The following is a 72,089-nucleotide window of genomic DNA, read 5'->3' as shown; positions in this document are numbered from 1 at the left end:
GACTACTGCCCAATCACTCTTGTCTCTTTATGCAAGGATTCACCAATCTGGTCTTCAGGAATCAATGCTTTCGTTATAGCAAGTGGGAAGGGTGTCAAGAACTGTGAAAGGCCTGAGATTTTTCCACTGCTTACAAAATAAGTAACTATCCTAGTTTCATAGATGCTGGTGAGGGACATTAGAGACAAAAGAACTTTATCACTCATGTTGCAGTGGATACCATGAGCTTCATGTTCCTATCAGTTCCTTGTGGCTGACATGCCAACAAAGCAATAGGAGGTGGGCTAGATGAATGTTCTGAGTGCTGTAGTTTTGCATTGCAGCTGAAAAACCTCGGGGTGCTTGCTTACCTGTTGCCATAGAAGATACACCATCTAATAAAGGTGGTAGTGGTGGTTTAGACACTAAGTTATGTCCGACTCTTGCGACCCCATGGACTGTAGCCTGCCAAATTCCTCTGTCCATGGGATTCTCCAGACAAGAATACTGGAGTGGGTTGCCATTTCCTTCTCCAGGGGATCTTCCCAATGCAGGGATCGAACCCAGGTCTGCTGCATTGCAGGCAGATTCTTTACCAATTGAGCTAGGTACTGCTCAGTAAATTCCCGTTCCCTCTGCCCGGAGAAAGACACTATATCTTCCAATGCTGCCTGTTGTAAAACATCCTTGAAAAGTCAGTCCAAACAACACTACTATTCATACATCAATCAGAAATGAATGAGACTCAAGGAGAATTATCTCCCAACAATACATAATTTTTAAGACAACTTCACTACTGGTGAATTTTCTCATATGGGTATATGCCATCTATCAGCCACTCTCATTCTGATTTGACTGATGGGCTGGAACTAAATTGGTTTGAAACATTTTATACAGCATCTAACTAAATGCTACTATCAATAAGACCCTAACAGCAAAACGACAACTTGTACTATTGACTTCAGCCTGGTATGTTGCATCCTCAGGGAAATAAACCCTACAAGCTATCATTGTCTGGCTTAGAAAGCCAGGTGGTATTTTCTCTAAGTGTCTGTACTGAATTTTCTACTTGGTCAACAGGACCAAGTTATAAATTTAGGTACAACAGGGTGTATTCAAGATTGCCCAGATCCCACCTTGGACAATAGGTACAACAATTCAGCCTATTGTTCAGGCAGTTGGCTGTCAATTCAGCTTACCCTGGATGCCTACCATGAGGATGAACATTTGTTACACTCATGACAAACTCTAAGATACAAGGCATTATTTTTACAGGGAGATGAAAGTTAACACCTGGTTTTCCATTGAAACACAATCCCAATGACATACAAGATCTCCCGAAAAGAAGAGGTTATTCACCATTGTTGGGAACTCTCAGATGAGACTACCTCCAACCTCAGTAATTTCATAGGGTGGCAATGTCACCTCGCTGTTAGCATGGACAGAGGACAGACTGGAATGACTTCTCTCAGCCAGTTCCTCCAAAATCAGACAAGACTCAACAATCCCAACTGAACTAGAAACCATATGTCTACCAGCTAGTTAGATGAGGGATGCAAATTAGACAATGTCAACCTGTGTCCCACAGGTCAAACTTGAGGAATCCTAATAAAAGCCTTTGGGCTTTGTTGTGGTTATCTTAATGTTCTCATTCCCATAGGAGAGTATAATATTTTTTATTTCTAGGATGAGAAAATGTTAATCTTTAGAAATTTGTATTTCTTAAATATAACTGAAGTGCTAAACATACATTTTATGTCTCTGTCACATGTAGCAGAAATTGCAGACCACCAAAAATTCATATATGCATTGGTCTGTTTATAAAGCAGTATTTTAAAATTGGCATAAATACCTATTTTTCAACATGTACTATGCAGTAATTAAAATGACAACTTGGGCAATATTAGAGCTCTGATTTAATTGAGGGGTGTTTAGCTGATTACAAACAGTGTATTCATTTTTTTAAAAAAAATGAAATTCTAATTAGTGTTGGCTTCCTGTCAAAATCAGTAATTAAGAAAGTTGTCAAAGTCAATGCTATTATTCATCTTGATAATGAAATTATTTAAACATCAAACATGAATGTTCTATTAGCTTGAGGAGTATAAATGTTAACAGTGCTCACAGGGCGCAATAAACACATCACATCAGCTACATTATCTACCTAAATACCTGTACACAGATGCTGGTGATTAAGACGTTGAAGCTTTGTAAGTTTAAGTATGGATTGAGATTACTTTACAAATAACATTTAACTTTGTTGAGGTCGTACATGTGACGTATGTGAGAAAACATGATTCCACATTCTTTTGAAGGTCAATTATTAACAAAATGCTTTTATAACCTGAAAAAATATACTGCACTGAAAGTGTGCAACTTTATGACTTTTGGCATGTATTCCACAAAACAATGATGTTTCACTGTACATATCCATCACCCTTGAAAGTCTCCTCCTCTCTGAATGAACTTCAGCCCTTCCTCACCAATCCCCTGGGCCCAGGAAACCACTAATCTGTGGAGTTGTTTTTTGCTACATATTTGCTTGAATTTTCTAGAATTCATATGAATATAATCATAGAGTAGGATTTTGTATAGATTTTTCAGTCATGATAATTAAGATTCATTCATGTTGTGTTACATATTAATAATTAATTTTTATTGCTAAGCAGCATTCCATTGTATTGCTATACCACAATTTCTTGACTTATTCATACTTTTATGACATTCCAGTTGTTTTCAGCTTTTAGCTATTACAAATAAAGATGCTATGAACATTCATATACATTCTTTGAGTTGGGATATATGCTTTAACTTGCTTGGATAAATACCTAGAAATACAAGGATAATGTTATTTCTATATCTAACATTTAAAAATGTATTTTTAAAAACTTCCAAAAGTTTCTCCCAAGTGGAAAAACTTCTAAGAGTGAAAGAGGAGAGTGAAAAGATTGGCTTGAAGCTCAACATTCAGAAAACAAAGATCATGGCATCTGGTCCCATCACTTCATGGGAAATAGATGGGGAAACAGTGGAAACAGTGTCAGACTTTATTTTGGGGGGCTCCAAAATCACTGCAGATGCTGATTGCAGCCATGAAATTAAAAGACGCTTACTCCTTGGAAGGAAAGTTATGACCAACCTAGAAAGCATATTAAAAAGCAGAGACATTACTTTGCCAACCAAGGTCTGTTTAGTCAAGGCTATGGTTTTTCCAGTGGTCGTGTATGTATGTGAGAGTTGGACTGTGAAGAAAGCTGATCACCGAAGAATTGATGCTTTTGAACTGTGGTGCTGGAGAAGACTCTTGAGAGTCCCTTGGACTGCAAGGAGATCCAACCAGTCCATTCTGAAGGAGATCAATCCTGGGTGTTCATTGGAAGGACTGATGCTAAAGCTGAAACTCCAATACTTTGGCCACCTCATGTGACGAGTTGACTCACTGGAAAAGACTCTGATGCTGGGAGGGATTGGGGGCGGGAGGAGAAGGGGACGACAGAGAATGAGATGGCTGGATGGCATCACCGACTGGATGGACATGAGTTTGAGTGAACTCCGGGAGTTGGTGATGGACAGGGAGGCCTGGCGTGCTGTGATTCATGGGGTCGCAAAGAATCGGTCACGACTGAGCGACTGAACTGAACTGAACTGACCCATCGTATATGAGAGTTTCAATTCCTCCAAATCATTGCTAAAACTTGGTATGATAAGGTTTTTTAGTTTTGTTTTTTTCAGTTGTTTGCTTGTTTTCACAATTTTAATGTATATGTAGTAATATAATACTGTAGTTTTAGTTTATATTTTCCTAATGACTCATGGTTTTGAACGCATTTCATGTACTTGTTTGCCTGCCATCTGTGTAGTTTTCTTTTGAGTGAAGAATCTGTTGAAATAGTTTTGCTTATTTTTATTGATATATGTGCTTTTTTATTATCAGGTTTGAGAATTCTGTATATATTTTGATAGAAATCTTTTATTAGACATGTGATTTTTCAAATATTTTCCTTGCCTGTTTAAGTTTAATGATATTTTATGAAGAACAGATATTCAGTTCAATTTATTGTTTTTAAGAAATCATACTTTGACGTGCAAAGAACATTTTCTCAAATGTTTTTAGAAGTTTAAAAATGTTAAGCTTATGTTCCAGTTGATAATACATTATGACTTTTTAAAAATATACCATTCACGATATATATTTAAGTTTCTTCCATTCTTCCTATTTTTTGCATATTGATATACAAATGCAGCACCTTTTAAAAGATTCTTATACCAGGTCTTCTTTCTCTACACACTTTCCCTCCACATTGTTGTTATTATCATATCCCTAAGTTATGTCTGACTTTTTGTGACCCGTGGACTGTAACCCACCAGGCTCCCCTGTTCTTCACAGTCTCCTGGAGTTTGCTCATATTTATGTCCACCGAGTTGGTGATGCTATTTAATCATCTCATCTTCTGCCTCCCCCTTCTCCTTTTCCTTCAATCGTTCCAGCCTTAGGGCCTTTTCCAATGAGTCAATGCTTCACATTAGTTGGTCAAATTATTGGAGTTTCAGCATCAGCTCTCTGAAAGAATATTCAATGAATATTCAGGGTTGATTGCCTCATTTCCATATATGCACACACATACATATATATAGCCACATAAATATCTCTGAGTTGCTTAGTATTTTCATTAATATATTAATATATTTATCTATCTTTATCTAATATCACATTGACATGGCATATAGAACTTTATATTTACTGTGGGCAAGAATCCCTTAGAAATGGAGTAGCCTTCATATTCAACAAGAGAGACTGGAATCTAGTACTTGGGTGCAATCTCAAAAATGATAAAATGATCTTGATTCACTTCCAAGGCAAACCATTCAACATGACAGTAATCTAAGTCTATGTCCCAACGACCAATGCTGAAGGAGCTAAAGCTGAATGGTTTTATGAAGACCTACAAGAACTTTTAGAACTAACACCAAAAATATGTGCTTTTCATCATAAGGGACTGTAACACAAAAGGAGGAAGTAAAGAGATGCCTGGAGTAACAGGCAAGTTTGGCCTTGGAGTACAAAATGAAGTAGGACAAAGGCTAACAGAGTTTTGAAAAGAGAATGCACTGGTCATAGCAAATATCCTTATCCAACAACACAAGAGATGACTCTACACATGGACATCACCAGATGGTCAATATCAAAATCAGGTTACTTATATTCTTTGCAGTCAAAGATGGAGAAGCTCTATACAGTCAGCAGAAGAAGACCTGGAGCTGACAATGACTCAAATCATTGACTCCTTATTTCAAAATTCAGACTTAAAGAAAGTAGGGAATACCACTAGGCAGTTCTATACACAGTAGAGGTGTCTTATCCCTTATATACAGTAGAGGTAATAAATATATTCAAGGAATTAGATCTGATAGACACAGTGCTTGAAGCACTATGGACAGAGGTTCATAACACTGTACAGGAGGCAGTGACCAAAACCATCTCCCAAGAAAAAAAAATGCAAGAAGGCAAAGTGGTTGTCTGAGGAGGCCTTACAAATAGCTGAGAAAAGAAGCAAAAAGCAAGGGATGAATGGAAAAATATACTCAACTGAATGCAGTGTCCCAGAGAATAACAAGGACAAAGGAAAGTCTTCCTAAGTGAACAATGTAAAGAAAGGAAAACAATAGAGTGGGAAAGACAAGAAATCTCTTCAAGAAAATTGGAGACACGAAAGGAACACTTCATGCAAAGATTGGCACAATAAAGGACAGAAATGGCAAGGATCTAACAGAAGCAGAAGATATGAAGAAGAGGTGGCAAGAACACAGAAGAACTATACAAAAAAAAGTTTTAATGACCCAGTTAACCATGTGGTCACTCACCTAGAGCCAAACATCATAGAGTGTGAAGTCAAGTGGGCCTTAGGAAGCATTACTACAAACAATGCTAGTGGAGGTGACGAATTCCCTGAGCTATTTAAAATCCTAAAAGAAGATGCTGTGAAAGTGCTGCACTCAATATATCACCACATTTGGAAAACTCAGCATTGGCCACAGGACTGGAAAAAGTTTCCATTCCAATCCCAAAGAAAGGCAATGCCAAAAAATATTCAAACTACTGTACAATTCTGCTCATTTTACATGCTAGCAGATAATGCTCAAAATCCTTCAAGCAAGGCTTCAGCAGTATAAGAACCAAGAAATTCCAGATGTTTAAGCTGGATTTAGAAAGGCAGAGGAACCAGAGATCAAATTACCAACAGCTGTTGGATCATAGGAGAAGTAAAAGAATTCCCGAAAAACATCTGCTTTTGCTTCAGGGACTATGCTAAAACCTTTGACTGTGTGGATCACAACAAACTGTGGAAAATGCTTTATGAGCTGGGAATACCAGACCAATTTACCTGCCTCCTGGGGAATCTTTATGTAGGGCTAGAAGCAATATTTAGAACCAGACATAGAACAACAGACTGGTTCAAAACTGGGAAAGGAGTATTTCAAGCCTGAATATTGTCATCCTGCTTATTTAACATATGCAGAGTACTTCATGTGAAATGCCAAGCTGGATGAATCACAAGTTAGAATCAAGACTACCAGGAGAAATATCAACAACCTCAGATACGCGGATGATACCACTCTAATGGCAGAAAGCAAAGAAAAACTAAAGAGCCCCTTGATGATGGTGAAAGAAGAGAGTGAAAAAGCTGGCTTAAAACTCAGCATTCAAAAAACTAAAATCATGGTTTCTGGCCCCATTACTTAATGGCAAATAGATGGGGAAATAGTGGAAATGGTGACAGGTTTTATTTTCTTGGTCTCCAAAGTCACTGCGGATGGTGACCTCAGCCATGAGTTTAAAAGACATTTGTTACTTAGAAGGAAAGCTAACAAATCTGAACAGCATACTGAAAACCATAGGCATCACTTTGCCAACCAAGGCCCATATAGTGAAATCTATGATTTTTCCAGTAGTCATGTATGGACGTGAGAGTTGGATCTTAAACGCTGAGTGCCAAAGAATTGACACTTTTGAACTGTGTTGCTGGAGAAGACCCTTGAGAGTCCCTTGGACAGGAAGGAGATAAAACCAGTCAATCCTAAATGAAGTTAACTCTGACTATTCATTGGAAAGACTGATGCTGAAGCTCCAATACTTTGACCACCTGATACGAACAACTAACTCATTGGGAAAGACCCTGATGTTGGGAAAGACTGAGGGCAGAAGGAACAGGGAATGACAGAGGATGAGATGAGAGGATGACATCACTGACTAAATGGACTAGAGTTTGAGCAAACTCCAGGAGATAGTGAAGGACAGGGAAGAATGGCGTGCTGCAGTCCATGGGGTCGCAGAGTCAGATACAACTTAGCAACTGTACAACAATAGAGTTTTATAAGTCTTAAAGTCAGATATGTATATCTCTCAAGTTATTTTCAAAGTTTTATTTTGCCTGTATTATAATCTCTGACTTTTCAAGTAAAGTTTAAAATCAGCTGATTTTTTTGAATTAAGCTTTTTAAAATTAATTTATTTTAATTGGAGGCTAATTATTTTACAATATTGTGATTCATGCCATACACTGACATGAATCAGCCATGTTTGTTCTATTGCATATTGCATCTTTTACATTTTAAGAGTGATTACCATTGTATTTAGGAATTGATTCTTTTAAATTTTTCCTATATCTAGAAACCTTACTTTTCTATTCGTTCTAGTAGCTTTTGCTGTAGACTTCTTAGGATTTTCTACTTGATAATGTATTCCATTAATAATGACTTTTACGTCTTTCTAGTCAGAGTGCTTTTGATTTTCATCTTTTCTCACTGCATTGGCTTGACTGATTCAGTTTCGAATAGAAGTGATGAGAGTGCACGTCCTTCCTTTATTCTAATCTTCAAGGTACTTAGTTTCTGTCATTACATATGACACTAGCAGTAAGTTTTTCTCAGACCTTCTTTTCAAGTTGAGGAAGTTTCCTGGTATTTCTATGTGCTGAGAGTTTTTCTTAGGAATGGCCTTTAGATTTGTCCATTCTCTATATAGTCGTCCTTACTGTCATAAAATTTTTAACGATATATCAGCCCATATTAATACTGTCATCTCTGTAGAATCTTCAGTGATGCAACCTTCTCAATTCCTGGTGTTTGTCATATGTGTCTTCTTTCTTTTCCTTCTGATCAGTTTGGCTAGAAATTTATCAATATTATTGATCTTTTAAAAGAACTAACTTTTTCTTATTATGCTTCTCCCTTTTATTTTTACCCTTATTTTTATTGTTGGTTTTTCTCCTTTACTAGGCTTTCCTTTTCTCTTCATTTTCTGTTTTTTTAAACAAAAGTTGTGCTTTAGTTTGAGACCTTCCCTTTTTTCCTCATATAGGTGTTAGTGTGATAAGCCATCTCCTAAGTATTATTTTAGTATCATACCACAAATTTGGATATGTTGTGTTTTACTTTTACACAGTTAATCTATTTTTGATGTCTTCTTCAATGTACATACAGGTAATTTAAAACTGCATTATTTGATATTCAAATATTTGGAAATTTTCAAAGTTAATTTCCAATTTGATATCATTATATTGAGTGCATATATTTTGTGTGATATAATGCTCTTAAAAATGTGCTAAATATGCTTTATTGTCCAGAATACGGACAGAATATTCTGTCAAATGTTTGATGTGTCCTTAAACGGATGTGTATTCATTACTTGTTGGGTGGGATATGTCTGGATTTTAACCTATTATATTACTGTCAAGCCTTCTGTATCAGTCCCTCAAATACTGAGAGATCTGCTATTAAAATATCTAACTATAATTGTAGTTTTGTCTATTCCTCCCTAGAGATCTATCATCGTTTGCTCCCTATTTTTGAAGCTCTGTTATTAAGAGTATAATAATATTAGTGTTAGGATTGTTATGACTGCTTTACAAATTGTTGTTTGTCATTACAAAATAAACTTTAAAAAATCTGGTTTATTTATTGATCTAAAGTCTAATTTATCTGATATTAAAATAGCCACATAAGCTTTCTTTTGATTAACATTAACTATATCTGATTCTATCTTTTTACTTTTAAATTTTGTGTGTGTTTGTATATAAAATAATATCCTAAAGGAAACATATCCTTGATTCTTAGCTTTTTATGCAATCTGCAGATGCGAGAGACACCGGCCCCAGCGGCACAGACGCCAGAGATGCCAGCCCGGCGCAACCGACCAGGCAAAGAGGCGAGGCGGAGAGGAGCTACCCCACGCCTGAGGCCAGGGCCAGTGGCCGAGAGGAGCTGCCCCACGTCCAATAGGTAGTGGCTCCGCGGGCGCAGGAGGGCCGAGAGGAGCTACTCCACGTTCAAGGTCAGGAGGGGCGGCCTTGAGGAGATACCCCTCTTCCAAGGTAAGGTACAGTGGCTACACTTTGCTGGAGCAGCTGTGAAGAGATTTTCAAGACCAAGGTAAGAGAAACCCAAATAAGATGGTAGGTATTACGAGGGGTCATCAGAGGGCAGACACACTGAAATCATAATCACAGGAAACTAGTCGATCTGATCACATGGACCACAGCCGAATGTGGTCCACTGGAGAAGGGAGTGGCAAACCACTTCAGTATACTTGCCTTGAGAACCCCATGAACAGTATCAAAGGGCAAAATGATAGGATACTGAATGAGGAATTCCCCAGTCGGTAGGTGCCCAGTATGCTACTGGAGCTCAGTGGAGAAATAACTCTAGAAGGAATAAAGGGATGGAGCAAAAGCAAAACCAAACCCAGTTGTGGATGTGACCAGTGACAGAAGCAAGGTCCGGTGCTGTAAAGAGCACTATTGCATAGGAACCTGGAATGTTAGGTCCATGAATCAAGGCAAATTGGAAGTGGTCAAACAGGAGATGGCAAGAGTGAACATAGACATTCTAGGAATCAGTGAATTAAAATGGACTGGAATGGGTGAATTTAACTCAGATGACCATTATATCTACTACTGTGGGCAGGAATCCCTTAGAAGAAATGGAGTAGCCATCATGGTCAAGAAAAGAGTCTGAAATGCAGTACTTGGATGCAATCTTAAAAACAACAGAATGATTTCTGTTCTTTTCCAAGGCAAACCATTCAATATTACAGTAATCCAGGCCTATGCCCCGACCAGCAACGCTGAAGCTGAAGTTGAACGGTTCTATGAAGACCTACAAGAACTTTTAGAACTAACACCCAAAAAAAGATGTCCTTTTCATTCTAGGGGACTGGAATGCAAAAGTAGGAAGTCAAGAAACACCTGGAGTAACAGGCAAATTTGGCCTTGGAGCACGGAATGAAGCAGGGCAAAGGCTAATAGAGTTTTGTCAAGAGAACACACTGGTCATAGCAAACACCCTCTTCCAACAACACAAGAGAAGACTCTATACATGGACATCACCAGATGGTCAACACCGAAATCAGATTGATTAAATTCTTTGCAGACAAAGATGGAGAAGCTGTATACAGTTAGCAAAAACAAGACCAGGAGCTGACTGTGGCTCAGATCATGAACTCCTTATTGCCAAATTCAGACTTACATTGAAGAAAGTAGGGAAAACCACTAGACCATTCAGATATGACCTCAATCAAATCCCTTATGATTAGACAGTGGAAGTGAGGAATAGATTTAAGGGACTAGATCTGATAGATAGAGTGCCTGATGAACTCTGGACAGAGGTTCGTGACATTGTACAGGAGACAGGGACCAAGACCATCACCATGGAAAAGAAATGCAAAAAAGCAAAATGGCTGTCTGAGGAGGCCTTACAAATAGCTGTGAAAAGAAGAGAAGCGAAAAGCAAAGGAGAAAAGGAAAGATATAAGCAGCTGAATGCAGAGTTCCAAAGAATAGCAAGGAGAGATAAGAAAGCCTTCCTCAGTGATCAATGCAAAGAAATAGAGGAAAACAACAGAATAGGAAAAACAAGAGATCTCTTCAAGAAAATTAGAGATTCCAAGGGCACATTTCATGCAAAGATGGGCTTGATAAAGGACAGAAATGGTATGGACCTAACAGAAGCAGAAGATATTAAGAAGCGGTGGCAAGAATACACAGAAGAACTGTACAAAAAAGATCTTCACGACCAAGATAGTCACGATAACGTGATCACTGACCTAGAACCAGACATCTTGGAATGTGAAGTCGAGTGGGCCTTAGAGAGCATCACGACGAACAAAGCTAGTGGAGGTGATGGAATTCCAACTGAGCTATTTCAAATCTTGAAAGATGATGCTGTGAAAGTGCTGCACTCAATATGCCAGCAAATTTGGAAAACTCAGCAGTGGCCACAGGACTGGAAAAGGTCAGTCTTCATTCCAGTCCCAAAGAAAGGCAATGCCAAAGAATGGTCAAACTACCACATGATTGCACTCTTCTCACACGCTAATAAAGTCATGCTCAAAATTCTCCAAGCCAGGCTTCAGCAATGTGTGAACCATGAACTCCCAGATGTTCAAGCAGGTTTTAGAAAAGGCAGAGGCACCAGAGATCAAATTGCCAACATCTGCTGGATCATGGAGAAAGCAAGAGAGTTCCAGAAGAGCATCTATTTCTGCTTCATTGACTATGCCAAAGCCTTTGACTATGTGGATCACAAGAAACTGTGGAAAATTCTGAAAGAGATGGGAATACCAGACCACCTGACCTGCCTCTTGAGAAACCTGTATGCAGGTCAGAAAGCAACAGTCAGAACTGTACATGGAACAACAGACTGGTTCCAAATAGGAAAAGGAGTACGTCAAGGCTGTATATTGTCACCTTGCTTATTTAACTTATATGCAGAGTACATCATGAGGAATGCTGGGCTGGAAGAAGCACAAGCTGGAATCAAGATTGCTGGGAGAAATATCAATAATCTCAGATATGCAGATGACACTACCCTTATGGCAGAAAGTGAAGAGGAACTCAAAAGCCTCTTGGTGAAAGTGAAAGAGGAGAATGAAAAGGTTGGCTTGAAGCTCAACATTCAGAAAACAAAGATCATGGCATCTGGTCCCATCACTTCATGGGAAATAGATGGGGGAACAGTGGAAACAGTGTCAGACTTTATTTTTTTGGGCTCCAAAATCACTGCAGATGCTGATTGCAGCCTTTAAATTAAAAAATGCTTACTGCTTGAAAGGAAAGTTATGACCAACCTTGATAATATATTAATTGCAGAGACATTACTTTGCCAACAAAGGTCTGTCTAGTCAAGGCTATGGTTTTTCCCGTGGTCATGTATGGATATGAGAGTTGGACTGTGAAGAAAACTGAGTGCTGAAGAATTGATGCTTTTGAACTGTGGTGTTGGAGAAGACTCTTGAGAGTCCCTTGGACTGCAAGGAGATCCAACCAGTCCATTCTGGAGGAGATCGATCCTGGGTGTTCATTGGAAGGACTGATGCTAAAGCTGAAACTCCAATACTTTGGCCACCTCGTGCCACGAGTTGACTCACTGGAAAAGACTCTGATGCTGAGAAAGTTTGGGGGTGGGAGGAGAAGGGGACGACAGAGAATGAGATGGCTGGATGGCATCACCGACTCTGTGTACATGAGTTTGAGTGATCTCCAGGATTTTGTGATGGACAGGAAGCCCTGGCGTGCTGTGATTCATGGGGTCACAGAGAGTCGGACACGACTGAGCGACTGAACTGAACTGACCATCTTTACCTTTTAATTACTATGCATGAGTATTTACATTTGTGCATAAATCTTTCATTTGCAATTTGTTTACCTTTGTTTCATCTGGTCTTTGTTGTATTTCTCTTTCTTTTTTGCCTTGTTTGGATTAATCCAGTACCATTATTCCATTTTATATCTTTTGTTGATTTATAAGCTATAACAATACACTCTAATACTTTGGCCACCTGATGCAAAGTACTGACCCACTGGAAAAGACCCTGATGCGGAGAAAGATTGAAGGCAGGAGGAGAAGGGGATGACAGAAGATTATATGTTTGGATGGTATCACCAACTCAATGGACATAAGTTTCAACAAGCTCTGGGAGTTGGTGATGGACAGGGAAACCTGGCATGCTATGGTCCATGGGGTCACGAAGAGCCAGACATGACTGAGCAACTGAACAGAAGCTGTAACACTAACTTTTAGAGGCTGTGTGAGAGTTTCTAGTATACTTGTTTAACTACTTTCCATCTATCTCTAAGTGATATTAAAATAAATAGATAAATAAATGATATTATGCCACTTTACATATAGTAAAAGAACCTTACCAGAGTTTCAGGGTATCTTTGGTTTGTTGTGGTGGTTTGTTTGTGTTTTTTCGTAGTGTGAACACTTACCGTGAGATTCACTCTCTTAACAAATTGTGAAGTGCAAAATACCATATTAGTAACTCTAGGCCCTGTGCTGTAGGACAGATCTCTACAACAAATTCATCTGGAATAACTAAACAGTTATGTCCATTGAACAATGAGGAACTGTTCAATAGTTATCATGTCTTGTTTCAAAGATTTCTTAAGCAGGTCTCGGGCAGCATCTAGTCTAAATATCCTCCACTGCTGGACAAGCGCTATTTGTGTGCTTTTCCCACTGCTCAATAATGTGGGCCAAAAATAGGCCCAGTTTTTTACTTTGGGGGAGTATAGAACACTGTTTCTTTTGGTCCTTTCAAGTAGATCCTTCCCAGCTCTCAGCTAGTATGAGCTGTATGAGCTCATCATTGTTCTACTCAATACCCAGGGGTCCGTCTGCACTTTTCTGAAGCTCTCTCTCTGAATCCCTTTTCTTTCCACTTCTCTGCCCTGGGTATTTTATCTACTGGGGCTTTTCTAAACTCAGTGACATCACTTCAACCCAGAGAGTCAGCCAAGCCCTGCCTGGGCACTTGCTCCTCATATCACAGTCTGAAAATCTCTCAAGGCAGTGAGCTAGGGAGTTGTTCACCCATGTTTGTTTATCCTTTATTTAAGGATCACACCTCTATTGGGTTGGCCAAAAATTTGTTTGGGAACTGAAACAAACTTTACGACCAACCCAGTAAAATCATTATGTCACATACTTACTTTTTAATTTTTTAAAAATGGTAAGTCAATTTAAATTTAAAGATTTATCAGAAGGAGAAAGCTAGTGCCTATTTTTCTATCTTGGCTAAGAGTAGAATTCTTCATTTATTAATGGTATTAAATGATTGGTTTTCAGCTCATAACAAGTCTTGCATATTTTCCAGTTGCAGGGAAGGAAAAACAGACCATGTTTTTATGCTGCTTTCTTCAAATGCTAAGAATCTTTCAGGAATTCAGTTCCTTCCAATAGATACTATCTACAGTGTATAATGATGAACTGGTAGTCTGAAATAATTAGTGTATACAAGGTGATTTCTATGCTGTTTTTACTGAACACCAGATGGCAGGAGTTCCTGGGTGTATATAGGTATATTTTATAACTGGTTTAAACTTGAACAGCAGTTAACAAGAAAGACTCTTTAAAAGGAAGAAGCACAAAAATACAGTCAGGAAAAATCATTCTCTGAGATAAGCAAATAGCTTCCCCCTTTTATAACACAAGCTCACTAAGATACACAGATGTCCAGTGGTAGTTTGTATTGTTAAACACACGCCAGGAAGTCCCTCTGGTAATTAAGTTAGCCTTGCTACAGTCAGAAATGGGCATACTGCTGTCATAAGCAAAAACACTAGTACTATTAAAATTTACTGTCCTCACAAAGCGCACGCTGGGCTTTATCTGCAGAATATGAATGAGTGTCATCCAAAGTTTTATTTAAAAAAAAAACACACAAGGAGACCTAATTACTTTATATATATTAAAGGAAAAAACACATAATTATGTGAGCTTCACTCATGAAAGAGGCTGTTTAAAGCCAAGAGAACAGAGTGGTGTCAGGACTCAGTCCAATTAGAATTTCCATTCTTGCTTTTCTTAAGCATAATTAAGTCACATACAAATTTTCTTCATCGTAAAATGAAGATATATTACATTGTGAGTGATAAGTGAGATGAGATAAACTAGACACCAAACACAGAATTCACATAAAGATATTGAGCAAATATTATATACTTTTAAATGATGGGCAGAGATAACTGAAATTTCAAAAGAATGAACTAGGAGTAATCATCAAGTTTTTAATGATAATAGTTAAAGGGGTCTGGTCTAGAAAGAATGATGTAGAATGCCTTTTTTTTTCCCCCCTTCTACTGTTTCCTGCTAATCACAATTATAAACTCAGGAAATTACACAAGATCAAACCAAGGGAGAATTTTTAAAGGTTAAAGGAGAATTCTAAATCAGAAGGAAGCCAACTTCTTTAGAACCTCAGGACTGAAGAGCCACCAATGACAGGGTAATGTGTTATCTCCTCAACAAACAGATAAAGACCACTCAGACCTCCAATCCCAACTCACCATCTAGTGACAAAATGAAGCTGGAAAACCTTATTTCTCTGTCAGCTTGAACAGAAATTTTTCTGAGGACCTCTGAAAAAGCCAGACCTACTGGGCAGAGAAAATCTGCTGGGAACCCAACAATAAGTGGCCGTTGGAACCATTCTCTTTAGCTGCTGGGCCTGGGACTTTCCGTTTAGAACAAGAGCTCCTAAGGTGTGTAGGCAGCAGGTACGAGAGAGACCCAGATCCAGAAAACAGCCCAATCAATAACAGCGTCCTTACCGGCCAGGACTCTCCTTCCCACTCAGAGATACTGAAGAGGGTTCATGGGACAAGAAACAGGGATCCAGGCACACATGTGGCCTTACCCTAGAAGCCCATTTGTCCTACATGCTTAAGGCATCCTGGCCTATCCAGACATACCCAACAAGTGAATCAAACAAGCAGAAAGGACCAAGTCACAACAAATAGCATGATCCAGGCAGCCTCTTTCTTCTCAGAGACTTGAGGATCCCTTCATCTGCTCAGGGACATGGGGAAGTAGGCGGGCACCAATAGGGTAACCCCTCCTCTACCTAAAGAGACCAAGCAACCTGGACAGGAGACATGCCTTCTGCTCTGCAGGGAAGTACTGCCAAAGTCCCAAGGAAGTAATAGCAGCACCGGAAAAATCAAGCACAACAAAAGGCTGTAAAAATTAAACTATCACTGGAAACACATCACACCAAAGTAGGCCAGTGTGCTCAGTAGCTTCGTGGTGTCCAGCTCTTTGTGACTCAGTGGACTGTAGCCTGACAGGCTCCTCTGTCCATGGAATTTTCCAAGCAAGAATAGTAGACTGGTTGCCATTTCCTACTCCAAAGGATCTTCCCAACCCAGGGATCAAACCTGTGTCTCCTGCATTGGCAGATGGATTCTTTACCACTGTGCTATCTCAAAAGTAGGCCAATACCCACATGTTAACTCTAAACAGTGTGATCAACAGCTAAAATAATAGATTTTAATAGGACCCAGAGTCTCCTAATGTAACAAAAAAAAAAAAAGTCCAGGAAACAGTAATGACCCAATCACACCAGTAATCAATAATATCACAACTGGAATGAGAAAAGAAAATCAACTAACACCAATCTCAAGTTGAATCACATGTTAAAATGATTTGACCACAATTTGAAAGCAGCCCTCATAAAATCCCTTCAACATTCAATAGCACACTCTCCTATTCAAATGAAAAATTACAAATATTCAGCAAAGAAATAAACCTTTAGAAAAGAACAAATGGAAATTATAGATATAAAAAATATAAAGCAAAAATCTCATGAAAGTTTTATTAGAGTGGAGATAATAGAGGATAAAAATCAGTGAATTGGGGACAGAGAAATAGAGTTCACCTACTCTGAAAACAGAAAATAGGCTGAAAGAGAGAAAACTGAACACAGCTTCAGGGTCTAATGGAACAACAAAAGATCCATTTGTATAACAGAATTTCAAGAGAAGAGGAAAAGAGACTGAAAGAATAAGAAAGGAATAGCAGAAAACTTCCTAAATTTGGCAAAAAACAGAAACAAACAGGCGCAGTAAGAAAAAAAACTGAAAATTTGATCAGCCCAAGAAATTCATACCAATATATGCTATAATTATACTTTTAAAAAGAAAAAAAAAACTTAACAATCAGAAACATCACACTGCTGTTTAGTCGCTAAGTATCCTACTCTTTTGCGATCCCGAGGACTGAAACCCACCAGGCTTCTCTGTCCAAGGGATTTCCCAGGCAAGAATACTGGAATGGGTTGCCCATTTCCTTCTCTGAGGGATCTTTCTGACCCAGGGATTGAACCCACATCTCCTCCTTTGGTAGGCAGATTCTTTACTACTGAGCCACCAGAGAAGGCCAAAGATCACATTACCCATAGAGAAATGCCAATTGAAATGACAGCAAATTTCTCATCAGTAAGCCAGGAGAAAGTGGCACAGTATTTTTTAAGTGCTACACATCAGTAATGAATGGGGAATAAAAACATTCTCAAGTGAAGAAAAGCTAAAACAATTTATCACTAGCAGACCTACTCCCGACAACTGGTTAAAGGAAGTTCTTCAAATTGAAAAGATATGATTTTAGAAAAAGAATTAACTTAAATCATCAAGAAAGAAAAAGAATGAAAAAAATAGAATGATGCATATATGAAATAAACTATTCTTTTCTCATGAATGTTGTAATCATATTTGATAATTGAAATAAATATATTTAACACTGATACTTTGGAGAAGGAAAGGGCAACCCACTCCAGTGTTCTTGCCTGGAGAATCCCAGGGACGGGGGAGCCTGGTGGGCTTCTGTCTGTGGGGTCACACAGAGTCGGACACAACTGAAGTGACTCAGCAGCAGCAGCAACACTGATACTTAAGACAATAATATTTAAAAGTAGAAAAGTAAAAGGTACCTAAATCGACATGAGGGTTCCACATTTCACTCCAAGTGAGTATTCTTGTTACCAACATGTGTTACAAGTATATGTAGAAAGAGAAAAATCATATGATATTGCTTATATGTAGAATCTAAAAAAATGATACAAATGAATCCATAAATTTTGTGAATTCATGAATTCACAAAAAAAGACCCACAGATATAGAAAAGTAACTCATGGTTCAGTTCAGTTCAGTCGCTCAGTCATGTCTGACTCTCCGCGACCCCATGAATCACAGCACGCCAGGCCTCCCTGTCCATCACCAACTCCCGGAGTTCACTCAGACTCATGTCCACAGAGTCGGTGATGCCATCCAGCCATCTCATTCTCTGTCGTCCCCTTCTCCTCCCGCCCCCAACCTTTCCCAGCATCAGAGTCTTTTCCAGTGAGTCAACTCGTCGCATGAGGTGGCCAAAGTATTGGAGTTTCTACTCATCCGTTAACCTTGGGGTTGGCAACAGTGTCAGGCAGGATGGAGTCAAGTCCCTGTAGCCTGTTTCTGCTGCTCATTAAAACTAGAAACTGAGGGCACAACACCAACAGCAACTGCGAGAAAACAAAGACAAGTTTACAACAGCGGGTATCACAGAGAGCGTGGTCTAAACTTAGGGCCTGTACGTGCATAAATGTCACAATTTTTTTTTTTTTTGCTTCTTTCTCCCCAAGTCTGCAGAGGGTGGGGCTCAGTCCTGGAATTGAATTGTGGGTCAACACAGAAAAAATACTCTGAAAGATATCCTCTAACGGTCAGAAGATTGTAAAGGGATCATGTGAAGCAGGATGTGGGAGGAGTCACTTGTTTTTTTTTTTTCTTTTATTCCCCTTTCTTTGCCCCCAGAGGTCATCCTCTTAGAACTTCACAGCAGTGCTCAGGTTTCTAATGCATTGTTCCCGGGACCTTCTCTTTGTATTTCCCATTTCATGGGTTACCTACCTGCTTCATTCAAAGTTACACCCAATGATCTTGAGAGTCCAGATTACAGATCACTGGTTATGCTCTGATCACCATATCCCAAGCTTTGTATTGGAAGGACTGATGCTAAAGCTGAAACTCCAATACTTTGGCTACCTCATGCGACAAGTAAACTCACTGGAAAAGAGTCTGATGCTGGGAGGAATTGGGGGCAGGAGGAGAAGGGGACGACAGAGGATGAGATGGCTGGATGGCATCACCGACTCGATGGACATGCGTTTGAGTGAACTCCGGGAGTTGGTGATGGACAGGGAGGCCTGGCATGCTGTGGTTCATGGGGTCGCAAAGAGTCGGACACGACTGAGCAACTGAACTGAACTGAACTGAACTGGAGTATATTCTAATTAATGATATATACTAAGTTCTCATTGAGGGCAGGAGGAGAAGGGAGCAACAGAGGGTGAGATGGTTGGATGGCATCATCGACTCAATGGACATGAGTTTGAGCAAACTCTGAGAGATAGTGAAGAACAGGGAAGCCTGGGGTGTTGCAGTCCATGGGGTCACACAGAGTCAGACATGACTGAGCAACTGAACAACAAGGAAGTTCTCATAGTCTAACTTCATGTCTTAACCTATGTTCTATATCTTTAATCTACAATAGCCAAAAAAACTGATCAAAACACAAAGATGACTCATACCACTAGCTCTTCTTTATAAATCTACATATCTCAGTAGGGAAATTGGGAGTAGAATTAGTATAGGATTTAAAAAAAAAATTGGTCAAAATTCTGAAGAAAACTCCCAAAAGGGGAATTGCTTTATAAAATATGATATTTTCAATGGAAATGGCCAGAGTGCTGCTTCAAAACAGATGAAATGTTAAAGAGTTTTAATGGAACATTAGTTCTAATTGGTGCCAGGCTATTTACAACTAATTTCCATGAGTTAAAGATACCTTGTACTTCTCATGAAAGTGGTTCATACTAAACAACATTTGCTCTATGGATTTTTGGCATCTTCATTTCAACACCAGCTGCAATAACTACATAATAATAAAGCATTCCAAAATTAATCAACCTTCATATTTCTCTTGTAAAAATATCTCTAAGTGGTTTTTTTTTTTTTTTTTTTGCTTTTAATACTATAGCACTTAAGACGTCAATGAGATTTCCAATATGAGGGCCTGGGGACCTAGGACAATAGATGGGAGAAGTAGCTGTAAGAACAGTAAGCAAAGTGGCAGAGGGAGATTGAGTGTGAACCGATGGGGATGTTGATACAACTGTGAGGCTTTCAGATGTATGTATTAGCAATTCTCACTTTTTGATTCCATCCATATCGCATCACATGGTCACAACCAGGACTATTTTCTTCTTGGATTGAATGGATTTCCAAGGCTGATCATTACCATTCTCCTTACAGATCACGTAACAGAGAAATCCTCTAGACCTGTTACAGAAATAAACTATATCTCAAAACTGCAGCACAAGCAGCGGACAGTGAAAAATATATAGCTAAAACAAGACAGATACAAAAAAAGAAGAAAGCACCTATGTTAGATTTGGTGTTTGTAATTCACACAGAAAATATTCATGGAATGCATTGCTGTTGTTCAGTGGCCCAGTTGTGTCCGACTCTTTGAGACACCATGAACTGCAGCACAGCAGGCCTCCCTGTCCCTCGCCATCTCCCGGAGTTTGGCCTGTTTCTGTCCACTGCATCAGTGATGCCATCTCATTCTCTGTCGCCCTTTTCTCCTTTTGCCTTCAGTCTTCCCCAGCATTAGTGGAGTAAAAGGTAGTTAATAAAACAGCTATGAATAAGAGTTGTAAAATCTTGGGATTCTTCACTTAGGCATGCTATTTTGACATATTACACAGAGATTGGTTTGTACCATTAGACATATTTCCTAAGTTTAAGACAGGTTTGGGGTTTAGGTTTGGTAGTCAGTAGCCAGACTCTCAATTTACAATGTCCAGAAGTTTACAGACCAAAACCCTTCATTCAGTTCAAGAGCAAGAAAGAGTAGAAATATGGACAAATAGGATAAAATTGATCATAACAACAACACATACTTAGAGATCCATAAATATAGGTAACCTCAAGCTTTATTTATCTGTGCTAGAGATAGATTCAAAGCAAATACCAAATTCCATGAACTAAGAGGGGGAAGCTGATCCCTAGGAAACAGAGAAACATACTGCTTAACATAGAGGCCAGGGGCTAAATTGTTATTTACCTAGGAAGATGACTACATACCATGAAAATCCCATGTGGTGTTAGTGGTAAAGAACCCACCTGCCAATGCAGGAAACATAAGAGATGTAAGTTTGATCCCTGGGTAGAAAGATCCCTTGGAGGAGGAAATGGCAACCCATTCCAGTATTCCTGCCTGGAGAATCCCCATGAACAGAGGAGCCTGGAGGGCTACAGTCCACAGGGTCATAAAGAGTTGGACATGACTAAAGTGACTGATCATGCACGCACATGCCTACATACCAGAATTTCCCATTTTAAATTTCAAAAATTACTTGGTAGGTTATTAGTAGATGCTATCCAAAATTTCCTAATTCTTCACTGCTAACACATATTAAAAAACTCCAACTGCAGCTACCCCATATTCTATTTGCTGCTTCCTCAGCTCAGTAGGATCACCACACTCTGCGCAGAGTCCACCTCTTTTTGCAATTATTTCTGCTTAGGCAGAAAACAGGAAAATTGCCTTACCTTGTGAGCTTCTTCCCTCTGAGGGTTTGCAGTCCTGTGTTGCCTGAATATAAATTGCCTCATATATTTTTTCCAGTGTTTAATGCCAATAACTGTAGTATTAGATGTCAATTCAATCATTTTCTCCCTTAATCCAAGACTACACAAGAACCTGTCTTGAATCGTATATCTAGAAAGATGGGCAACATTTCTACAAAATGATCACAATGAGGTATTTTTAAAGACATGAATAGTATTCATTATATACTATTTGTGTAGGTGTCAGTAATGTATGTTTCAATAGACGAGTATGAAAATATTCAGTAAATCAAGAATTATTTTTAAGTGTTTTGTGTGTGTGTGCATGTGTGTGCATAGGCACTCAGTCATGTCCATCTCTTCACGATCCCATGGACTAAAGCCAGCAGTATCCTCTGTCCATGGGATTTCCCAGGCAAGGATATTGGAGTGGGTTGCCTTTGCTACTCCAAGGGATCTTCCCAACCCAGAGATTGAACCCAAGTCTCTAGCATTTCCTGTACTGGCAGGCAGATTCTTTACCACTGAGTCACCTAGGAAGCCCCATCTTTAAGTTGCCTGGTAGTATTATCCATCTGAACATTTAACTATTTTTTTCAGCATTATTTTGTTCTTAAAGAAGTAGACCTCTCATGCTTTGAATAATTAAGATAAGCCCTATAGCCATATTTCTATCAATTAAAAAATATCACTAAGATTCTGCAACTTAAAATGTGCATGTATCTATAAAATGACTTAATTTTTTTTTAATCAGTACAGTTGATTTACAATGTTGTGTTAGTTTCAGGAGTGCAATAGAGTAAGTTAGTTATACATATACAAATATCCACTCATTTTTACATTATTTTCCCTTATAGGTCATTACAGAGTACTTAGTAGAATTTGTCTTGTGTTTAAAATACTCTATGTTATGTTGTTGAATTGATGGCCTGTTCAGATTTTCTTTCCCTTGTTTTGCAATTTTATAATTTTACTTCAAGTGGATATTTGCCATTGTATGAAACTGTCTGCTGACTCTCATTACATTCCTGGAAATTATGAAGAATTTTTTTCAGAAAGCTAACACATGTCTCAGAAAAATCTTATTATATCAGAAGCATTTATTCTTACAGGAGTTGTGGAAATAATGCATGTACACAGAAAATACACTTAGCTTTTCGTGTGCTACACTGTATTACAGTCATATCTGATTAGATGTAGCATTTGTCCACTTCAGTATTTCCTCAGGAACTGTCAGTTATGAAATACAGGAATGACTAAAAATACACGAGTTACATACTAGGTGTTAGACACTTTACGTTAAGCAGTTTTTCTAAGAGGAAATAGGAATTACATATAATATTTTGAAATTTTTGATAGGACTTGTAATGACACTTCACATTTTTCTTTTCAGTTTGTCAACCATACATCTTCTAAAATCAATTTTAAATCCTCCATCTTATTGCATTTTTGTGAAGGTGTTGGGGGAGTAATTTCTTCTTTAACTGACATTCAGGTCTCACATATCAAGAAGAAATAAAGTATACTTTCAAATTACCTAATATATAAATGCTCATGCTCAGCTGCTAAGTCGTGTCCAACTTTTTGAGATCCCATGGACTGTAGGCCACCAGCCTCTTCTGTCCATGGAATTCTCCAGGCAACAATACTGGCGTAGATTGCCATTTTCTCCACCAGGGGATCTTCCCAACCCAGGGATTGAACCTGTGTCTCCTGCATTTCTTGCATTGCTGGCATCTCTTGCACTTGTTCAGGATTCCCACCGAGCCACCTGGGAAGTATCATTTAAAATTTTATATAAGTATCATTTTACATTTTAAAATTTGAATTACTTTCTAAATGATTCTTATTCACTGTATACTACTTTAATTCAAACCAGAAGCAGAAAAACATATAAGAATCTTGATATTTAAGAGTGACATTACAGAGTTTCACAGTGCTTCGATGTTTTACAAAGGTGCTCTACTTTTGTAAAGATGTATGGATCATGAAAACCTTTGCAACACTTAACAGTTAAAACTTTTCTAAAAAAGTCTCTCAGAATTGAAACTGCAGGAAAAAAAAAAGTATGCTTTCTCTTGATACAAATTCTGTTTATTAATTGAAGACATTTCTAATTAAAAGCATCAAACTCAATTATCCTCTTCCAAAACACAAACCTTCTGTCTTCAAGATGAGTAAGAATTACAGAAGTTGTTTTGATTGCTGAGAGTCCAAGGGCTTCATTCCTAAGTCATTTTAATTTAAGCGTATAAGATAATAATCCACAGCTCTACCATGACAGAAATGCAGGTCTATGGGGAAAATGAAGATGGTCAATATGCACAAGTGCTAAGTCACTTCAGTCATGTCTGGCTTCTTGTGACCCCATGAACTGTAGCCTGCAGGGCTCCTCTGTCTGTGCAAAAATACTGGAGTGGGTTGCCATGCCAACTTCCAGGGGATCTTCTCAACCCAGGGACTGAACCCATATCTCTTATGTCTCCTGCATTGACAGGTGGGTTCTTCACCACCTGCCCACCTGGGAAGCCAATATGTACAAGACTCCTCAGCAAAAAAGTGCTACCATCTGAGCTTGAGGGGCTCCCAATATGCAGGGCTTGGCAAAGACAGTCAATCATTCTTTCCGTTCCTCCTCCTCACCCCAGGTATGTAGACTAATGTTTCATAGTCCTACTCCATTATAAGAATCACATGGTGTCTGAAAAAAGAACACAAATTGTTGAAGTCATCCAGACTCAATGAATGAGACTGTATACAGGGGAGCGGTCATGCCATGGGATAAGGATTTAGACAAGATCTATAGATTAATTCCAACATTCCTATAAATTTGAACAGAACGATTTGGTCCAGTGCTTCCAAGAGTGTGGTCCTTGGACCAGGAGCATAATGCTCAAACTACCACACAATTGCACTCATCTCACACGCTAGTAAAGTCATGCTCAAAATTCTCCAAGCCAGGCTTCAGCAATATGTGAACCGTGAACTTCCAGATGTTCAAGCAGGTTTTAGAAAAGGCAGAGGCACCAGAGATCAAATTGCCAACATCTGGTGGATCATGGAAAAAGCAAGAGAGTTCCAGAAAAACATCTATTTCTGCTTCATTGACTATGCCAAAGCCTTTGACTGTGGGGATCACAATAAACTGTGGAACATTCTGAAAGAGATGGGAATACCAGACCACCTGACCTGCCTCTTGAGAAACCTGTATGCAGGTCAGGAAGCAACAGTTAGAACTGGACATGGAACAACAGACTGGTTCCAAATAGGAAAAGGAGTACGTCAACGTTGTATATTGTCACCCTGCTTATTTAACTTATATGCAGAGTACATCATGAGGAACACTGGGCTGGAAGAAGCATAAGCTGGAATCAAGATTGCTGAGAGAAATATCAATAACCTCAGATATGCAAATAATACCACTTTTATGGCAGAAAGTGAAGAAGAACTAAAGAGCCTCTTGATGAAAGTGAAAGAGGAGGGTGAAAAAGTTGGTTTAAAGCTCAATATTCAGTAAACTAAGATCATGGCATCTGGTCCCATCACTTCATGGGAAATAGATGGGGAAACAGTGACTGACTATTTTGGGGGGTTCCAAAATCACTGCAGATGGTGACTGCAGCCATGAAATTAACAGATGCTTGCCCCTTGGAAGGAAAGTTATGACCAACCTAGACAGCATAATAAAAAGCAGAGACATTACTTTGCCAACAAAGGTCCAACTAGTCAAGGCAATGGTTTTTCCAGTGGTCATGTATGGATGTGAGAGTTGGACTGTGAAGAAAGCTGATCGCCGAAGAATTGATGCTTTTGAACTGTGGTGTTGGAGAAGACTCTTGAGAGTCCCTTGGACTGCAAGGAGATCCAGCCAGTCCATCCTAAAAGAGATCAGTCCTGAGTGTTCATTGGAAGGACTGATGCTGAAACTCCATTTTGGCCACCTGATACGAAGAGCTGACTCATTGGAAAAGACCCTGATGCTGGGAAAGATTAAGGGCAGGAGGCGAAGGGGATGACAGAGGATGAGGTGGTTGGATGGTATCACGGACTCAATGGACACGAGTTTGAGTAAACTCCGGGAGTAGGTGATGGACAGGGAGGCCTGACATACTGCGATTCATGGGGTCAGAAAGATTCAGACACGACTGAGCGACTGAACTGACTGACTGAATAGCGATAATAATCACCTTCCCTTTACGGAGCCAGGACACATCACAAAACAAATTCTGCTCAAGGATCTGATATTTCTTCCAGTTCCCCAGTAGATGAACAGTTATTATTAGTCCTTGTTAAATTTCTGCAACATGCATTCAATCATGTATTTGTGGCACTGATATCCTCAGTAATAATTATTAGTTTTAAGTTAACTCATTGAAACATCACATGTGTATATGTGTGTGTGTATACACAATGCCACTAAACTGTTAATTTTTATCATTATGAAAATACTGTTATCAATAGGCATATCTTATTAAACACTTTTGACAAATTCCCCTGACATATTTTCACTGCATATTCTGCAACTCTCTACTCAGGTCCACCGAACATAAGGGATATCAAGCTCTGAAGTCTTTATAACATTACACCTAGGGAGTGATGCTGGAGGTTTGTGTAGGACGTGGTGCAAAGCTTTCTCTAGGGATTTATTTATACATTTAATTAGGGTTAATGTCATGGTCAGTATCAGGGATCCATGTCCAGTGCAGAGTTCTTGCTTTTAGATTAACATCTTTTCTGATTTCACTTTTTCAAAGCAGCATTTATTCATTATAAGGAAATCTAATAGCACCAGGAGTGCTTGATCTTTAATTACAGGAATAGCTCATGTCTGAGAAGATCTAAGCATAGTTGAACCTGTGGCTGTTTATAGTCGTGAAGATGCCAATAATTTTATTAATGGACTGCCCACAGTCTAACTTTTTACCAGGTCCAAAGACCAAGAAGCACCTGTTCAGGGATAAACTGAGGAATATTAACTTTTTAAGAGTTTATTTCAGCAAAATACAATTTGAATCAAGTAGTGCCAAACCACAATTAGTGAAGAGCACTGCACCAAACAGACCTGGGGAAAGACACAGAGGAAGCAAAGGCAGGACACTGTTTGATAGGTTACAGCTTAAGTGTTTGGAAAAGGCTAGTTGGTTGGTTGTGATTGGTTGCCTGTAGGTTTTGAATTTTAACTTTGAGGCATTTACAGGTTTGAGAGTACTTATGTACACACCTAATGTATTAAGGTCACCTCAGTCTAACAGCCTCCTTGTTTAATTAAACCCACCTAGATGGCTCACTGGTAAAGAATCCACCTGCCAATACAGGAAACACAAGAGATGTGGGTTCGATCCCTGGGTTGGTGAGATCCCCTGGAGTAGGAGATGGCAACCCACTCCAGTATTCTTGCTTGGGAAATCCTATGGACGGAGGAGTCTGGTGGGCTACAGTCCATGGGGTCACAAAGAGTCAGACATGAGTGAGCACACACACATGTAATGAAAGCTGTCTTGGTGCTTGTATGGCTGACTGCTGTTGCTGACAAACCAGGCCTTAGGAAGAGTCCTCAGATTCTTCAACATGTGCAGCTTCAAGCAGAAGCAGTCCAAGTGTTTGTACCTTTTAGTTTCACTTTGAATCTCATTTAGTAGCTCACAACAAATGACGATGGGCATTAAGAACGTGACCACCAACACAGGAGACCCAGGTTTGACCCCTGACCCCAAGAGATCCCATATGCCAAGGAGCAACTAAGCCCACGGGTCACAACTACTGAGCCTACATGCTGCAACTCCTGAAGCCTGTGCACCCTGGAGCCTGTGCTCTGCAACAAGAGAAGTCAGAGCAATGAGAAGACCACGTGCCAAAACTGCAGAGTAGCCCCCTGCTTGCCACAACTAGAGAAAAATCCACATAGTCAGAAACAAATATTTAAAAAAAAATTATTTCAGAGAAATTTTTTTTATCTTTCTTAATTCTCAAACCGTTTCACTTTTTCTTTTTTTTTAATATATTTTTCTTCTTGCTAGCTAGGAAACAGGCATTAAGTTGATCATGAAGAATATCCTAGTTATATTACAAAATAAATTCAGGTGTTTAAATTTCTTCACCTAACAAGAATGGTATTTGCCGATTCCTTGAAGAATATGTAAGATATATGCTGCAAAAAAAAGAAAAGCAATAATTTCCTTCTATCGTAATAAAAGCAGGGTTGCTTTCTAGATAATGTTAATAAAGCATTGTATAATTATTTTCTCAACGTGTTGCAAGTTTAATATGTACTATAATTATATCACAAGAAATTGAGTTGATATGTCATCCCTGTGATGATTCTTAACATTAAAGATACATATTAATCTATAGCTTGGTAGCTATGTCTAGGTACAGTGTGGTTAGTTGTTTAGAAAAGTGCAAAATTATACATCTGACCTCTCTGATTCACCATGGATCAACTTAAATTTTTTAACTTTATGATTACATGAAAATGATATGCTTTGCTTTTTGAATTTTCATCTTCCCCTGAGCTAGTGTAATGCAGTAAGTTATTCTCTCTAGTGGTAGGCAGTGGCAGCCACAGCTCTCAGCCAGCCAGGTGACCATAAGAGTGACCAGTCAATATTTTTAAAACTGTTTTCTACCCATACATGGACCCTGTTTTGCACATCAGTACAGTATTCTAGAAATGACATGAGATACTTAACGTGCATACGTGCTCAGTTGCTCAGTCATGTCCTACTCTTTTGGGACCCCATGGACTGTAGCCCTCCAGACTTCTCTGTCCATGGGATTATCCCCGCAACAATACTGGAGTGGGTTGCCATTTCCTGCTCCAGAGATACTCAACACTTCAGTATAAAATAGGCTTTGTGAAAGATGATTCTACCCAACTGTAGGCTAACCTAAGTGTTCTGAGAATGTTTAAGATCAGCTAGGCTAAGTATGATGTTGCTAGTTTAAATGTATTAAAATGCATTTCAGACTTAAAGACATTTTCACCTCCAGTGAGTTAATTGGGACATAATCCCATTATAAATGAAGGAAGACTTGTTGTGAAATAAAGAAAGAAAACCTCCAGACTTCCTTGGTGATCCAGTGGTTAAAAACTCTGCCTTTCAATGCAGGAGGTGCATTGATGGGGATACCTGATAGGGAGACTAAGGTCCCTCGTGTTGCAGGGTGAGGCCAAAAACTTAAAAAAAAAAAAAGAAAGAAAACCAAACCTCATTTAAGATGAAGTCAGGAGGCTCTGTGCAAGGGGAAGGCTCTCACATGAACCACTCATGCAGCCGACATAAAAGATAGGAAGAGGAGAAAGATAAGAACCATGCAGGCAAGGGAAACACTAATAACATGGGAATTTCACATCCTGCTGTGAAGAAAAAAGCAAGATCCTCCCTCTGCCAGCAGCAATGTTCCTCCCTCCATATGCAACAAATGAGAAGCTGCCACAGCCTTGAATTCTTGTTCTTCTTCCATGAACTTTTGTTCATGGGACAAAAGTGAACAACCTAATTTCCTCCCAATACCTAATAAAAGCAAGTCTTTCTTCTTTGTTCCCCAGATTTGCCTGTGAGTCACCATAGCTTGCCTGTCCTGAATTGCAATTCTCTGCTGTTCCTGGATAATCCTATAACTGGTAAAATAACCAGCTGTCTTATTTTTAATGTTGATATTGTATAAAATACATATTTTAACATTCTGTATTGGTTAGAATTATTCATGTAAATATTTCCTTAGCTATCCATCTTCTTTTACATGACATTATTCATCTCACAGCTGGCTTTCCTCCTACTGTCTGTTATCTTTCTGAGTAAAGATGCTAAGTGCTTTACTTCCTCCTGTCCTTCTCTCTGTTCAATAAAATAACCTGGCATCCAGACCCCAATAAGATGGTTATTTTGAGACATCAGTCGATCATCTTCTCCATCTGTTAATTTTCAGAATATAGTTGCTATTCCTTTCCTCAACACTTCACATCCAATTTATTGGCCTGTCGTGTGGCAAGCAGAGTGAACTTGGACTCAGTAAGAGAAGGTAGAGTTTTAAATTTTTTGTTTGGTCTTGGGGTCAGATAATTTCAGTCTAGATTCCACATGTGGCTTTCCTGCATTCTGAACAGATATCTTAATCATAGAAATAGTTTATGGCCTGTATCTGTATAGAAGACTTCTGTTCTTTTTCTATGTTGATAATTTTTCTTGCTATTTTTAAAGACTGATTCTTATACTATGTACCTAAAGTTTATAAAAGTGTCTTTAAAATGGGTGCACAGTTTTTCACCTTTATTAAGATGTATTCAGTTCAGTTCAGTCACTCAGTCATGTCCGACTCTTTGCAACCCCATGAATCACAGCACGCCAGGCCTCCCTGTCCATCACCAACTCCCGGAGTTCACTCAAACTCATGTCCACAGAGTCGGTGATGCCATCCAGCCATCTCATTCTCTGTCGTCCCTGTCTCCTCCCACTCCCAATCCCTCCCAGTGTCAGAGTCTTTTCCAATGAGTCAACTCATCATATGAGGTGGCCAAAGTATTGGAGTTTCAGCTTTAGCATCAGTATAGTATCTGTCAATTCAAATCAGAGGATGCATTCTATGTCTATTGGCAAGTAAACTTGGACTCTTTTGAGTGACTTGACTGTCCTATTCTGATTTGTTGTTGTTGCTCAGTCACTTGGTCATGTCCGACTCTTTTTGACCCCATGGACTGCAGCACTCCAGGCTTCCCTCTCCTTCACCATCTCCTGGAGCTTGCTAAAACTCATGTCCATTGAGTTGGTGATGTCATCCAAACATCTCGTCCTCTGTTGGTCCCTTCTCCTCCTGCCTTCTATCTTTCCCAGCATCAGGGTCTTTTCTAATTCTGATTAATAGTACTATTGAGTCTGTTTAGCCTCTGAACAATAAAACACAAGACCATTCATTTATATGATTAACAGGTAAAAGGATGCAACATTTACGAAGCATCTATTGCAGGCATTGTGCAACAAGGGCATATAAGTTGTCTAAAAAGCCAATCCTACTCAAAAGTCACAGAAACTTTAGAGTAATACATAAATAACTATAATATACTAAGAAGCAGCAGAACACTGGATAAGAATAAGAGATTTTAGGCAGAAAAATCAAAGCACAAGTCCCAACTAAGTCATTTACTAGATGTGAGACTTGGGTAGGTTACAAAGCTTTGGAAATTCTCACTTTTCCCATCTACCATACGAACTTTAGTAGTAACTTCCCGATATTTCATAATTTTGGCTATTACAAAATTTGAGAGGAAATTGAAATAAATGTTTAAAACAATCTAAAGCTGTTACAAAGACTGAAAAATATCAATGAATAAATAAAGGTTTGATAACTATTACAGACTATTAAGGGTACTGATATACTGATATTCCCTAAACATAAAACTAAGCTATATGCTTTTTAGTTAAAATTTATACAGAAAATATGCATAAAAGTGCACAATCAGGGAAATACCAAAATATCTTGATGGTGAAAGGGGGGTTGTTATCATGCATTATTTCTCAAAGTGAATAAGATTAATGAACACTTTTATTATTATTCATGTATACATTATATGAAACATGCAATGTTTAATAGCAGCAAATTCTAATTTTGAAAATAATATGGTTAGTAAAAGATGAGGATGACTTTCACAATGGCAATGAAGAGTCTCAAAACCAGGTAGTAACTGTGGTAGAGAGAGATATAGCATGGTAAGCTTTAAGTGTTATATTAATAACTCACAGTCAGTTGAATATTTTTTTTTTTTTTACTATTGTATGTATCTGTGAGTATCCCTGGAAAGTGAGGCTTATATAGGGTGAGTGAGGAACTTGGGACTTTTCTCCTTATGTTCAACAAGATTCACTCTGTGCAAAAAAAAAAAAAAAAAACAATACATTGAATAAACCCAGGAAGAAAAATAAACCTTGGGAAGTCTTCTAAGTTAGGGCTGATTGCTTAACATTTTTCCCTATTCTCTTTTGATGTTCTAAATAATTGTATATGTTCATTGCCAAGCTAAATAAACACTATTTAATTAACAGATGTATTGATCTGATCACTGAAATGTAATCTGTTGACCTTCCTGTTATGGCAACATGCATGGCTTCTAAATAAAGTTTAGGAAAACCGCTTACATACATATATAACAAAAGAGTATGGAAATTTGCATGCAAGGCAATGAAATTTAATCTTTATAAACGCTTGTTAAAACTTTCTTAATGAGCTGAAATAAATGACTCAGGTTAAAGTACAAACAAGACCAAGATGGCACATCCAATAGAGTCTTAACATGGTTTACCAGCGTTAATGAATAAGTCAGAAATGAACTTCATGAAAATGTTATTTGTAGCTATTTCTAATTGATAATATTACATCCTTATTAATGTTAGTGTCATTGTGTATATTTTCAAAAGTGCTAATGATAATATTTAAATATTATAAGTGAAAATTCATAAAATGAAACAAACTATAGCTATTTTAAAGAAAAATGTTGACTTTTAAGCCTGAAAAGAATAAACATTGACTTACAGAAAAATTACACTATGATTTAAATTCTAGTTGCCAATGAATTGATTGGGAAAAGCCAGAAACACATTGAGCTACTATATTTTAACACTCCTTTTCTTAAGAAACCAGAGAAACTTATATTTAAAAATGTAACCAAGGTGTAACATCTATCTGTTTTTACACAAAGGGGAGTAAGTAAACAAATGCAGCATATAGTTTTTTACTTCATAAATCTTATTACATTGTCTGAGACTAATGTATGTATGATCCCATTAATGAAACCCCAAATATTATTCAGTGCCCTTCAGAAGAAACCAAGTTAATGCTATCTTTATATATTGATCTGAGATAGACGAAAAGTCTTGATGAGTATAATTATAATATGTTGTTTTGATCAGCAGGGGAAAAAACCATTGAAAAATTCCAGGAAAAAAATTTAAAAAATTCAAACAATTGTTCAAATAATAAAGGACTAACTGCTGATACAATAATATTACGAAGCATAAATGACCTAGGGACAGGTCAGGTGGAAGAGAGGTTCAAGAAGGAGGGGACATATGTACACATATAGCTGGTTCAATTTTGTTGTACAGCAGAAACAGACTCAATATTGTAAAGCAACTATACTCCAATAAAAAAAAAGAAAAGGCACAATGATTAATCGTACAAATTTTTCATAAAACTGATAACTATTATCAGTTAATAACCACATTATCAGTTCAGTTCAGTTGCTCAGTTGTGTCCGACTCTTTGTGACCCCATGGACTGCAGCACGCCAGGCCTCCCTGTCCATCACCAACTCCCAGAGTGTACTCAAACTCATGTCCACTGAGTAGGTGATGCCATCCAACCATCTCATCCTCTGTCATCCCCTTCTCCTCCTGCCTTCAATCTTTCCCAGCATCAGGGTCTTTTCCAAGGAGTCAGTTCTTCACATCAGGTGGCCAAAGTACTGGAGTTTCAGCTTCAGCATCATTTCTTCCAATGAATAGTCGGGACTGTTTTCCTTTAGGATGGACTGGTTGGATCTCCTTGCAGTCCAAGGGACCTTCAAGAGTCTTCTCCAACACCACAGTTCAAAAGCATCAATTCTTCAGAGCTCAACTTTCTTTATACTCCAACTCTCAAATCCATACATAACCACTGGAAAAATCATAGTTTTGACTAGATGGATGTTTGTTGGCAAAGTAATGTCTCTGCTTTTTAATATGCTGTCTAGGTTGGTCATAACTTTTCTTCCAAGGAGCAAGCATCTTTTAATTTCATGGCTGCAGTTACCATCCGCATCTGCATTATAACTATTAACATATTTAATCATTAGACCAGTCCTAGGAAGTAGGTTTATTATCATTCTCAGTTACAGATGAGGGGCTTGAAGCTTGGCAAAGTTAAGATACTCAGCTGAGTAATATTCCATTGCATATATGTACCATATCTTTATCCATTTATCTGTTGACAGACATCTAAGTTGCTTCCATGTCCTAGCTATTGCAACTAGTGCTGCAATGAACATCAGGGTACATGTGACTTTTACAATTACGGTTTCCTCAAGGTAAATGCCTACTTGTGGGATTGCTGGGTCATATGGTAGCTTTATTCCTAGTTTTTAAAGTAATCTCCATATTGTTCTCATAGTGGCTATATCACTATGGCAGAAACCAACACAACATTGTAAAGCAATTTTCCTCCAATTGAAAAAAAAAAGAAAAAAAGAAACTCATTTAAGTGGTGTAGCCAGAATTCCCAGCCAGCAGTCTAGCTGTAGACTAGTATGCCAGAGGTTTACTGTATATCTCCACTGCACAGCATACCAGATCCTGGGATATCCTCCACAATGTGACACACCACGCATCACAGAACAGGCTGTGAGGGGACCCATTCAACCCGGGAAGCAAGAAAAGGACATTGACTGTTTCTGTGGAGAGTTCTCTCAGAACCAGCTCTTTTGGACACCTAGGAGTATGCTTTCTAAGACCTTCACTCTGTGTTAGTCTATTCAAACTGCTATAATGAACTACTATAGACTGCATAGTTTAGAAACAACAGAAATTTACTCATCTCAATTCTGGAGGCTGGAAGTCCAAGATAAGGGTGCTGGTATGGTAGGGTCCTGGTGAGAGCCCTCTGCTGGAGGGCAGAGAACCAGCTTCTCACTGTGTCCTCACAGAGTGGGAGGGGTGTGGGAGCCCTGTGGGATTTACTGTATAAGGGCACTAATTCCACCTGTGAGGGTTCCACCCCTATCATCCATTACTTCCCAAAGGCTCCCTCTCCTAACACCATCCCACTGTGTGTGTGTGAGGATTTCAACATGTGAACGCTGGGGAGAGGAGGGAAAACAGCATTCAGATCACATCCCTCTCTGTTGCCCTATAGCCTGAGAACAACTTTAACAGCAAAACAGTAGGCCAATTGCTACTGGGTTTGAATAATAACTACTTATAATAACTGTCTGAGAAAACCAGTTGCCTAACAGATGAAAAGATGAAGTTCATGGAAAACTGGAATTCCATTTTAGAAAGTGAAAAGAAATTTCTGCTCCTATAGAAAGTCAAGCTTGATACAGTGCCTCCCTCTGACAGAATGGGACTGCCTCCCTCACCCCCCAGGAACTTGTTGTGCTGCAATGCAGAATAAATGTAAAGGTCACCTTTTTTTTAACACTCTTGCCTTCAATCACAAACCACTATATCTTAAAGGCTCTCATAATATTGTGACACTTTCCTTCTCTAATGTTTAATGTTAGCTTACAAATATTTGTTCAGCAGCTATTTTATTTCGTTTCTGTTGTATTAAAGGGTAGATTAGATTGACTGATGTCAGAGTCTGGTGTTGAATACAGTGTGATGACTGAATCTCTTTTGTTGCACTGACAGATAAAAGTGTCCTACGCTCAAAGATCATTTCACCCTGTATGAGGTTTTTTTTTTTTTTTTCCATTGAAACATATGCTTGTGATATGAGAACTCATTTCTGTATGAGTCAAATCAATATGGATCTACTGTCAATAGTATTCTACATTATTAACAGACTTTACATTTTTGCTTCAACCGATAGATATCACAGAAGCATGGGCTACAGTATAAAAGACATATTTTCAAAATCTAAACTTTATGCATTTAGAAGTAAGGATACAGCCCAAGGGTTCAAGATGATGAAGCAGGAAGATTCTGAACTCAACTCTTCCCATGGACACAAAAATCTACAACTAGATATAGAATAATTTCTTCTGAAATTATGAAAAATAGACTAATAGTCTCCACAAAAAAAGAGGGGTAAAAGAACAGCATCAAGATGAGTAGGAGACACAGATATAATCTTATAAGGACAAACCCACACCCCAATGCTGGTGACCCTTAATTGGGAAGGATACAGGTATTTTTTCCTGAGGAGCAAGTGACTTGGGCTCCATGTCATGCACCACAGCCCTGAGACCCCAAAGAGGAGAGGCAAGCCCCCAAACACCTGGCTTACCTCAAGACACAAGAAAAAGCTAAAGCATACAATCTAACCTTACACCTAAAGAAACTAGAAAAAGAACAAAGTCCAAAATTAACAGAAGGAAATAAATATAATATTAGAGCAGAAATAAATGAAGTAGACAAAAAAAAAAAATCAGTGAAATTATCCAACATGGGCAGACTTGCAAGGTAAGTGAAATGAGTCAAATGGAGAAAACTAAGCACTGTGCTAATTTAAGCAAACAAATGAACAAAATGGACAAAGTAAAAAACAAAGATAGACCAGAAGGGACGGTGTTCAGGTGAGACAAAATGCAAGGAAGGAGTCAATGAAATGGTGATGTGTGTTAACAAGACACATGGAGGTGATAACTCTGCAGTGTTCAGAGATGTTGACCCATGGCATTGTATACCTGAAATTTATATAATAATATACAAATGACAGAATTAGGAAATTGGAAGCAATAAATGTAAAGAAGCAATCGAGAGGTACTGTTTTCCTTATCTAGAGTAGTTAAGATTTTTAAAAATTGATTTATCAAGAAATGTAGATTTGGGTATCATATTTAAAGTCTTAATGACAAGTAGTAAAAGGATTTGCATGAATTATTTGGTACTGAGATGAAGGGAGTTGAGATGTGAGAAAAATTTTCATTTTTCAGAGGAGACTAAGAAGAATGTCTAAAAATTGTAATATGAGAAGGATAAGCTTGATAATTCCTTTTATGGTAGTACAAGACCAAGAAAACAAAAATGGATAAAAATAAATGTCTTGAGTTGAACTAGAGATTCAGGATAAGGCAATATACTTTTTAACTAAATATTTAAACTTTTATACAGTTTTTTTATATTTTGCATACATTAATTTCTTTTTAGTTTAGTCACTTCATAATGAAGTGTTAAATCAGGTTACTGGACCCAATTTCCAATGCAAGGGAATAGTTCCCCTGACACCAACAAAGCAGACTTGGAACCCTGACTCAATTCTAACTCTATGTAGTAACAGTATCAGATTCCACAGGTTACAGACTCATTCCTTCAGAACTGCCCTTCTCACATTTCAGACACTGGTAACAAGCTTGAGCTGTTACCTGTACTTCTGACTGATCAGGCTGTTTATTAGACGTTCCTATGGTCTCCTCTTTGGGTTTCATTAATTTGGATAGAGGAGAGTGAAAAAGCAGGCTTAAAATTCAACATTCATAAAACTAAGATCATGGCATCCAATCTTATCACTTTGTGGCAAATAGATGGGGATAAAAGGGAAACTGGCAGATTTTATATTATTGGGCTCTAAAATCACTGTGGATGGTGATTGCAGCCAGTAAATTAAAACACACTTGCTCCTTGGAAGAAAAGCTATGACAATCCTGATGCTGAAACTGAAGCTCCAATACTTTGGCCACTTGATGCAAAGGACCGACTCACTGGAAAAACCCTGATGTTGGGAAGATTGAAGGCAGGAAGAGAAGAGGGTGACAGAGGAGGAGATGGCTGAATGACATCACTGACTCAATGGACATGAGTTTGAGCAAACTCTGGGAGACAGTGAAGGACAGGGAAGCCTGGCGTGCTGCAGTCCATGGGATCAGAGAGTCAGACACAACTTAGCGACTGAACAACAATAATTTCTGACAACTCAGAGAAACATTTCACTTACTAAACACCCATTTATTATAAAAGTATATAACTCAGGAACAGTTGATGGAAAGAAATGCACAGGGAATTAAGCATGGAAAGTGAAGAACATCCATGACATCCAGGTGTGCCACTCTTCCAACGTCTCCACATGATCAACCAGGAAGCTCTCCAAAATCTGTCCTTTTGAGTTTCTATGCAGATTTCATTACATAGATATGATTGACGAATTAATTGGCCATTGGTAATTGATTCAACCTCCTGCCGCCCTCCCCATCTCAGAATACAGGGGGTATGATAGAAGGCTAATTAATTAGTTAATAAATTACCTAATTGGTTCTGCTGGCAAACAGCCTCCATCTTTAGGTGGCATCCAAATGTTACCTCATTAACATGACATCAGTTCAGTTCAGTTGCTCAGTAATGTCTGGCTCTTTGCAACCACATGGACTGAAGCACACCAGGCTTCCCTGTCCATCACCAACTCCCAGAGCTTGCTCAAACTCATGTCCATTGAGACGGTGATGTCATCCAACCATCTCATCCTCTGTCATCCCCTTCTCCGGCCTTCAATCTTTCCCAGCATCAGGGTCTTTTCCAAGGAGTCAGTTCTTCACATCAGGTGGCCAAAGTATTGGAGTTTCAGTTTCAGCATCAATCCCTCCAATGAATATCCAGGACTGATTTCCTTTAGGATGGACTGGTTTGATCTCCTTGCTGTCCAAGGGACTGTCCAACACCACAATTCAAAAGCATCAATTCTTTGGCACTCAGCTTTCTTTATAGTCCAATTCTCACATCCATACATGACTATCGGAAAGACCATCGCTTTGATTAGATGGACCTTTGCTGGCAAAATAATGTCTCTGCTTTTTAATATGTAGTCCAATTTGGTCATAGATTCTCTTCCAAGGAACAAGCGTCTTCTAATTTCATGGCTGCAGTCACCATCTGCAGTGATTTTGGAGCCCCCCAAAAATAAAGTCACTTTATTTAAAAATAAATTCTGTCACAATGGAAACAGTGACAGTGATAGTAACATAACATTGGTGCCAGAAATAGGGACAAGAAACAGGTATGCACTTCTTATTATAAATCACAATATTAAAAAGCCATTCTAAGAAAATAAATTAAAACATACTAGAATTTTTTAAGCAAAAGTTCTTTAGCAACAATTGCATTACAAAATGGAATCTGGTGTCAGATATATTTCAGTTTTTACTGTGTTAATTCCAAACTTGAAATTTTTTCTGATGTCACCAAATAAATGCAGGAAAGAAGGACTATACATGTACATACATATATACACACACATACACACACATAGCAACCAGGAAAGCCCCATATATATGTGTATATATATACACATATATGTGTGTGTGTGTATACTTATATTTCTGCATATCCTAAAATACAACACCATATTCCACTGAATGAAACTGAAATCTGTCATTTGGATTTCACTTTGAATAATTATTATGTGTTTATAAAATAGGACACATTGAAAAAATTACCTTATATTCTAAAATTGGTGACATACGCTTAAAGACATACATGTGTAATTAAACTAATGTGCTTTTGAATAAGAACGTCTTGCTTTTCATATATGAAATAGGCTTACACTATCCCAGACAGCAGATTATTTTTGTTTTCTTACATTTAATTCCTTTGTTGGTGTTGTCCTCTGACATCTGTTCACTGAAATACAAAATAGCTATCATTAATGAGACTCCATAGTCAAGATGAAATGTAGTTGTTTTGCTTTTCATTATAAATTTCCATAAAAGTGTCTCTTAAGACAATGAATTAATAGGCTTTCTCAATGTGATACTGTCCATTTAGGTTCAGAATTTATTTTTCTGTTTTTTCTTCTGGGTCATCCCAGTGCACCAGCCCCGAGGATCCTGTATCATGCATTGAACCTGGACTGGCGATTTGTTTCATATGTGATAATATACATGTTTCAATGCCATACTCCTAAATCATCCCACCCTCACCCTCTCCCACAGAGTCCAAAAGACTGTTCTATACATCTGTGTCGTATACAGGGTTATCGTTCCCATCTTTCTAAATTCCATATATATGTGTTAGTATATGGTATTGGTGTTTCTCTTTCTGGCTTACTTCACTCTGTATAATAGGCTGCAGTTTCATCTACTTCATTAGAACTGGTTCAAAAGTATTCTTTTTAATAGCTGAGTAATAACAGTTTTTTTTCAACTGTAATGTATAATTTATAAATAAACTATTTTTATGAGCTTTCATTAAAACAGTAATAACCATCCTAGTTCAGTTCAGTCGCTCAGTCGTGTCCGACTCTCCGTGACCCATGAATAAAAATTTATAAAATTTGAGAGTCGTTAACTGTATAGAATGCCGAGGTTCCCTTCCCTTCTAGGTTTCTGGACCTAATAACTAAACTGACATAAAACAGATTAACAGGAAAAAAAACTTAATTTTTCAGGAATAGGAACTCATAAAGTATGAAACTCAAGGGAATGACCAAAGCAGGCAGATATTATTCCTCTTGCTAAATCACTTCAGTCATGTCCAACTCTTTGTGACCCCATGGACTATAGTCCACCAGGATCTTCTGTCTGTGGGGATTCTCCAGGCAGGAATACTGGAGTAGGCGGCCATTTCCTTTCCATTTATATTCTTCAACATGTAAAAAATGTCTTTGTAAAGAAAGGACAAAATGGGACGTCCCCAGTGGTCCACTGGTTAAGAATCCACCTGCCAGTGCAGAGGAGACAGATTCAGTCCATAGTCCAGGAGACCCCAGATGCTGGGCAGCTAAGCCCCACGCACCACCACTACCAGCCCTGCGCTCTAGAGCCTGTACTGGGCAACAAGAGTAGCCACCCTGACAGAAGCCCGTGCATCACAACTAGAGGGCAGCCCCTGGCTCGCCCCAACTACAGAAAGCACATCCACAGCAACAAAGACCCAGCTGCAGCCAAAGATATAATTAAATAAAAAAGAGTTGACCAAAATAAGGGGTTTGCATGTGGGATATGAGATTAGTGAAGAAGTAACAAGATGCGTCCATTCCACTGCCTTGGCCCTGAGTTTCCTATCTCCGTGCACAAGGAGGATGTCATTTATCCTCCTGGGGCAGGCAGGGTAGCTTCATGTGGGAGACTGATGTCCTGCTTTCAGGGGGACAAAGAAGGATCATGGTGTCTTCATGTACCTGTTGTTACTTAAGTACCTTTAGTTCAAAGTGATCAATACTTCAAGGTAGCATATTTTGGGGTGGTATATTTTGCTCTCCTTCAAAAAGGAAGACAGCATTTAGTGATTTTGGAAGCACAATAATTTACACAAGCTGTCAGCCGTCACCTTTCACAAAGTGGTTCCAGACCGACAAGCGGTAAAAGAAACTGACAACATAGACCTGAGTGCCTCCTCCCCAAACGACACTTTGTGGTATCAAGAATTGCCATTTTTTCCACATTCTTTACTATTTATTTGGCAAAGGAACACTATTATCTTTGCATGTTTTGTCTCATTGCTTCTGCACATTTAAGGCCACACTGAAATAGATAACTGCGCATTATCTCAGTTCTTTTGGGAAAATGCTAATGAGTTCTAGTAATTCTTCAGGTTTTGCAGGCATATTGGGAAAAAGCTAAACTGTTATTTAATTAAAATTTTAAAAAAACTTGTTAAGGATTACACAGGCAATAAACAAAACTGTTTTTATAAAATAATAACTGCTCTAACACCATTAAATAGTATCTTTATCTTTGACATCTTCCCATCCAACTTTTGCCCAATCTTTCTAATTCTTTCTAAACATAGTCTTTCTAACTTGGTATTTTCTCTCCATCTACCTGTCCTGGCCTTGCCTTTCTTTTTCCTCTGCTTTGTTCTTCCTATTTCAAATCACCTACCTCTCACCACAATCCAACTCTCTTTAATCCTCTGTAAAGGAGAGTGCAAACCCTCTCTCAATGCTGCAGATGGACTCATGCTTTAATATATAAACTGTGATAAACTTTTGCTGTGGAAAGTCACAGAATTATGAAAACTGATGCCAATAAAATATATTAATCCCCACTTCAACTGTGCCTCGGTCTCATATGGCATTACTTTTGTTTTTTTTTAAGATATGATCATTTCATGACTTCAATATATTTTCCAATCCTTATCAGGTTAATGAAGTTTCCTACTCAATGACCATAACTCTTACTCCCAACAAATAACATTGCTCTTTGTATTCGTTCCATTTAGAAAATTAAAAGCATCTAATATACAATGTATCTATTTGTATTTCTATACCCAAGTTTGTCTTCTGAAGCATCCCTGGATTAGTTTTGCTTATACATTTATCCTTCATTCTATTGAGAGAAAACAAAATATGTCATCCCCAAACATATCACTTTGGCATATTAGTAATTTTTAATTAAAGTTACTTAAGAAATAGCCAATGCAAAAAGGATCTTCTGACTCTTTCTTGTACCTCTGAAAGCAGGAAATGAATTGCCCATATGAAGGATACCTTCCTTGCACCTGGAGAGTAGAAGGCATCCTTATCACAAGAAACTGGTTTGGTTTTGCCATACATTGACATGAATCTGCCCTGGGTGTACATATATTGTAAAGTAATTAACCTCCAATTAAAATAAATAAATTCAAAAAATAAAGAAACACACACAAAACAAGAAAATGGGAATTCAGGGCCATGAAAGCTGTATTAACAAACCAGGTTACTTCCTCACTAATTTACTACTCCCACTCCAAATGTCTTTGTCTTGTCAGTTCTTGACAGCTTTATTATTTTGTTATCTAAAGGCATAAAAGTTGCCTTCTTTGGTCATTTTTTTGAGTCTCCTATTTTATGAGCTCCCATTTATACACAATTAGACTTGTTTTTCTTCTCTTACTCTCTCCTATGTCAATTTACTTATTAGGGCAGGCAAAGAACCTAAAAAAGAAGAAGGGAAAGTATTCCTCCCATGAACTATCTTTTTTCTTCTCTTAAAGAGTCCTAGTCTACCAAATGGAAAAGGAAATGGCAACCCACTCCAGTGTTCTTGCCTGGAGAATCCCAGGGATGGCAGAGCCTGGTGGGCTGCCGTCTGTGGGGTCGCAGAGAGTCGGACACGACTGAAGCGACTTAGCAGCAGCAGCAGCAGCAGTCTACCAAATAGCCTTTGTGTATCACGGAATTGTAAACTTTGTTTATTTTCCTGTTTTTTTTTTTTTTTTTTTCTATTGCCTGCAAGTATACAACCTCATCTTTCTATATTAGAAATAAATAAGCACAAAATCACAATGCAAAATTAAGATATGTTGGCCTCATTCATTATGTCTCCTATAACATCCTCATTCAAACAGACATGGTATATAATTCCCCTTACTCTTGTCTAAAGTATCTTGCCACATGATTCTGCTCCACTTGCCACTACTGAACTCGATGATGAATGCAATGAGTCTCCCTAAAATGCACACTTTCTGCCTATGTTTTGCTTGTTTTATCTTAACACTTATTATTCCTTTAGCTTTCCTGACCTAAGAGAGGAACACTGTGTCTACTTTTCTTTGGATTCTTTGCTATTCTTGCCCCATTCCATGACTGCAATCTATCCCTTAAACATTTGCTGACCTCCAGGATTAATTTTTCTCTCCCCTTGATCTCACAGTGTTAAGCAATCTCTTTGCTTGATCTCAACCACGTTCATGACTTAAGAAATGTTGAAGAGACATTTTAACTGCAACTATGATAAACTAGTTCTAAATCTAAATCAAAGTTTGTGTCAACTGTTTTACATTGAAGAAGAAGTTGCAATGCTTTGGGGCCAAAACACCCATTTGAGAACAAAGAGGTTAATTGTGGCGGGCAATACTTTTCTCCTAGAATAAACACCCTGTATAACCATGGTGAGTTTAGGTGGAACTTATAACTATGAGATAGAATTCACATAATTATGTTTTATATGGGAAAAAGGAGATTATTCTGGGTGGGTCTGGCCTAATCAGGTGAGCTCTTGAAGGCTTCTCAGAGAAAAACTCAGATAAGCTACTCCTACTGCAAGGAGATCAAACCAGTTAAATCCTAAAGGAAATCAGTCCTGAATATTCACTGAAAGGAGTGAGACTGAAGCTGAAGCTCTAATACTTTGGCCACCTGATGTGAAGAGCCAACTCACTGGAAAAGACCCTGATGCTGGAAAAGATTGAAGGCAGGAGGAGAAAGGGATGACAGAGGATGAGGTGGTTGGATGGTATCACCGATTCGATGGACATGAGTTTAGCAAGCTCCAGGAGATGGTGAAGGACAGGGAAGCCTCATATGATGAAGTCCACGGGGTTGCAAAGAGTCGGACACGACTAAGCAACTGACCAACAACAAGAATTTCCCTGAAGAATGGAACAGCTATGCTGAAAACTGTCTATGTAAGCACAGGGCAAGTAACTATAGGTGCCTCTAGGAGGAGTCCCTGACTGGAAGCTGGGAAGAAACTGAGAGCCTCAGTCACACAACTGCAAGAAATTGAAGTTTTCCAACCACCTAAATTTGCCAAGTATAGGACCCCAAACTCTAGACGAGGACACAGCTTGTTCAGTGTCTTAATTGCAGCCTGAGACCTGAGGAGAGGTTCCAGTTAAGCCAGGCCCATACTCCTGATTCCTGGAAACTGTAGGTTAATAAAATGTGTTTACCCAAGCTCCTACACTGCTAAAATGTTATTGTTGTTTAGTTGCTAAGTCATGTCTGAACTCTTTGTTGACCCCATGAATTGTAGCCAACCAGGCTCCTGTGTCCATGGTTTTCTCAGGCAAGAATACAGAAGTGCGTAGTCATTTCCTTCTCCAGGGGATCTTCCTGACCTAGGGATCAAACCCAAAACTCTTACATTGGCAGGTGGATTCTTTACCACTGAACCACCAGGAAAATCATTACACAGTAATAAAAAAAATGAATGCAACAATGAACTCGCTCTGCTCTCCTATTCCAATAAACCAGAATGTGTCTCCTTCTCTAGGGCAGTCTGTCCATTAGAATTCTCTGTTGATGGAAATGTTCTGCATGTGAGCCATCCAGGATAGTATCAACCAAGCCACTCATGGATGTTGAGCCTTTAACATGTAGCCAGTAAGATTAAGAAACTGAATTTTAAATTGTATCTAACTTTAATAAATTAAAATGTAAATAGCCACATTTGGCTAATAGCTACTGGACAGAAGAGTTAAGGCATGGTGCTATTGTATTTATCCCCTTCCTTTCCCCACATGGTGAAAATGTACAATTTTTCTATCATCACTATTAATATCAAAGAATGGAGCTCGATCCTCAGAAATGTGGATGTCCAAAAACAGAGTTATCAGGGATGACAGCAATAAACGAAGGTTGACATCCCATACCTGCTTCTCACAGAACATCTCAGCTAATCTTGTCAGCCCATCTGAGCAGAGAAAGTAAACAACAGAGGAACCATGATGCTATAACAGACACATCGAGCATCAGTGAAGCACAGACATTCCTACATTTTGGCGTACCAAGACGTTCTCTCTGACTCCAGCGGAAGGCGGCTGCTGCTGCTGCTGCTAGGTCGCTTCAGTCGTGTCCGACTCTGTGCGACCCCATAGACGGCAGCCCACCAGGCTCCGCCATCCCTGGGATTCTCCAGGCAAGAACACTGGAGTGGGTTGCCATTTTCTTCTCCAATGCATGAAAGTGAAAAGTGAAAGTGAGGTCGCTCAGTTGTGTCCAACTAGTAGCAACCCCATGGACTGTAGCCCACCAGGCTCCTCTATCCCTGGGATTTTGTAGGCAAGAGTACTGGAGTGGCTTGCTGGTAGCGGAAGGCTGCTGTAACTCAAATGTAATTTTGAAACCCTACACAACAGCACTTTTTAGCAAAGATGCCAAGGAACAAGAGGCTGCAGTGTGTACCACCAGCACACAGATCATCTGACAGGAACACCACGGTTTTGCTCTAAATTGGATGATGGCATTCAGAGTAAACTGTTCTGGGATCGGTATCAAATGCTTTTAACTAGGAGGCAGAGTCTACAGAGCACAGCAAATGCCGGAATTGACAGCACAAAAGTGGGCATTCATTTTAGCCTGGAGAAGGCAATGTTTCCTCTTTTATGTGGTCTGGGTAGTGTCGTTGCATTTATCTGTGCTCATGACCACATGAGGGGTCTTTTCTGGCCTCACTCCATCACGGTCACAGAATGGCCTTGTCTGATATTGGTGTTCAGCGAAACGATTTTGTTCTGGAACGCAGTGTGTCCTAACTGTTACCTCAAGGTCAACTCTCAGCTGACAACTGAGGGGCTGCATCTTTTCTTTGTCAAAGGCAACACTTTGATAAAAAATAAAGCCATTTTGCATTTGTACATCACTGATTTCAGATGGACCAATAAACTATGTTCTAATAATACATATTTTAAACTTCAGGACAGGCCACTCACCCAAAATTCTGACTCATCCGTACAGCTGTGTCCTTCAAACCTTCAGTCAGCCACCATACTTCCCTTTGAAATCAGCATGGCCAAAAATGTTCTCAAGATCCATGCAAAAAACCAGTTTCTTTTTCTGAATTCGCTTTCTCTGCCACAGTTACCCAATTCATGTTAAGCAAGAATCCCAGGCTATCAACACATTGATAATAAAATGTCCCTCAGCCAATCAAATTACTTACCAGGTTCAACCAACTCCGTATCCTGTGGACTCTGGAATCTGTCACACCTCTTTAGGAGTACTCTTTATTCCATGTTCATGAATAAGAAGAACTAATATCATCAAGATATATCAGTTATTCCCAATTTGATTTTCAGATTCAATGCAATTCCAAACAAAATTAAAGCAAGTAACTGCGTGGATATCGATAAACTGATTTTGAAGGCCATATGTAGAGAAAAAAGACCAAGAATAGCCAACATAATGGTGAAAGAGAACAAATTTAGAGGACTGATGCTACGCATATTGAAGCCACCATCACCAAGGCAGTGTGGTGAAAGTACTGATGAAAGAACAGACATATAGTTCACTGAAATATAACTCAGTATGATATTCAAACCTCAGCTATACTTACTTACAAAACAGAAAGAGATTTACAGACTTAGAGAATGAGCTTACAGTTTCCAGTGGTGGTGGGGAGGGAAAGTTGGGGAGTTTTGAGATGGACATGATGCACACTGCCATATTTAAAATGGATAACAAGCAGGGACATACTGTATAGCACATGGAGCTCTGCTCAATGTTCTCTGGCAGCCTGGATGGGAGGAAAGTTGGGCAGAGAAAAATTTCAGTTTAGTTCAATCACTCAGTCACATCTGACCCCTTGAGACCCCATGGACCACAGCACTCCAGGCCTCCCTGCCCATCACCAACTCCCAGAGTTCACTCAAACTCATGTCCATTGAGTCAGTGATGCCATCCAGCCATCTCATCCTCTGTCGTTCCTTTCTCCTCCTGCCTTCAATCTTTACCAGCACCAGGGTCTTTTCCAGTGACTCAGTTCTTTGCATCAGGTGGCCAAATTATTGGAGATTCAGCTTCTGCATCAATCCCTCCAATGAATATTCAGGGATGTTTTCATTTAGGATGGGCTAGTTTGATCTCCTTGCTTTCCAAGGGACTCTCAAGAGTCTTCTCCAACACCGCAGTTCTAAAGCATCAATTCTTCAGCACTCAGCCTTCTTTATGTTCCAACTCTCACATCCGAACAGGCCTACTGGAAAAACCATAGTTTTGACTAGACAGACCTTTGTCAGCAAAGTGATGTCTGCTTTTTAATATGCTGTCTAGGTTGGTCATACTTTTTCTTTCAAGGAGCATGTGTCTTTTAATTTCAAGGCTACAGTCACCATCCTCAGTGATTTTGGAACCCAAAAAAATAAAGTCTGTCACTGTTTCCTTATCTATTTGCTGTGAAGTGATGGGATCAGATGCCGTGATCTTAATTTTTTGCTTAGTTTTAAGCTAGCTTTTTCACTCTCTTCTTTCACCTCCATCAAGAAGCTCTTCTGTTCCTCTTTGCTTTCTGCCATTAAATGGTGTCATCTGCATATGTAATACTCCAATACAAAAAAAAATGTTTAAAAAATATAGTCAACTGATCATTGACAAAAGACCAAGGGCAATACAGTGGAGCAAAGGAAGTTTTGTCAATAAACTGTGTTAAAAAAAACTGGACATCCACATGCAAGAAAAGACTCTAAATCTTGATGTTACACTTTCAATTAACTACAAATATATAGATACCTAACTGTAAAATGCAAACATTGGCTGAAAGTCTTGGCATAACTATTTTAGAATCCATAGCCATTTAGATCACTCCCACCCACTCTTCAGACCCTTTGCTCTTCACTCCAAGTTAGTCCTACATCACGGTCTGAAGACTTTCTGCTGTTTCTCTGGCTCTCTTCCCATTTCTCCATCATGGGCATTTTTCTTGGAAGAAAAAAAAAAAAAACTTTGCACATTTGTTCCCCTCTTGGTGTTGCTTTGCCCACGAATCTGGACTAAAACTAGAGATGTAAATTCTCTCTTCATAAGTTTGTCCTTCACCTTATAATGAGATAATATATAAGCTGATTAACACTGTGCCTAGAATGTATTGGACACACTAAAATGTAGGCATTAAGAATCACTGCAGTTGTAGTAACACTAACTTGTAGTTACTGTAGTAACAGTAACACTGTCTTTGCTGAAATCTATTTATAGGACTTTCCATCAAATTCCTTCTGTCTTTTAACAGCTTCCAGTGTGATCTTCTAAATGGCCAATTTACCCATATAACGGAGTGGTTTAGAATCCTTCCTCAATTTTCAGTTTCTATGCTGTATGAAATTGTGACACAGGATTTGGATTTTTGCCTGATATTTGGCATCAGAATAAAAAACAAGCTCTATCAGTGCATAGTCTGTACAAGCCATGATTTTTAAGGTACCATAAAATACACCTTATTTTATAAGGTGGTCCCACATTCTGCAGTTCTCTGATCAGCACCAAACTGCAGCTCTTTTCACCACATGCTTTTCCTAGACTCTGTAACATTATGTAAGCATGTCTTCTTGTTAAATAAGCTCTACTCAGCCTCTTAAGCCACATTTTTTTTCAAGTTTTCTCCATGAGGAAACTTCTTAATCATCAGTACCCACCCCTGAGAACAAACCATACCACATCTCATCTCCAGCGTTGCATCCAGGGCTTTGTATTCTTTCCTTTTTGGTTATATATCCTGCTTTTTCTAAAATTAAATATCAAATCCTTTAGGTTAGATATTTATTGTATTCATCATATATCTTTGCATCTTCCTTTCCAGCCAAGGAGTCTTGTCATAGAGTGTGGGAGCTTAATACATTCATGTTAAAGGAACGAAGGAACTAATGAATAAATCTAAACTTAAGGCTTTTCTGGTACAGTAAATAAAAGTTTCAGAATCCTTTGCTTTTTGCTTAAATGCCTACCTTAAGTAGAAGGGCACTTATTTTGCATTTATACAATTTTATAGAAATAGAAATTTTAAATGGTTTTAGTATATCAAAGCATAAATTATACAATTATTGTTCGAGATGAAACAAAATCAGAACACACCTCCTGCTTTTGGAAAAAACTTCCTACTTTCCCAGTAAATAATGTTTCTTAGTAATCGAATACCATAGCATATTTTGAGAATTTCAAAATTTTCATTTTATTTTTGATTGAACTTATCTCTTTCTACATGTCTTCCTACCTTTGAGTTTAATTTTCTTTGCAAGAGTATGAATATACAACAAAGTACCACCAGCACAAGCCATATTTTTATTTTTATAATGGCATTTTTTTTGTGTGTCTAGGGTTTTCATACCAAAGTTCACAGGATAGCATGTGTTTATTAAAACAAATGTTTCTCGGAATGAAGATATGTTGGCTCACATTGGGTTTACTTAGTCTTAACAGGATTTACTGATAATCAAATATAATTATTTGTAATTCACATAAATATTTACTTCATAGTTAATATTTTCATAGAAACATTCTTAGAAGAGCTGCCAAGTGAGATAAAAAATTAAGATGGATTCTGGTAAAATAAGAGAATGTATCTGTACCCTGTGACATCTAATTATATCCAGGAAATATGAAGATTATTAGAGGCTCTGATTACTGTTCTTAATTAAAAGGCATCACTAGATCACTAGAAGAAATAATATACCTCAATGCATGAATTTAGGAACATATATATAACGCCAATAAAAATAGCTATAAATATTATTTGTGAATATGCCTTACTTTCTAAGTATATAATATTGCAGTGTTCTATCTTTGTTCTTTTTTTTTTTTATGTAGTTAATTTATTTTTTATTGGAGGCAAATTATTTTACAATATTATATTGGTTGGTTTTGCCATACATTGATATGAATTTGCCCCGGGTTTACATAAGTTCCCCCTCCTGAACCCCCCTCCCTCCTCCCTCCTCCCTTTATCCTCCCTCTGGGTCATCCCCGCATGCCACCCCCGAGCTATCTTTGTTCTATCATTAGTTTCTATGAATGATATATTTGTACCAATACATTGGTGTAATACTGTATTCAGTTTATGTTCAGAGTAAAAGAACATGGTTTGGAAGATATTATCATTTAGAAGGAAAGAATGGCAGTCTGGACCATATATTAGAGAAAAAAAAGTATCCCTAAGGATCACAAAGGCTTCTCTTGTGGCTCAGACAATAAAGAATCCACCTGCAATGTGGGAGACCTGGGTTCAGTTCCTGGGTTGGAAGATACCCTGGAGAAGAGAATAGCTACCCACTCCAGTATGCTGGCCTGGAGAATTCCATGGACAGAGGAGACTGGCAGGTAAGCTACATGGGATCACAAAGAGTTTGACATGACTAAGCAGCTTTCACTGAAGGATCAATAATTTATCCTGTGTGTTATTTCAAAAGCAAAAGGGAAAACTACCTGAGGCTATACAAATTATTTACTGAGCTTTTTTGATAGCCAATAATTATATATTTGTCTACAAAAGTACAATAACCATAATGAGAATTCAAATATCCAAAATATTATTTGTATATTAATAAACTATAAAAAATTAATTTATTGCCTTTCTTTCCAAATGTTTTACCTAAAATTTAATTCTCATTGCAAAATTTCTAAAACAGGAAAAACTCTGCAGTTTACAGTGTTTTTGACAGTTTTTACTAGGTTTTTCTTTTTCCTCTTAAATTACAATTTTTGCACATAATAAACATTATTAACTATAAAACTTCTAATATAATGCATTACTTTTCTTTTAATGTCTTTTCAACTATCCAAAACTCTGATGTATACAAAGAGTAGAGATTTCAAATAAGCTATTCTGTAAGAATATATTTTAAATGTGTGCATAACCTAACACTCAGGTAAATACTGAACAGTAAGTTTATGGACTTTTCATTAAATGTATGATCAAAGTTATTTTGTAAGCATAAAATATTTGTTTATAAATTGTGGTTATTTAGTTGCTAAGTTGTGTTTGACTCATGCTATGCTAAATGCTAAGTGGCTTCAGTCGTGTCTGACTCTTTGTGACCCCATGGATGGCAGCCCACCAGGCTCCTCTGTACCATGGGATTCTCTAGGCAAGAATACTGGAGTGGTTTGACATGCCCTCTTCCAGGGTATCTTCCTGACCCAAGGGTCGAACCCACGCCTCTTAAGTTTCCTGCATTGACAGGCAGATTCTTTACCACTAGCACCACCTGGAAAGCCCTCATATGTAATAGATAACATATATAAAGTATATACAATTAAACTTTTATATAGCAATAAGATTTCAATCCCTGGTGGCTCAGATGGTAAAGAATCTGCCTATAATGTGGGAGACTGGGTTCAATCCCTGGGTCGGGAAGATCCTCTGGAGAAGGGAATGGCGACCCACTCTAGTATTCTTGCCTGGAGAATTCCAAGGACAGAGGAGCCTGTCAGGCTACAGTCCATGGGGTCACAAAGAGTAGCACACGGCTAAGCAACTAACACTTCTGTATAACAATATAGCTAGACCAATTTGTTGGGTTTTGGTTTTTTGTTTTTTGTTTTGGTTATTGACAGTTATATACAATTCAAATAAACTTCCTTTTGATAACAAACTAGGATACAAACTAGCTGTCAGAAAGAGACAGCTGAAAAAAGTAAGAATCAGAGAAGAGATGAGGAGCGATTGATGGTTTTCTGAGACTAGGAGAGACAAAACTGTGGTTAACAGGCTGCCAGAAAACATGTTGATGTGTTGGTAATCTTCCTACTTAGGCTTTGAGTTTGGACTCCAACAAGCAGTACTAGAACTACAGGTTAACCAAAATCAGACATATTAATAAAGGAAGTCAACCTAGCCTTGAATAATTTCAGTCTTTATAGCTGGATTAATGTAATCCAACTTTATCAGAATGAAAATTAAATTCTCTTAGGGAAGCTGACACCATTCCATGCTCCCATTTCTTTATAAAGTTAAGAAGATAAGCATGTACGTATGAAATTAGATAAATTATCAGACAAATACAAGAGGAAAAACAGAAAAAAAAATAGATCAATAGAGAATCCAAATAATGAAGTGTTCAAATATTGACTTAAAATAGCTATATTCACCATGAGTAAGTGTGTGCAGGCTAAGTTGCTTCAGTTATGTTCAACTTTGTACAACCCCATGGACCATAGCCTGCCAGGCCCCTCTTTCTGTGGGATTCTCCAGGCAAGAATACCGGAGTAGTTTGCCATGCCTCTTCCAAGGGACCTTCCTCACCAAGGGATCGAACACTCCACTCGTCTCTTACATCTCTTGCATTGGGAGGAGGGTTCTTTACCACTAGCACAACCGAGGAAGTCCCCTATTTACTATAAAAGGCAGTATTATAATTTTGGTCAAGAAATAAAAGCCAAACCAATGTGAATCAAAAGATAAATGCAAATTATAGAACTGAAAAATACAACAGAATGAATGGCTCAGTCGGTTGGTTTAACAGCCAACTAGAATCATCTGAATAAAACTGTGAAACTGAAAATGAAGTGGAAGATAATAATAGCATAGTATTATACTATAGAATAATATACTATACTGCTGCTGCTGCTAAGTCACTTCAGTCGTGTCCGACTCTGTGTGACCCCATAGATGGAAGCCCTCCAGGCTCCCCCGTCCCTGGGATTCTCTAGGCAAGAACACTGGAGTGGGTTGCCATTTCCTTCTCCAATGTGTGAAAGTGAAAAGTGAAAGTGAAGTCGCTCAGTCACGTCTGACCCTTAGCGACCCCATGGACTGCAGCCTACCAGGATCCTCCATCCATGGGATTTTCTAGGCAATAGTACTGGAGTGGCTTGCCATTGCCTTCTCCAAATATACTATACTATACTATTATATATTATATAATACTATATATTATACTATTACTATACTAATATACTATAGGATAATCATAGTAAAATACAGATAGACAAAAATGACATAAAAATATGAAAATGAGAGTAAGAGATCTAAGGAATAGACTACAAACATCTTTAAAAGGGTTATAGTGCCAGACAGAGAAGAATGAAGTAAAAACAAGCAATCTTTGAAAGACATCTTGCAATTTTCCAAAACTGATATAAGTAAACAAACAACATAAAACCTTATCACTATTTTGTAAATCACTATCTCGAAATTTATAGTCAATATTAATTAAACAACAACAAATATTTGACTTCTGGGCCCTTCTTAATTAGACCCTGTTATGATGCAAAGGTAATGCAAAACCCAGCCACGGCTCATGGCTCAAAGGATGACCTGTGGAGGGCTTTAGAATTGAACTACAAAACAGGCAAAGATTGGTGGCCTATCAGGCTACCTATTTTACACATCTATTTTAATTTATTCCCTATTCTTCTTTGTGAAAAGAACATGTGGTCCTTTATCTTCCTTTTGACCTTGCAAATTATCCGAATTAGCCTGTGGACTGAAGTGGCTCTGACTCTGACAGAACATGTCTTAATACTAAGGACATGTGAGAAGTCTGAGAGGAACTTTAATGAAAGGGACAGAGGAACACTCAGTACCTAGGTTCAATTTGACTGCTGGCACAAGTTATAGCAGTTTCAAACAAAACATATTTACCTTCTAGGGTCAGCAGTCTGCCCTAGTTGAACTGTTCTGAGGGTCTCATGAGACTGACATCAAGGTGTCAGTCTGCTGCATCCTCATCTGAAACTGGGCAAAGAGGTACTTCTAAGTCTATTCAGGTTGTGAGCAGAATTCACTTCTGTGGTTGTAGGACTGAGGCTCTGCTGGCTTGAACCAGAGATTTAAGTGCTGCTCTCAAGTCAGTGCCACATGACCCCCTCCATCTCAGCAATGGAAAATGTCCTTGTGTCAAAACCCTCTGACTCTTAAAATCTCAGACTTCCCTTCTTGGAACCAGCAGGAGAACCCCCTTTGCTTTTAAACAACTTGTTAAAATTAATTTAAACAAGCCCATAATATCTTCTGAAGTCAACTGTGGAATACAACATTATCAGATCACAGGAATAATATGCTGTCAACCTCCTTTTCAACTCCCAGGATAGTGTGGAACCTTGAGGAGCATCTTAAAATTCTGCCTGCCACAGTGCAGAAATGATTTTACTAATACTATCCTTATAATTGAATTGAGAGACGTCTGTCCGAATATTCTTTTTTATTTATTTATGTGTTTGGCTGTACCAGGTGTTAATTGCAGCATGTGAGTTGTGGCATGTGGGTTCTAGTTCTCTGCTCAGGGATCAAGCCTGGGCCCTCTGTACTGGAAGTGCAAAGTCTTAGCCACTGGACCACCAGGTAAGTCCCTTGTCTGAATGTTCCTGATGGCACTGAAAAGAGCATCTAAAACAGTGATTTAATCTGTAATGTAGCACCACACAGGAGAAGGCAGTGGCACCCCAACTCCAGTACTGTTGCCTGGAAAATCCTATGGATGGAGGAGGCTGGTAGGCTGCAGTCCATGGGGTCGCTAAGAGTCCACACGACTGAGCGACTTCACTTTCAGTTTTCACTTTCATGCATTGGAGAAGGAAATAGTAACCCACCTCAGTGTCCTTGCCTGGAGAATCCCAGGGACGGCGGAGCCTGATGGGCTGCCATCTATGGGGTCGCACAGAGTCCGACACGACTGAAGCGACTTAGCAGCAGCAGCACCACACAGGGACCTCAATACTCACTATTTGGCCCAGAAAGCAAAGGCCTAAAGGTAAGACTATTTGAAATCCATCATATAGGAATTTTACCTTCTAGGTGATAGTCTAATTACTCTTTCTTAGGTAACAAATGATAAATGGCAAAATCTAACAAAAGCAATTGCTTTTTTTCAACATATGCAGGTAGCCCTAGGTTCACTGAAAATACTGGGATAAAAGACACCTGAGAAAAGGACGGGCGTTCATGTCCTAATGACCTAAACAGAAACACAGAGCAAAGCTGATTTAAATTCACAGGCTGTGGGGGAGGACACTAACATACCCGTGTGTGTACGTGCTAAGTCGCTTCAGCAGTGTCCAACTCTTTGCAACCCTATGGACTGTAACCTGCCAGGATCTTCTGTCCATGGAGTTTCTCAGGTAAGAATACTAGAGTGGCTGTCATGTCCTCCTCCAGGGGATCTTCCTGACCTGGGGGTTGAACCCACATCTCTTCTATCTCCTGTATTGGCAGGCAAGTTTTTCACTAGTGCCACCTGGGAAGCCCCCTCTAACCATGGCGACCACATGAAACTTTCACGTAAAGTGGGATGGTGATCTAGTGCAACAGAGAGCCTTTCTCTTTTCAAATACAGGTTGAGTTAAAGGGTAGAATTAAAAAAAAAAAATTCTAATTAAAAAGACATTTTCTTCAGAAAACATTACATTGGAGGGCTTATAGCTATAAGTCCCATAAAACTACATTTCAGACCTGTTTTTCTTTCTGACTTTAACCAGTTTTACATTGTTGGGCATCTTTCTGAAGGGGAGGTATGGTATATACCTTGCAAACTAACGTTGCTTAAAGCCAATAATATTAAATTTTCTCTCTATAAACAAATCATCATTGTTATTTATCTAAACTTATATCAAGTCCTATTATACTTTAAACACGTGCTTATAATTTTCACACTCAATCCTCATTGCACAAGTGCCTGGGTTGCTAAAAGTGTTGCCTTTGTACAATGATATTTAGACTTCTCATGACAAATGAAAGCATGCTAGTCCATTTCCATCCATGAAGATATACAGTGACTTAAGAATATGATACGCAAATTTATTTGAATAGTTAAGACAGATTAAAACAATTATTCTCATACAATGGAAAAAAAACAACTTTTGTAACACCTCAAGCTCTCCAAGACTGGTTACCATTTTCTGCAATGTGGCATGTGAGCTAAGTTTTCATCTTATTTATTGCACACTGGGTCCAACAGACAACATACTGATATCACCCGTCTCATCCTATCACACTAAACATAGATCTGTACAGAATTTACATATAAGAATATTTTATTATAACAATTAACTGAAATCTCAGTTTTAATAGAATCATAAGTGACACCTGGTATGTGTTGGTGGCATCAATTATAGTACTCTGCAGAAATGTGTTTTAGAAGTTGAGAGAAAAAAAAAATTGTTAAATGACATGCAAGAAAATATTTCACCAATTTCCTAATTATTTAAATTGCAATCTTTGAAGCTAGATTTCAAACAGCATAATCTTCAGATGTTTTATGCATGACTATTGAATGTTATGAGATACACTGGAATAGCTAATCATAAAAGTTTAAGATATTTTATAGCAAATTCAGTACACATTAAGATATAGAAAATCACAAAATATTATATGTATGTATTGTGAAAGCACCTCAACAAATTATCACAATTGTTTATGAAAAACCAAAAGACCTCTAAAGTATGTCTCTTGCTGACAGGGAAGCAATAGCTGAATTTTGTTAAACAAATTAAAAAAAATAAAAAGTGAAACAATATATAAAAAGGATTTAATAACCAAGAAAGGGAAGAGTTCAATTGCTTGTTGATGCTTTTGTCTTTGATATTCCTCAACAAAGCCAAGAGTTGCCTCAAGATAAAAAAAAATGAATAAAAAAAAAAATGAACCCCAGGTCAAGGCTAGTATTTTTTTAGAAAAGTTAAGAGATATGATAACACACAAAAGTATATACTTGTGTCAGGAAAATCTAAAAGAGAAAAGGGAAATACCTATAAATAATTATTTCTAAGCCTCCAGCTACCTCTAAAGTTTGTTTAACAGAATAAGACAGAATCCAACACTTACTGGCAAACAATTTAAATATAAATATTTGCATAAACACAGTTTTCAATTTTTAAAGTTAACAGATTTAAGGTGTTAGGCATTCTTAAATCTTAACTATGAGTTATATATATTTTTTTTGTTTAGTCTCTTAAGTTGGGTCTGACTCAGCCAGGCTCCTAAATCCGTGGGATTACCCATGCAAGAATACTGGAGTCCGCTGCCAAATCTTTCTCCAGGGGATTTTCAGGACCCAGGGATCAAATCCATGTCTCCTGCTTGGCAGGCAGATTCTTTACAACAGAGTCACCAGGGATGCACATGAGTTATATTCACATTAGTATACCTAGAAAACTTACTGGGCTAAATTTCTAAAGCAAAACAGACAATGCTATCCATTTAGTTCTAAACTGTCATTAAAGTATTTTTAAAATGACCAGAACTTTTGAAATGGTACCTCCTGAATGGCCCATTAGTCTAGTCAAAGTCAGACTCCATAGATATTACTGCTTTTTAATTGTCTCACTTGAGAATATCTATTCTACTGTGAACATAGGATAGCACAGGAATAACATGAACTTTGTAGCCAACCCAGTTCTCCAAGGAGGAGTGAAAAGTGAAAGTGGCTTAGTTGTATCCGAGTCTTTGTGACCCCATGAGCTATATCTCCATGGAATTCTCCAGACCAGAATACTGGACCAGGTAGCCTTTCCCTTCTTCAGGGGATCATCCCAACCCAGGGATCAAACTCAGGTCTTCCGCATTGCAGGAGGATTCTTTACCAGCTGAGCCACAAGGAAAGCCCAATAATACGGCAGTGGATAGCCTATCCCTTCGGCAGATCTTCCCGATCCAGGAATCGAATCTGAATCTACTGCATTTCAGGAGGCTAAGTCATATCAGAACTGTAAGTTTTAGGATAAAAAGTGTTTTTAAAATTGTCATCCTCATGTATTTACAGTTTGAAAGAGCATTCTGATATGCAGAATGGCCTTAGCTGAAAGAAAGACATTTGTAGACTAACATCATTATACTTTAGAAGCTGCTCAGCATCCTGATTTTCATGTGTGTGTTAAAAATGATAGCAGCCTAGAAATGCACTTTCCTGAAAGGGCCATAGATTTTTAAAGGACTCTAAACTTTCTGTCAGTCAATACTGACAACTCATGGTTAACTAAGAGTATATACAAACCTAAAATTGTTCAAAAAATGTTAAGATTTTTGTATGAAATCAATGAACTACATTGTACCCTTGATTATAAAGTCCTGACATTTTTGATCATCCCTTTTCATAAAAGGAAACTTTACTCATAATCCACTTCCACCTCAATCAGAGTGAAGAGAATAATTATCACCTGATAATCACACATTATTAATGAAGTCCTAAGAGTCTGGAAAATATTATATCACAATTCTGACACCTCCAGTTTTCTATTTAAGCTGAGAGTCTTAAATCATTTAAAAACTGAAATAAATATACCTATATCATTCCAGGTTTACGTTCTATGTAAAATTTTGATGAGTTAGAATGTAGAGTACCTGTAATTGACAAAAACTCATGAAAACAAGGCCACTTTACAAAATAATAATATGAATGACTCACTAGCAGATTTGGAGAGTAAGAAATTGTGGCATAAAACCAGATCCTCCTTCACCCTTCGAATCAAATGGTGGTGTGATGTAATAATGTTCAGCTCTGGACTTGCTATTGAAAAAGTATTATCATAGGAAAGAAGTGCATCTTGTATTAGCAGTGACACTGGATATAGCAATTAGGTCCCTGTTGCAAACACATGGTGAGAATACATCAGTATATAATTGCATTGGAAGAGCTCATCAGATCACGAGTTAAGAGTTCTTTAAGGACTTCCCTGGGGGTCCAGTGGTTTAGAATCCACCTGCCAATTCAGGGGATACAGTTTGACCCCTGGTCCAGGAAGATTCCCCATGCCATGGAGAAAGTGAGTCCAAAAGTTGCAACTACTGAAGCCCACACACCCTGGAGCCCGTGGAATGAGAAGCCACTGCAATAAGAAGCCCACGCACTTTAACTAGAGAGTAGCACTGCTGGCTGCAGACTAATGGATAAGAAAGCTTTGGTACATATACACATGGAGTATTCAGTTCAGTTCAGTCGCTTATTACTCAGCCATTAAAAAGAATGCATTTGAATCAGTTCTAATGAGGTGGATGAAATTGGAGCCTATTATACAGAGTGAAGTAAGCCAGAAAGAAAAACACCAATACAGTATACTAACGCATATATATGGAATTTAGAAAGATGCAAATGACAACCCTGTATACGAGACAGCAAAAGAGACACAGATGTATAGAACAGTCTTTGGGACTCTATGGGAGAGGGTGAGGGTGGGATGATTTGGGAGAATGGCATTGAAACATGTATGTTGTCATATGTGAAATGAATCTCCAGTTAAGGGTCGATGCATGTTACAGGATGCTCAGGGCTGGTGTGCAGGGATGACCCAGAGGGAGGATAAAGGGAGAAGGGAGGTGGGAGGGGGGTTCAGGAAGGGGAACTCATGTACACCCGGGGCGGATTCATGTCAATGTATGGCAAAACCAACCAGTATAATATTGTAAAATAATCAGCCTCCAATAAAATAATTAAAAAAAGAGAAAGCCTATGTGCAGCAGCAAAGACACAGTGTAACCAAAAATAAATAATTTTTTTAAAGAATTCTTTAAGCAAGGGACCTCAAGTCCTTTTTCAGTAAACATTTGTTGTCTGCTACCTTTATTCCAAAAAGCAGAGACATTACTTTGCCAACAAAGGTCTGTCCAGTCAACACTATAGTTTTTCCAGTGGTCATGTATGGATGTGAGAGTTGGACTGTGAAGAAAGCTGATTGCCGAAGAATTGATGCTTTTAAACTGTGGTGTTGGTGAAGACTCTTGAGAGTCCCTTGGAGTGCAAGGAGATCCAACCAGTCCATTCTAAAGGAGATCAATCCTGGGTGTTCATTGGAAGGACTGATGCTAAAGCTGAAACTCCAATACTTTGGCCACCTCATGCGACGAGTTGACTCACTGGAAAAGACTCTGATGCTGGGAAGGATTGGGGGTGGGAGGAGAAGGGGACGACAGAGAATGAGATGGCTGGATGGCATCACCGACTCTGTGGACATGAGTTTAAGTGAACTCCGGGAGTTGGTGATGGACAGGGAGGCCTGGCGTGTTGTGATTCATGGAGGTCGCAAAAAGTCGGTCACAACTGAGCTACTGAACTGAACTGACCTTTGTTCCAGGCTTTTTCTAAGCTCCTAATTCGTTAGTTCATATTAGCAAACTTACACCAATTACAACAGAGTGGAACACAAAAAGAAATGTTATACATGCACACACATTCATATGTCAATACATCAACCAGAAGAAAAATGTCTAGAAAAATTACAAACTTACAAACAAGAAAGACTATATATACATCATGGGAGACATCACTATTTTGCTTTAGGAAGGGATTAGAATTAACGTAAAACGAGAAGTACTATATGTTAAAATGCTTTTATAAACCAATCATAAGATACCATAATACCAATCTTAGTGTTATGATAGGTTTCCCCAGTGGCTCTGTGGTAAAGAATCCACCTTCAATGCTGGAGGCGCAGGAGATGCAGTTTCAATCTAGGATAGGAAGGTCTTCTGGAGGAGGAAATGGCAACCCACTCTAGTATTCTTGCTAGGAAATCCCACGTACATGGAAGCCTGGAAGGCTACGGTCCACAGAGAGTCAAACCCAACTGAACTACTCAAAAATAGAGTGCTATGATTAAATCATTATTTGGAAGTGAGTGTTCAGTGATGGAAGAGTTCATCAGATTTTTCACTTTATGGATAAACATAATTTTGAGAGGAGAATGAGAAGAAACTAGGGCATTTTGGGGTGAGCAAAAGCAAAAATTAGCAGGTTAGAGTATATTCAAGGAATAATGAGTAGGCTATTTATGGAATACTTTCAATATATACAACGGGAGCTCAGACTGGAGAGGTGTGCTAGATTAGTGCATTATTTAATTGAATTTGAAAGCAAAGGAATATAAAACTAAAATTCAATAGATGTAATTATAAATCTTATTTACTGAAACTTATAAAACCCATCTATTTGTTCACTAAGCAAGTATTGATTGAGTGCCTACCATGTGTCAGAATCAGGAATGGGTATGCAATATAAATATTCTATTAGAGGGACACACGTAACTTAGATGTTGCAACCCTTATTATAACTTTCAAATTTTATTTTTTAAGCACTGAAAGTATTTTAAAATATCTAATGTTTCTTAACATAATAAAGACATAACAGGGAATATTAGAATCCAATTTTTCTAGTTAAACTATTTTTCTTCTTTATTATAGAGCCCAGTGTACTGGTTGAAGCATGAGAAAAATAGTCTGATACTAACAGCCCATGATTATGTCATTGAGCTTTTTCATTGTAGAAGAACATGCCAAGTCTATTCAGTTCAGTTCAGTTGCTCAGTCATGTCCGAATCTTTGCGACCCCATGAATGACAACACACCAGTCCTCCCTGTCCATCACCAACTCCTGGAGTTCATTCAAACTCATGTCCATCCAGTCAGTGATGCCATCCAGCCATCTCATTCTCTGTTGTCCCTGTCTCCTCCCACCCCCAATCCCTCCCAGCATCAGAGTCTTTTCCAGTGAGTCAACTCTTTGCATCAGGTAACCAAAATATTGGAGTTTCAGCTTCAGCATCAGTACTTCCAATGAACACCCAGGATTGATCTCCTTTAGAATGGACTGGTTGGATCCCCATATGATTAAGTCTTACCATTATTACAACTGCTTGTTAAAAATGCAGAATCATATTCTTTCCTTTGTCTTTTATTAAAAACAAAGATCTATCTTAAAAATAAATAAATAAAAAGAGAAAGGAGACTAATATACACACTGGACTTAACACAAGACAGTTCAAGACTGTAGGTGGATAAGCAAGGACTAAGATACCAGCAGGTGGGTGTCACAGTCCTCATCTGTAAACACTCTATGTATCATCTCCGTGTGTGACTTCCCTATCCAAACTAATAACATCCCAGCATATTCAGATTAAAAGGAGTATTTCTTCCTCTTAATTGAAATTGTCTTTTCTCCTTGAACCTTATTCTATCATTTCTTGGGGCCCTCTCACTTGTGTATCATTTGCCTTTTTCCTGGCTGCAGAAGCATTTGCTAACTGAAGTGGGTAAAAATTTATTTTCCTGATTTACTCAGTGTCTGTTTATTATGATAAAAAAGACATATGAATCCTATTCTAATAAAAAGAGGTCCTCTTTCCTGATGCTTCATCTTTTGAATTATTTAATATGCTTAACTGCACTACCCATTTCAATCTGAACTGAATATTAAGCAGTTTTGTCATCCACTTTCTGTAGGAAGTACACTGTTCACCTTTCAATATTCCTGCCTTGGTGCTGTCTTCCAACATGACCCTGCAAGGTGACCCCTTGGCTGCTGAAATCAGAATTTATAATGCTCTGCTTGTGACTTCCTGCAGCTGTTTTCTCTGTTTCTGTGTTGGTTGTATAGACCCGGATTTGGTAGGTAGAAAGATACTTTTATTCAGGTCAATTTTCCTGAAGAATGTTTTCACGTATTTACTCATCATTTGCAGCTTACTCAAGCACAGCTTATATAAAACATTAGCACTGATTTCAGCATTAAAAGAAATCATCTGACACTAATAAAAAATATTTATGAACAGCATTAGGATGTTATATATATATCCCTTCCTTTAAATGGTAAAAGAGTGGGCTGTGTGGGCAAGTCGCTTCAGTTGTGTCTGACTTTATGACCCCATGGAGAGTAGTCTGCCAGGCTCCTCTGTCCATGGGATTCTCCAGGCAAGAATACCGCAGTGGGTCACCATTTCCTCCTCCAGGAGATCTTCCTGACCCAGGTGTTGACCCTGTGGCTCTTACATCTTCTGGACCCAGGTATCGAACCCATGTCTTTTACATCTTTTGCATTGGTAGGCAGGTCTTTACCACTAGTCCAATTGTGAATGGTCAGCAAAAGAGTGGCAGCTTCCAAAATTCAAATCAAGTGTACAGAATATAAAAATAATCAAAGAAGTCATCATTACATTGCAAGCAGTGTATTTTACCAGTTTAAATTGAAGGAGAGAAATCTAAAATTGAGAAAAATATTCTTTTTCTATATCTCCTGTCTCCCTTGTTTCAAAGACTATGAGCTGAAGAATTGATGCTTTCAAAAGGTAGTACTAGAGAAGACTGTTGAGAGTCGCTTGGACAACCAGGAGATCAAACCAGTCAATCCTAAAGAAAATCAACTTTGAATAGTCACTGGAAGAACTGATGCTGAAGCTCCAATACTTTGGCCACCTGATGCGAAGAACTGACTGATTAGAAAAGACCCTGATGCTGGGAAAGATTGAAGGCAGGAGAAGGGGACAACACAAGATGAGATGGTTGGATGGCATCACTGACTCAAAGGACATGAGTTTGAGCAAGCTCCAGAAGATGGTGAAGGACAGGGAAGCCTGGTGTGCTGCAGTCCATGGGGTCTCAAAGAGTCAGACATGACAGAACGACTGAACAGCTCTCCCATTCAGCTCCCATAACGGAGTGGGTAGCTTTTACCTTCTCCAGGGAATCTTCCTAATCCAGGGACTGAACCCAGGTCTCCTCCTAACTCTTTAACAGTTGAACCAGAAGGGAAGCCCTCCATTCAGCCAACAAGAGTCAATCTAGGACTTAGTCAAGCTTTTTAAAACTTTTAACCTAACACATAAAGTAACAAGAGTTTACGTTAAAGCAATCTCTTGAGTTTTCTGTTCATGCACTATACACTTAACTCTAGAAAGTAAAATAAGAAGTATAATAGGTGTGAAAAGTACAATAAGTATAAAAAGCTTTAAAAACTTAGAAAAATTCCTAATTAAAAAATAGAAAAGAATGTTTACAACTCATTTACTCTGTGTTTTATGACTGGGTGAACTGACTCTCTGGGAAAAAAAGCCCTGATGCTGGGAAAGACAGAGGGCATGAGGAAAAAAGGGGTGGCAGAGGATGAGATGGTTGGAAGGTATCACGGACAGAGAAGCCTGGCATGCTACAGTCCACAGGGTCACAAACAGCTGGACACAGTTTAGCAACTGAACAACAATAACCTATTTTTTTCATAGGCTTAGAACAAAAGTATCTTACTTTTCAAGGATTTATAAGGCATTTAATATTTTCAAAATCTGTTAAATTGAGGAAGCAGTTCTATCCATTTGGAACTAGAAAATTACACAATATTTATTCTACTTTAACTTCATCCTACACATGATGATTTGGCTATGACTTGAAATCTTATGAAATGAAAACATTCCTTATGGAAACCAGCACTCTGCTAGACGTGAAACAAGGTTGAAGGGGGAGGAAAGACCTCTTTGAAAGCTGCTTTCGATCGGTGTTATCAAATGAGAGAATTTCCAGATGGAGGAAAATAGCACAGCTTTAAAACTCCAATAATATCATTCTCTGTAACAGCAAATAATTTGTCTTTTCAAATCATAAAAATATAATTAATCATGTTAGACACTAAGAAAGCAAATCTGAGACAGTTTTTGATGATTTATCCTTGTGTGCAAAAATAGTAATTGTTGTGTATTACCCAATTGATTAATTTGTGTCTTAATTTATTGTGTATGCTGTGTTGCATGCATGCAAAATTTCTTTGTGGGTTGACAGAATTCAAATAAAGGCCCTTAAATAAGAATGCTACCCTTGTTCAAAAATCATGGGTGCCACTGACATGAACTTGCTTTAAATGTATGTTAAAAGCCGAAAGTAAATAATCTATTTCACTGTAATTTATATTAGGTCAGTTCATATCACTTTAATGTGGTCCATTTGACATATTTGTCCATCTGGTTGTAGGTAAATGGTAACAAACTCCATGAAGTTCAGTCATAGTGTGGTACCTGAGTCCAAGGCCTAGTATTTTTTGCAGTTAATGTACCATAAAGATACTAGGTACCTAAGGCAATGGCACCCCACTCCAGTACTCCTGCCTGGAAAATCCCATGGACGGAGGAGCCTGGTAGCCTGCAGTCCATGGTGTCGCGAAGAGTCCGACACGACTGAGCAACTTCACTTTCACTTTTCACTTTCATGCATTGGAGAAGGAAATGGCAACCCACTCAGGTGTTCTTGCCTGGAGAATCCCAGGGACGGGGGAGGCTGGTGGGCTGACGTCTATGGGGTCGCACAGAGTTGGACACGACTGAAGAGACTTAGCAGAAGCAGCAGCAAAGCTTAAGTACCATGATATTTCTTAAATGTAAGAAAACAAATCAGAAAAGCAAAGTACAATAGTAGTAAAAATTTAATATTCAGAAATTATTTTTAAAATGTCAGATATATTTGTTATCTGTTTTATCATCAGTTCATCTCATAAGACTTCTAACCAAACTGTGTTGGTTGTTCTTTCTATGTGACTGCATGATACTTAGAGTTCTGCTATCATAACCTTGAATCACACAGCATTGTGTCTTGTCAATCAGATAACCAAAAACCTTGGCTGCTTTCTTTGCCCCAGTTAAGGCCTTGACTTCAATGGTCCTTCTTGGAGATTCCTTTCCCTGACTTCCTTAATTAGGATACACTGTTACTAAGAGAAGTCTCATCATTTTTAAAGTACATACTGCAATTAAATACTAATTTGCTTATTGTCTGTCATTCTATGCTTCAAGAGATCAGGATTGCATTTATGTGCCTCACTGCTTTATTCTCATTAGCAAGCATGGTCTCCAGAATAGCCAATGCTCAAAACATTGTCTGTATCTTTAGTCATTATGTACTCAGTAAATGTTAATTGAATGTATCATGACTTTCAAACTTTTTTTGCATGAAATCCTTTATTTCAATAAAATCATATGTAGGACCAAAATTTATATTAAAAAAAACCAAATATATAATATGAATAGTTACCCACTCCAGTATTCTCACCTGGAGAGTCTGATAGACAGAGGAACCTGGCGGGTTATAGTCCATAGGGTCACAAAGGGTTGGACATGACTGAGGGATTAAGCATGCACATATGCATATTTACACATACACAGGTATGTACTGTGTACATACGTTAAACCAGTCAGAAGTCAGTAAAAAGAAGACAAACAACTCAAAAAATACCTGAAGAGACATTTCACTAAGAAGGTTTTTAAGTGGTGAATAAGCACATAAACATAAAATATGAACTACCAGGGAAAAGCATATGGAAAGTAAAATGAGGGAATGACTGGATAAAAATAAAATAGGTTGGTCAAAAATAAACTGACTTACCATGTTAATAATGGAGAAGGAAATGGCAACCCACTCCAGTGTTCTTGCCTGGAGAATCCCAGGGATGGGGGAGCCAAGTGGGCTTCCGTCTATGGGGTCGCACAGAGTCGGACACGACTGAAGTGACTTAGCAACCATGTTAATAAATATTTGTGAAAACAGTCATTAGAATTGTCGTACAATGCTGGTAAAAGTTAAATTATACAGCAATTTTGGACAACTATTTAGAAGTTTCTAATTAAACATGTACATATTTTATGACCCAGTCATTTAGATTTTCTCAGTATATCCAAGATAATAAGTGCATATAAAAATAATTTTTAAAAAACTTTTTTCTTGTTTTGTTACTAAGTCATGTCTGAATCTTTTGTGACCTCCATGGACTGCAGCCCTCCAGGCTCCTCTATCCATGGGATTTCCCAGCAAGAATACTGGAGTAGGAGGCCATTTCCTTTTCCAAAAAAGACTTCTAAGAGATTGTTTTCAGGAGCATTTCTCAAAATATTGAAAAAGAAAAGAAACTTAATGCCTATTAACAATAAAACTGATTAATAAACTGTAGTATAATCACACAACAGAATACCATTCAGCAAAAAAAAAAAAAAAAAAATCAGATTCCTACTACACACAAAAATAGGTGGATCTCAAAAGCACTGTTTAGTGAACGAATATAGACAAAAACAAAATATATAAAAAAGTATAATACTACTGACATGAAGTTCAAAAACAGTCAAAACATATCTGTGTTTTAGAAATCCAAATAGTGGTTAGCTCTGTGGTTGGGAAGGGGTTTTACAGAGACTTGTACTGTGCATGACAGACATATGCAAATTGCTAGCATTCTACATCTCAGTCTGTTTGATAGTTAGCCTGAAGAACATGAATGTAGAAACTACTGATCCATATAGTTAACATTAATGCACTGCTAGAGTGCTCGCAGACATGAAATTAAAAGACAATTGCTCATGGAAGAAAAGCTATGACAAACCAAGACAACATATTAAAAAACAGAGACATTACTTTGCCACCAAAGGTCTGTATAGTCAAAGCTATGGTCTTTCCAGTAGTCATGTATGGATGTGAGACCTGGACCATAAAGAAGGCTGAGTGCAGAAGAACTGATGTTTTTTAATTGTGGTGCTTGATAAGCCTCTTGAGAGTCCCTGGGACAGCAAGGATTTCAAACCAGTCAATTCTAAAGGAAATTAACCCTAAGCATTCATTAAAGGACTGACGCTGAAGCTGAAACTCCAATACTTTGGCTACATGATGTGAAGAGTGGACTCATTGGATAAGACCCTGATGCTAGGAAAGATTGAGGGCAGGATGAGAAGGGGACAACAGAGGATGAGATGGTTGGATGGCATCACTGACTCAATGGACATGGGTTTGAGCAAACTCCAGGAGATAATGAAGGACAGGAAAGCCTTGAGTGCTGCAGTCCATGGGGTCACAAAGTCAGAACATGACCTAGTGACTGAACAATAAAACAATGCACTTTAATATGTATGTCTTATTCCTCCAAAAAATAAAATGAAGAAAAACCTATGAAGAGTAAACTGATGGGATTTTCCCTGCTGGATATTAAGACTTATGTTAATAAGTGAGTTATTGGTACAAGAGAAGAAACAAACCAAAGGAGCACTACAGAGAATACAGAAATAAATGCATTCATGTATGGCTAACGCTTACTACTTAGAAGGAAAGTTATGACCAATCTAGATAGCATATTAAAAAGCAGAGATATTACTTTGCCAACAAAGGTCTGTCTAGTCAAGGCTATGATATTTCCCGTGGTCACGTATGGATGTAAAAGTTGGACTGTGAAGAAAGCTGATCACCAAAGAATTGATGCTTTTGAACTGTGGTGCTGGAGAAGACTCTTGAGAGTCCCTTGGACTGCAAGGAGATCCAACCAGTCCACCCAGATCAATCCTGGGTGTTCATTGGAAGGACTGATGCTAAAGCTGAAACTCCAATACTTTGGCCACCTCATGCGATGAGTTGACTCACTGGAAAAGACTCTGATGCTGGGAGGGATTGGGGGTGGGAGGAGACGGGGACAACAGAGAATGAGATGGCTGGATGGCATCACCGACTGGATAGACATGTGTTTGAGGGAACTCCGGGAGTTGGTGATGGACAGGGAGGCCTGGCGTGCTGTGATTCATGGGGTTGCAAAGAGTCGGACACAACTGAGCGACTGAACTGAACTGAACCTATGAAAGAGATGATTTCTCAGATCACTGAGAAAAGTATGTAATTTTCAAGTGATCCAATTATTTCTCCATGGAAGGAAGGCACAGCAGGAGGGAAGGCGGAAGGAAAATGGATTCCTGCCTCTGATCCTTCCTACCCCAAATAAATATCAAGTCAATCATAAAGCTAAAATTAAAGAATAAAACTATAAAAGTATTTAGAATAAAATATTGAAGATAATATTCATAGTATCTTTAAAATAATCATTTATGCAGTGTTTCTTTGTGCACTGCTAAGCACTTTCCAAGTTTATACTGATGTACTCATGCAGTCTTAACATTCAAGTCTATGAATGAGACACTCCTATTACCTGAATTTTAGGAACAGGAAAGCTTTCTGCTAACAAACCATCACAAAGTTTAAAACTGAAAATAATACCAATTTCTTATTTCAAAGTTTCTATGGGTCAGGAGCCAAGGTGGGTTGTCTGCTCCCAGGTTTCCAAGGCTGAAATCAAGATGGTGGCTGACTCTCTCTTCCTATGGAGACAAAACTCCAGAAAGATCCCCACACCAGGTTTCCTTAGTTGTAGGAGAATTCATTTCCTTGGGTGTGTGTGACTGAGGTCCCCACCGCCTTGCTAGCAAGTGACCCGGAACTAACTGTCTTCAGGTCCTTGGCACACAATCTTCTCTGAAGGCCCTCTGGCACTTCATTCTGCCTTCTCTCTACAAATGGAACCCTCTCTGTAGGTGTCACCCTGTCCAAATTCATTCCATCTAACCTCAGGGATGATCCAGTCCCTTTCAAAGCTGTGCCTGATTAGGCGGGCCCCATCCAAATAATCCCCCTTTCGATTAACCAAAAGACAATTGATTAGTAAGCTATCATATCCAAAACTTTAGGAGAAGGGGATCAGAGAGAGTATGCGTGATAAAAGGGCAAATATCTGGGGGCCCATTTTAGAATGCTGCTTACCACACAGGATTTAAATAACTTGCCTGAGGTTACTCAGCTAGTATAGGAGAGAATGATAATTCAAAGTTGGTTTGCCTGCCTTTGGGCCATATTCTCAATCACTGCATTATTATATGCATAGTGAAGGATTTTTTTTTTAATGCAAAACACAAAATATGCAAAGTATAATGAAAAAAAGTAACAAATTCTACCATTTCAAAAAATTTAAAGTCTGCTTCACACACAAAAAATATTACAGTGAAAAGACAATCTATAAGGTGGAAAGTCTGTCTGCAACCAATGTAAATGAGAGGATTCAAGAGAGACATAAACAGAACATGCAAGGAAAAGGGAGGAGATAAATAGATATTAAAATAAAATACACTTGCTCCTTGCTCCTTGACCAACCTAGACAGCATATTAAAAAGTAGAGACATTACTTTACCAACAAAGGTCTGTCTTGCCAAAGCTTTGGTTTTTCCAGTAGTTATATTTGGATGTAAGAGTTGGACTATAAAGAGAGTTGAGCACCAATTTTAATTGTGGTGGTGGAGAAGATTCTTGAGACTCCCTTGGACTGCAAGAAAAATATCCAATCAGTCCATCCTAAAGGAAATCAGTCCTGAATATTCATTAAAGGGTCTGATGCTAAAGCTGAAACTCCAATAGTTTGGCCACCTGATGTGAAGAACTGACTCTTTTGAAAAGACCTTGATCCTGGAAATTATTGAAGGCAAGAGGAGAAGGGGACGACAGAGGATGACATGGTTGGACGGCATCACTAACTCAATGGAGTGAGTTTGAGTCATCTCCGGGAGCTGGTGATGGACAGGGAGGCCTGGCGTGCTACATTCCATGGGGTCACAAAGAGCTGGACAGGACTGAACAACTGAACTTATAGAAAATTCATGAGAAAAACAAGCATTGTAAAAACCATAGAAGTATGAACTAGCAAAATTCACAAAAGATAAATTACAATGGAAAATAAACATAAAAATATCCTTAATTTTTATTTAAGAAAATGCAAAATTAAAATTCCAATAAGAGACATTTATATCCTTATCAGACTTGGAAAAAACAAAACCCTAGATTGCTAAAGTTGTGGAAACACTCATTTACTGACAGTGGAGCTGTGGATGGGAAAGATTCTAATGATTTCCCAGCAAGCATGACAACTTCTTTAGATACTAGATTCTAGATTCTATCAAGCTAAGGGCATTCCCTTCAATCTCTCTTGCTTTTGCTAAATTTTACAGATGATTTCTTTCTGTCTATAAGATGCTTATGCTTATTTGCCATGGTGGTGTGGTGGGGGTGGTTTAGCCACCAAGTTGTATTGAATTCTGCAACCTCATTAACTATAGCCCTCCAGGCTCCTCTGTCCATGGGATTTCCCAGGCAAGAATACTGGAATGTCTTGCCATTTCTTTCTCCTGGAGAGTCTTCCTGACCCATGGATCCAACACACATCTCTTGCACTACAGACAGATTCTTTACTGCTGAGCTACCAGGGAAGGCCCACTTAAATGCCATTAGTGAAAGTGTCAAGTCACTCAGTCCTGTCTGATTCTTTGCAACCCTCTGGACTGTAGCCCACCAGGCTCCTCTGTCCATGGAATTCTCCAGGCAAGAATACTGGAGTGCGTTGCCATTTTCTTCTGCAGAGGATCTTCCCAACCCAGGGATCAAACCCAGGACTCCTGAATTGTGGACAGATTCTTTAACCATCTGAGCCACCAGGGAAGCCCATTAAATGCCATAAATTGTACTAATCTAGTGAGTCCAAAAATGATCTAATCTTTTTCCATCCTTGTATCTACTTATTCCTAAAGCATTTTTACTAATTATTCTACTGAATCACCTTAAAATTTTTTGCATGATTTTGTCGAAGCAAAATTGGCCTATAGTTGCGTGTACCCCTGTAATTATTTGTGTTTTTATCAAAGTTATCTTACCCTTGTAAAATGAGTTAGTTTTTTCTTATTTGAGACTAAATGTAACCGTTTCTTAAAATTTGTTTAATTTTACCCAGGTCCGAAAAAAGTTTTGTACTAGTCCTTTGCCAGGGTCCAAGGGACAGATATGAAGACATTTAACATATAATTTAAATTTTTCTGTATCTAATGGCTATTTCAAATGTTCGTCAATTAATGTGTAATTTTTCCCCTAAAATATCTCCCTCTTATCTTCCTATTCACATTCATTTTGAAATACTTGGTCCTGAGAGTCACCTATAAATTTGTAAATCTCTATATCTAAAATTAGGTAATCACTTTAATATGTATCTTTGTGGTTTATTAGCTGATTCTCTATAATTTTCTTGATTCTATTTATCAAATGTTATCTATTTTCCTGAGTTGTAAAAGAACTAGCCTTCATTTTATTTATTAACTTTATCATGTACCTGCCTTATAATTATGTATTGTTCTTATCTTTAGCATATTCCCCTCCATTATTTTTTTATTTCTTTGGATTATTCTTTATTTTCTTTATATAATTCAAAATGGAACTATTTTTGTTGCTAATAAATTCAGCTAACACTTAGTGCTAATTTGGTCTCATGTCCAAGGCTTTGAAGTCAGACACAGCTTAGCGACAAAAACCACCGCTACCACCACCACCGAGGTTTTGGTCCTCTTTTTCACATTTTTCATCTTACATCTAATACTTATAGTCCAAAAAAAATTCTATTATCAATAACAGGTTAAAGAAATTTATTTTCGTTATTGATTTTCAAATTTATTATGCTCTGGTCAGTGAGTTTATCCTGAATGATTACTTTTGGAATTTGCTAATATTTATTTGCTTAGTATGTGGCCATATATGAATATTTTATGGTTATACCTGGTGGCTTAGACGATAAAGAATCCACCTGCAATTCAGGAGACCTGGGTTTTATCCCTGGGTTGGTAAGATCCCCTGGAGGAGGGCATGGCAACCCATTCCAGTATTCTTGCCTGAAGAATCCCCATGGACAGAGGAGCCTGGCAGGTTACAATCCATGGGGTCACAAAGAATCGGACACAGCTGACTGACTAAGCACAGCACACAGATTTCTAACAAAATCTTGTATTGTTTGACTCAACTTCCCTATATCCTTACTTTAATTGTTGATTTACTTATTCTTTTACTAAGGATGAAGTTTATACTCTAATAAAGTGCTACAGACAAGTATCACTTGCGAGTGTCATTTTGGGAGATTATTATATGTTGCAAAAAGTACAGCAAATTAGATTGAAGGAAAATATAGAGGAAATAGGCTTGGGGTACCCAATTTGCTGAGGAGCACTACATTGATTAGATGCAGGAAATGAGAAATGACCCTGGATTGTGGTTTGAATTATGGTAATTTA

Source organism: Moschus berezovskii, chromosome 17, assembly GCF_049115385.1.
Source record: "Moschus berezovskii isolate FMDL1 chromosome 17, NW_MosBer_1.0, whole genome shotgun sequence".
Taxonomy (NCBI): Eukaryota; Metazoa; Chordata; class Mammalia; order Artiodactyla; family Moschidae; genus Moschus; species Moschus berezovskii.
This window is presented reverse-complemented; position numbering follows the sequence as displayed.